General features: G+C 49.9%; 2 protein-coding genes and 1 non-coding gene across 4 annotated transcripts; 2 read left to right on the forward strand and 1 right to left on the reverse strand.

The window, feature by feature from the left end:
- Positions 1–1,294: 1,294 nt before the first annotated feature.
- LOC130884553 (U6 spliceosomal RNA) lies at positions 1,295–1,396 on the reverse strand. Its single transcript, XR_009058074.1, has one exon. It is a non-coding gene; the product is annotated as a U6 spliceosomal RNA (small nuclear RNA).
- A 3,614-nt stretch (positions 1,397–5,010) lies between these two features.
- On the forward strand, positions 5,011–24,878 carry Serinc2 (serine incorporator 2). Of its 2 annotated transcripts, XM_057784465.1 has the most exons (10): positions 5,011–5,127; positions 14,533–14,694; positions 15,268–15,458; positions 16,042–16,121; positions 16,520–16,657; positions 18,588–18,757; positions 20,019–20,109; positions 20,380–20,515; positions 22,980–23,189; positions 24,341–24,878. In XM_057784465.1, exons 1-10 carry the CDS (start codon positions 5,089–5,091, stop codon positions 24,474–24,476), a joined length of 1,353 nt encoding a protein of 450 aa, XP_057640448.1. In that variant the 5' UTR covers positions 5,011–5,088; the 3' UTR covers positions 24,477–24,878. The 2 variants fall into 2 exon arrangements, with proteins under 2 accessions (XP_057640448.1, XP_057640449.1); XM_057784466.1 differs by lacking the exons at positions 18,588–18,757; positions 20,019–20,109.
- A 25,390-nt stretch (positions 24,879–50,268) lies between these two features.
- Positions 50,269–60,664, forward strand: LOC130883606 (antizyme inhibitor 2-like). Its single transcript, XM_057784192.1, is given in 9 exon segments — positions 50,269–50,406; positions 51,251–51,424; positions 52,496–52,668; positions 53,317–53,451; positions 54,766–54,931; positions 55,984–56,131; positions 59,172–59,272; positions 59,977–60,194; positions 60,640–60,664. Coding segments are annotated over 9 exon segments (1,278 nt in total).
- The last annotated feature ends 10,189 nt before the right edge of the window (positions 60,665–70,853 follow it).

Raw genomic sequence — 70,853 nt, forward strand, 5'->3', positions numbered from 1 at the left:
TCCAGAAAGTTTAAAATAATTCTGCAGTCTGTCTGGGCATAGTGGTACATATTTAGCGCTTGGGAGGCGGAGGCAGGAAGACCAAGAGATCAAGGCTAGTAGCTTGGGCTCCATAGCAAGTTCCAGGCTGTGAGAGGCTACACACTGAGACTCTGTCTCAAAAAACCAACAGCTACAACAAACAAACAACAAAAAGAAGAAAGAAAAGTATCTACACGCTCATGACCTGGAGCCCATGATGAGTACCATTGAGTATTTTTGCTGTATCATATATCTGTCCTTCCATCCATCTCTCTATCCATGCACCTACCCATCCACCACCAACCCACGCCTTCCTCCATCCATCTCCCTATCCGGTCCATCTCCATGCAATGAATGTGAAGGCTGAGCCTAGTAATATCTACTTTCGCCCCCACACTAGTATATCCTGTTCCACACATGCACATACCAACACCCACACACCCACATGTAAAACCCACATGTATACATCCTGCATATGATTTATTAACACCCCAAATTCACATATGCACTCTCCATGCATATAACCACATACGTCCTCATAGCAAGCATCGCCCTGCCCTGTGCAACACACCTTTGCTCACCTGCATTCAGAGCAGACTCCCGATGTCTTTGAGGGAAACGTCTGCAGACCTTGGCTGGTTATCTTCACCTCTGATAGAACCCCTGTTTGCCTATCTTTCCACCCTACCAGTCTTTTCTTTCTCATCCCAGACACTTTCCACTTGGGAAGCTGGAGCTCTCTAGAGCGGGGAACACAGCCCACTAGGCACTCTCTCTACCAACAATGACTATTAGCATAGTTGTTGCTTCATCCTCAGCATCCAGGCCACACTCCGCCCTCTGTGACCGATGGTTGAGAAAAGGTCCCAAAGTGGTCCAGAGGTGTATTTGCCGGACATCTGCATTTGTATCTGCATGAATGACACCATATGTGTATTCTCACACATGTGTTGAACATGCACTGTGAATACACACCTGGCTGTCTCTACACTTCCAGATGTATTGCCATGTTGTCATTTCTAGGCTGGAGTCTGTCTTTCTTTCCTTCCTTCCTTCCTTCCTTCCTTCCTTCCTTCCTTCCTTCCTTCCTTCCTTCCTTCCTTCCTTCCTTCTTCCTTACTTCCTCCCTCTCCTTTCCTTTTGTCTTCTCTCCCTTCCTCTCTCCTCTTTCCCTTGTCTCTCATCCTATTCTTTCTTTTTTCTTTCTTTTCTCCTCCTTCCCACCCTCCCTTTCTCCTTTCTTTTCTTTTTCTTGCTTTTTGACTTTTTTTAACATAATATGGAACGCTTCATGAATTTGCGTGCCATCCTTGCGCCAGGCCATGCTGATCTTCTCTGTATCGTTCTAGTTTCAGTATATGTGCTGCTGAAGCAAGCATGCTTTTTGATTTTTTTGAGACATGATCTTACTCTGTAGTCCAGGCTAGCCTCAAAATCATGGCAATCCTTCTGCCAAGTACTGGGATTACAAGCATGAGACATTCTGTTCATGAATCTTCTTCAAAGACACGTGATGTCCAGATGTGGCTCTAAAGACCGTGTGCAGTGTTCTCAAGCCGAACACCTGGTAGCAGGGTTTAAACACGCCAGCTCATGATCCTCTGGAAGGACCTGGGTTCCATACTGGCTCTGCTCACAGCCACTGGGTACATCTTACTGAAGATTCTCTTTGCCAAGTGACAGCAACCATAGGCGTCTGTGAGCAGTTACTGCCCCTGTTGAGTTCACTGCTTCAGCTCCCATGCACCTTTGAGGGGAAGGACAGTCATGATTGGGAGTTCGTATGGCGAGACCAAGGTACATAGTAATTATGCCTCTTCCCAGGTGCTCCCCCAATCCCAAGCCCTCATTACCCTACATGCATATTCATAAGGGATGGCCTCATCCCTACTCTGTAAATGGGTCATAAGCAGGAAGTAGAGGCCAGTGCAGAGATCTGAGGCCCAGGGGACAGGAGGCTCAAAGCAGGAGTCTGAGTCCTCATGGACGGGAGGCTGGTGAGCAGACTGGGTTCCATGGACTGTGGGAAGTTAGGTGCCATTGAGGGCTTGGGAGGGCTTAGGTCTTTGTTAAGATTTGTTAAGTAAAGTAATGACAGTATGTCAGAGACCCCTGGGGCAGATGGCTTATGGAAGCCAGGGCTTTCTTCCTATGGGGATTAGGGAGTTGAGTGGGTGACAGGCACAGGGGGATGGACCAATTTTTCTCAATGAATTCAGTTTTCATGTCATTAAGTGGAGAAGCTAAATCTGCGCCCTCATACTCCCGTGAGGCTCAGTGAGACTGGGTGACTTGTCACAGCCACACCACACAGTTGTGATCTTGTCTTTGGAGGTGCGAGAGACGGTTATTCTAGTCCCAAACGGGAGGCTGAAGGCTGAGAGAAAAGCTGAAGGGCTGAGGTTGCCAAGCAATCAAACCTTGCAATCCCCTTCTTCATAGCATGTCCTCACCAGCCCCTGAGATAACCCGTGCAAAACGATTGTTTCCGTTTTACAGATGAGAAGCGTGAGGCTAAAGGAGGAGGAGGTGGCCGGACAGGACTACACAGTGAGTAGTCGGCACAGGGTTGGTCCTTCCTCCCAGGGTGATGCTGAGGATCCCGGAGCCTAGCTGGCCATGGTCTCAGGTGTGGGTAAGGCCAGTACCGTGACAGCACAGTATCCTGCCGTGCAAATTTCCAGCCTAAAACTTAGGAGCTCTTTCTGCACTGCAGCCATATTAATGCCCTCTCTTCTCAGAAAGCAGCTGCTCAGCCGGGTGGTCATGGTGGTGCACACCTTTAATCTCAGCACTCAGGAGGTAGATGCAGGCGGATCTCTGTGTGTTTGAGGCAGCCTGGTCTACAAAGCAAGTTCTAGGCTAGCCAAGGCTAGACAGTGAGATCCTGCCTCAACCACCTCACCACTCAAAAAACCAACTACTTTTAGACTGTGCTCTTGGATGCTCCTACCTTACTTCAGGGAAGGGTACCAAAGCAGAGGAGGTGAAGTGTCCCCAGGATGGCACAGGCTCTTGGAGGCTGGGGCAGCATAGGAACCCCAGGTGTCATCCCTCTGTGTCTTGGGCATCCTACCATCTTGGGTCATGGAAAGGGGGTGCTGTTGGTAGAGTTCATGGGGATGGGGTGACTGAGGGAGCAGACCCTGGGATGGGCACAATCGGAGGGTGGGTGGCATTTCAGGTTTAGAGAGCAGGCATGTGAAAGGTGACTGTGGAGTCAGGATGTTGTCACGGTAGAATGAGGAAGCAGTTTGCGCTGAGAGCTCACTTAGCCATGTAGCAAGCATCCTGCCTTGCTATGTCTCCTCCTCGTGCAGCGCTCACAGAAAGAGAGAGTACAGCCAGAGATGAATCGGGGCAGGGTGATGCTTTCAATCCCTTCCGGTCTCCAACAGAAGTACAGCTGGCCAAGGACAGCCCTTGAGGATCTGAGGCCAAGGCCACACTTGGTGGCTTCCTAGCGATACCCCTTCCGAGCTGTGCGAACCTCAGTAGCAAGAGCAGCAGTTTCTGTGACACTTACTAGTGTCTGGCCAGGGCTAAGTTTACCTTGAGTCTCAGTTTCTTCATCTGTGAATTAGGGCAGGAAACGAATCTACTCCTCAGGACAGACACGGACTCAGATGGCGCCACGAAAGAGTGTGGCTCTTGCTTGAGCTCTGGTAAGGTGAATGACGTGTGAGGGTCTATTGTGCTAGGAGCACCAGGGAAGTGGGCAGAGCTTCATTTATTCCCCGTCGGGCTAGGCCGTAGGCTTGTGGACATGGTTCTCTGCATCCCGAAGATGTGGGGTGTGAGGAAAGCTTTGAAGACACCACTGGTGGGATAAAGAGAAGGACTTTCAGGGGGAAGGCACCGTGCTGGCTGATGTGTGGAGGAGGGAAAGTGCAGGGTATTTGCGGAACAGCCCTGGCACAATTACCGGCTCAGCCAGGTGCTGTGTGCATCGCCCAGGGAAGCAGTTGGGCAAGATCTTTGGCCCCTGGGGCCAGCCAAAGCCTATACACTTCCTTCCCTAACATTATCTGGTCTAGAGTCGATGGGGAGAAGGTTTGGGGTGAGCTACCATAATTACCGACCTCTGCTCCACCTGATCGTGGGGATGACCTGCCAGTATGCCCTTCCCCCAGTGACCTTCTTTGCTGGGAGGTCTGGCTGCCCATGGACAGCGAGCAAGCAGTGCCGAGCAGTATTCCTGTATCTGTGTGTCTCTGTGGCCGGAGGCAGGGCCAGTGGTTTGAAGAAGAGGTGGATGGAGAGGAGGTGGTCTGGACAGATACGAGGTTGGGGGCCTTGGCGGGGACTGGATGATGAGGGGCTTCTATTCCTTGAGCACTCCCTGCGTGTTGTAACAGTGCCACGGGGCAAGCACCTTTACTTCAGTAGGGGAAACTGAGGCTCAGAGAAGTAGTCTCCCCCAACCTCCATCTCTCCGTCTCTCTCTCCTTCCCTTCCTCCTTCCACGCCTTCTTTCCTTCCACAGAATCTCACATAGCCCAGGCTGACCTAGAAACTGGCTATGCAGCCGAGGATGATCTTGAATTTCTGATTCCTGACTCCACAGACTCCCGAGTGCTCGAATTACGGGCATGAGCCACCATGTCGTTTTATGTGGCTCAAACCCAGGACTTCATGCATGTAGTCAACTCAGCTACATTACCACCCCTCCTTTTCATCCAGTAATTTATTATTCAGCACCTCTTAGATCCTTCCTGGGGTCAGTCACACAATGGCCCTGGTGAAGTTCAAATTCAGGTGTATTTCCATATTCTCGCACGGTTCAGGATACAAGCCTAGGTCAGAGTTGGGTGGGGCTGCGCCCACCCGAGTAATTACAGGAGTTTTCCCCACCTCAACCTCTTCCGGTAAAGTCTAGCCCCAAGCACCTGTCCCAGGTGAGTCTTAGGAGGCCGCCGAGCGTCGCCGGAAAGTGTCGAGCGACTTCGGCAGGTGGGGGCGGGACCTGGGCGGGGCTGGGCTCGGGGTGGGGCCAGCCAAGCGCCTGGAGTCTCACCGGATCCGGGATCCGAGGCCAGCGCCCCGCGCCCCGGGCCGCGCTCAGCCATGGGGGCCTGTCTGGGGGCCTGTTCCCTGCTCAGCTGCGTGAGTGTCCACCCCGTCCCTGCTGCGCCCCCGCTCACTTTTTCTCTACCTTCTCCAAGTACTTTCTTCTTTTTTGTTTTCTCCAAACTTGTCTTTCTGGGACCCCACAGGCGCCCTTCTAAACCTCTTTCCGCAGTCACTCGGTTTCGGTAGCCGGGTTCTGGACAGCTGGTGTCGCCGCTCGGGTGACCGCGGGGAGGGGTGGGGCGCGGCTGGGTGCCCTAGGCGCCACCGCTCCGGGAACCGGGACATTGAGGCCCGCAGCGAGAGCGGGGAGCCCCGCCGCCACCGCGCGTGCCCCATCACAGAGCGGCCCCCGGGAGCGTGGCGCGTCTCCCTCCGGGGCGCGGGACTCTTTGTGTGACTAGCAGAGTCCCGGCTCCCCTCTGCCTGTGCTTCTCTCTGGCAGAGCTGTCATTCTGTCTGTCCCTGTCGCCTAGCTCAATCTGTTCTTTTGTGTTTGTCCTGTCCGCGTCTCTAGGGTTCGGGCTCAGTCCGTCTGTCTGAGCGTCAGAACCGTCTGCATCCTCTCTCTGCGCGCAGTCTGGCCGGCTCTCTTGGGCACTCCCCCTGAAAGCTCCGGACCCTTCCCCTCCAGCCTGAGCCGGGAAGGGGATGGGGGTTGGGGGTTGGGTATGAAACCCTCCCTCCACTTGAACGAGGTTGGTGTCGATTTCACCGACCACCCGGCCAAACTTTGGATTCGGGAAGACCCAGAAATAGAAGGAGGTTGCGTGTGCCCACCTGGTCGCCTGTGTTGGGGACCAGACGGGTGGCCAGCTCTGTTTTGGGGCAACAACGAACAGAGAGGAGGGGATGCAGCCATACCCGGCTGGGAGGCCCATACTTTCCCTTTCCCAGCCCCCTTCCCTTCCTCCCTTCACATTAAATCTGAGGTTCATTCAGACTGCTCTCTCCCCTTCTGGCCCCACACAAAGAGGGGCGGAGAGGGGCTCCAGCGGCTGGCTGCAAAATGAACGCTCAGGACTTGCTTCCTTTGTCCCTGATTTGTGTGCGTGTTAGGAGCGGGTGCCCAGGCCAGAATTTGGCATCTAGAGGTTTTCTTTGTAGCCATTTTTTGAGAGTGCGCTCAGCCTAGGGAGGAAATGGAGTGGGTCCTCTGTTGGGTCTGTTTCTATTGAAAGGTGTGTGAGTGTGTGTGTGTGTGTTCTCTTGCTCCCTAGTCTGATCTGGTGATCAAGAGTAAGGATATTGCTTGCTGATGCCCCTGCCCTTTTCCAGGCACTGCTTCCTGGTTAGGGAGGGAGACCGTCCCACTCACAGCCCACAAGATTCCCATCTGGTCTTGCCTGGTTACCCATGCCCGGCTGGGGGAGGGTTCTGAGGGCAGACCTGCCAGTTCCCTAAGACTTGCTCTCCCCATCTGTGAGCTGAAGGCCTCTGCAGTGCTTTCCTTGGTACACTATTAGGGAGATAACAGATGAGAGGTGGAAACTGCCACCCAGCTCCTGTGTATAGTGAGCAGGCATCGTGGGAGCTGCTATTATCCTGGAGGAAATGTAGGTGGAGAATTCCATCTGGAGAACAGAGCCAACAACTACTCTGAGTCACCCAGTCTGCAGACAGAGTTGAGGCCAGCCAGGCTTGCTCAGACCCTCGTTCCAGGGGTTAGCTCTCTTGCCTCAGGTTGCACAGTGGAAATATGAGGGAATTACAGTCAGGTTTCAAACCTGAAGCCAGAGAGCTGGCGAGCTGGCTCAGCACTTAAGAGCATTGGCTGTTGCTCCCAAGGACCTGAGTTGGGATTCCCAGTGCCTACAGGGCAGCTCACAATGGTCCGTAACTCCAGTTCCAAGGTAGCTAGCATCCTCTTCTGTTTCCCTCAAGCACTGCACACACAGTGCACAGACATGCATGCAGGTAAAAACACTCATACACATAAGATAAAAAAAAAAAAAATAGCCGGGCGGTGGTGGCGCACGCCTTTAATCCCAGCACTTGGGAGGCAGAGGCAGGCGGATCTCTGTGAGTTCGAGACCAGCCTGGTCTACAAGAGCTAGTTCCAGGACAGGCTCCAAAACCACAGAGAAACCCTGTCTCAAAAAACCAAAAAAAAAAAAAAAAAAAAAAAAAAAAAAGAATCTAAAATAAATGTTAAAAGTCTGAAGCCAGACACAGTGATGCATGCCTATCGTCCCAGTATTCAGAATGCAGAGTCAGAAGAATGAGAAGTTCAGGTCAACTTCTACTACATAGTGAGTGTCAAGCAAGCCTGGGATACAATTTTTTTTTTTTTTAATCTGATTTTGGTCCAGGCTTCTTCTCTTACACTCCCCTCCCCACAAGTGCTTTCTGGTTGCCTAGAGACAGACCTGGTCTAGGGGAGAACTGGAAGATAGCTACTATCCAGGATCTGTAAGGGACCTGCCCCTATCTTTGGTACCCTCTGACGTTTCATATGCCAGGTCATGTCCTGTACCAAAGATCTTGGCCATGCTGTCTCACTGATTCTCCCAGAATCCCTATGGCACTGTTACTCCATTTTACAGGTGACCATGCCCACAGTGGTTACCATTCACTCTGTCCTTACTGTAGGTCAGCACCCAGGAACAGAGCTATCTTGTGGCACGGGCCCAGCACTGCAAGAAAAATATTTATGTATTTATGAATATCTACTTTCCTCGCTGCAACAAAATACCCAGCAAAAGCAGCTTTAGTTCTCAGTCCATTACTGCAGGGCAGGCTTGGTGGCAGGAACTTGTGACCACTGGTCACATTGCCCCGACAGTCAGGAAGTGGAAAGATGTGGATGTTTGTGCTCAACTTTCTTCCTCCTTCAGTCAGGGACCCAAGCCCACAGGATGTTGTTATCCGCATTTACACGGGTCTCCCCTCCTCAGTGAACTAATCTAGATGCCCCTTTACACACAGGCCTACGTGTTTGTCTCTGAGACGACTCTAGATCTTGTCAAGCTGACAATCGACAGGAACTGTCATCCTGTATAAGTGCCCTTGTGTTTAATCTTCGCAAAGACCCCAGCGATGTGCTTGGTATTATTCTCATCTCAGGCTGGGGCTGTAGCTTGGTTGTTCTTGCCTAGAACGATGAAGCCCTGGGTTCCATCCTCAGTAAGGCATAAACCGAGCTTGATGACCTCAGCACTTGGGAGGTGGAGGCAGAAGGATCCAGTCAGGCTGTGGTGGCACACACTTTTAATCCCAGCACTTGGGAGGCAGAGGCAGGAGGATTCCTGAGGTCAAAGCCAGCCTGGTCACAGAGTAAGTTCCAGGACAACCAGGACTGTTAAACAGAGAAACTGTGTCTCAAAAAACCAAAAGCAACCAACCAACAAACACTCCAAACCCACTAAATTAAAAAAAGTAAGAAGGATCTGAAGCTCAAAGGTTCTCCTCGGCTGGAGTCCTGGGCTTTGGAATTGTCTCAGAAAATTGCTTTCCGTTTTTCTGATGAAGAAGCTGGAGCGGAGGGATTCAGTGATTTCCTCACAGCAGAACAGTAGGTGGTGGAGAGGGGCACTCCTTGATGCCCAGTGCCCTGCTTCCGGGAAACGTTGCCCCATGGGAGTGAAGCTTTTTGGTTTTTGTTGTTGTTGTTTGTTCTTTGCTTGTTTTCCCAGACAGCCTACCTCTTGTAACAGCACTGGCTGTCCTGGAATTTGCTCTTATAGACCAGGCTGGCCTCGAACTCACTGAGATCCACCTGTCTCTGTCTCCCAAGTGCTAGGATTAAAGGCGTGCGCCACCTCCACCCAGCAGGAGTGAAGTTTTTAAAGATATACTTATCCATACATGTGAGTGTATGTGCAGGTCCATGGGCACATGCACATGTGTGCTCCTGCAGAAGCCAGAAGAGAGTGTTAGATGTTCTCTGTCATTCCTTTAGGGTGGGGTCTTTCCCTGAACACAGAACTCATGTTTTCTTGGCTAGATTGGAAGCCAGCAAGCCCCAGCTATCCTCCTGCCTCCACTCTGCCCAGGATCTTGGGTTCCAGGTGTTCATGGGACCCATGATTTATTACATGGGTTCTGAGATCCAAACTCTGGTCGTGATTGCGCAGCAAACTCTCTTCACCATGGAGCCATTTTTCCAGTCCACAGGAGAAGTTCTTTTTTTTTGTTGTTGTTGTTGTTGTTTTGTTTTTTTGAGACAGGGTTTCTCTGTGTAACAGCTCTGGCTGTCCTGGAACTTGCTTTGTAGACCAGGCAGGCCTCACACAGAAGTCCTGATGGGAAGGCCCCAAGTGTTTCTGGGTGCCTGGGTTGGTGGGAGACTTCTGCGTTCTCCTAGCTGTGACTCAGTTGTCCATGTCTGCTTGGCATTTGCACTGGACCGGTGAGTCCTGCCTTAGGTGGGAAGATAGGCTGGGTTCACGGGGGGGGGAGTAACTAGACAAGCCACACAGGCTGGGTGGCCAGCAGATTTTTAGGGAGGGTTGTGCATTTGAGGGACTGTCCAAGACATGGGTTCAAACCCTGACTTGGCATCTTCTCATCTGCCCACCGTGGGCAGCACATACCCTCTCCATGCCCATAGAGTTGGAGGAAGAGGAGGACCCACCCCTCACCTGTGTAGGCATTAACCAGTACCGAGAGGGGTGCAAGGATACATTTTGCATTGAGTTGGCGTGCAGCAGCCAAGCCACAAACACAACACAGCGGTGAATTACTGAGGACTGCCATTGAGGAAGTGGGGACACTCCACTTTCAGGGAACACCACGAAACGCAGGGCTGTCCATATGTAGAGCCTGAACTTGGCCAAGTTAGTGTCCTGCCCAAGAGCCCATTTCACAGATAAGGATACTGAGAGTCCAGGAAAGGAAACGCTGAAAGAGTTGGCGCCAAGCCGGCTCCAGGAGCCTGCAGGGAGAAGTGTGGGAGCCTTCAGCTGTCTCTCCCTCTGTGCTTACGTGACTGGATGGTTTGTGGAGACTTCAGGGTGCATCTCTGTGCCAAGTTTTGACTTTTAAATAGTTATGAGATGCATATCCTATCCTACCGTATTATATAGTATAATGCCTACCGTTTGGATCTTTTATCTTTGTTTTAGTCATTTATCTTTCCAGGCAGTCCTAGTTAAATGACCCAGTCGAGGCAAGTGGCGTTGTCAGAATGAATATCGTCAGTCCAGGTTCTCAGTGATAACTGCCGCCTTGTCTCCTGATGTCAGTTCTCTCTTCTGGGTGACTCAGAGCAGCCAGTGACTCTCTCCCCACACCCCTGCTCCACCATCTGCCTCCTCATTTTGGGATCATAGTTCTGTCACTAAGTATAAATCTGCTGTCACTCTTCTTTGACAGTGAGTCCCGTTGCCTTTGGGGGTAGGAAATCCAGACTCTCTGGCACAAACTTGGAAGACAGTGACTATCTCCCAGTACCGCTCCGGCCACTCTAGAAGTCCAGAAAATACAGTGGTGTTTTGGCTGATGCTTCTACTGTCTTGTCCTTCCCTTTCCCCTCCTCCTCCTTGGTATTGTGTTTTGATTTTTGAGACAGATCTCACATAGCTCAGGTTGGTCTTGGACTCATCACATAGCCGAAGATGACCTTGAACTTGTGATCCTCCTGCTTCTGTTTTCCAAGTGCTAGGAGTACTCATGTGGGCTACCACCTCCAGCTTTGTCTGTCTGTGTTGTTGGGTATTGAACTCAAGGCCATTGTGCACTAGGCCAGTGCTGTGGCCTCTGAGCTACAATCTTACTTCCTGGTTGGGACACGGGGTTCAGGGAGGTGAAATGGTTTGCTCCCCCTTTCCTTTCCTTTCTTTTTATTTCCACTTCTCTTTTCTCCTCTCCCGTCCCCGCTTTCTCCCCCACTCACTTTTCATCTCTTCTTCTCACCCCTTCAGGGTCTCATGTATCCCAGGATAGCCTCAGACTAACACCTGACCCTCCTGCCTCTGCCTCCTGAGTGCAGACACCTGTACCCCCTGTCCCAGGACCAACACCAAAGCCTTGTGCACACCAGGCACCAGCTGAGCTACATCACAGTCGCCCCTCCGCCCCACCCCCTGTACTGTGCTGAAATACACACATGTTCTCACGCATGATCTGCCTCTGCAGTCATTGTTTCTTTAGAGTGAGGACTCGATATGTGACCCTGACCGACCTCGGGCACCAGAGTGCTGTGGATTCTCCCCCATCAGCCGCCCTTGGCCTCAGTTTAGCCGATTTCATTACAGTTCAAGGTCATCAGCTTCACACTGATTTGCCGGCATCACACCCTTTTCCGTCTCCCCAGACCGAAACCCCAGTGCAGTCCTTGGTCACCACGCCAGCTCACCGAAACTTCCTCTCAATGAATTCAGCTATTCTGGGTTCCTTATACCGTTTGTGTCCTTTGTGCTTGGATTATGTCATCCCGAATCATGTTGTGCAGGTTGTGGCATGTGTTGGAATGGAATCTGTTTATTTATTATTTTGTGGCACATCTCCCTGTGTGGCCCAGACTGGCCTTGCACTGTCTCTGCCTTCCGATTGCTGGGGTTACAGGTTTGCTCCATCACACCCAGAGTTTCCTTTGTAAGAGTTACATTAACACTCCGGTGTGCATCTAGACAAAACTTTATCTGTTCAGGGGTTGTTAGCCTCCTCAGGTTATTTCCAGCCTTGTACAGCACACAGTGCACTTCCAGTGTTCCTGTGAGCTCATGGCTGCTCTCCCTCCTGCCCGGAGGCCAGGGTGTCTGTAGGAAGCAGCTCTGGTGGGACCTGGTCCAGGCCAGCCCAGGGTAGCAGGTTGATCAAGTGGTGTGTGGACTTGCACACTGGGGAGCAGGGTTTCAGGCCTGTATCTCTCTTAACCTGGGCCCCCTGTCTCCGCATCAGGACCTGAGACACCCTGACGTTTCAGGTCTCAGGAGCTCCTGGAAAAGCTTATGTATTTCGACCTCTTGGTGACGAAATGAACTGAAACAACTTCTCGCTGCAACCTGGTCGCGCGCCTGACTGTTCCTAGTGGCACAAACTGAAAGTGCCAGGACCCAGAGGCGGGGCCTGATGGAAGCAGGCACCTGACGTGGGAGGAAAGTCGCGGTTTGCTCTAGCCTTGCAGGGATTGTTTGCATGGCTGGGGCATTTAGAAATTAAAGGACACGCCCATCCGCAAGCCTGTGGGCTGGGACTTGGTGTGTCTGTGGAGGAAGCTTGGCGCTGACCACGGAGACCTGGGTTTCAATCCCAGCTTCTAGGCTGATGTATAGATCTCGGTCATATAAAATTTTTTGAGGTGGTGACGGGCATGGACAGGCTGGCTTCAAATGCATTGTTTAGCTCAGGTTGGTCTTAAGGTCACGATCCTCTTCCCTCAGCCTCTGGAGTGCTGGGATTCTAGGTGTGTGTGGCCATGCTCCGGCTCCTGCCACCTTTTTGGGTCACTTTCTTTAGATGGGAAGCATCCCATGGGGGGTGGCATGCTTTCCCCCCCCCCAGAGCTAGTTCTTCCTGTCACTTCCGTCTCCCGGCCTCCGTGCTGTGTGACCGTGTTGCCCTGTGACCGCTGCTAAGTCTGTAATGTTTAACCTCATCATCTGCGTGTGTAAACTGAGACATCTCTCTGGCTTCCCCAAAGCCCAGGAGGCTGGGCTTCAGGAACAACCGGAATATGGGACCAGAAGTTGCTGGTTTAGCATCCTTGTTGCTCTTGACTTTATGGGTGACAGTATTTCCGGGAATCTTTCATTTTGGGAGAAGAGGCAGATAGGAAGGCAGCCACGTGGAGAGAGTTGTGTCCTTCATGGGTTCAAGAAAGTTCTCAGAGAAGTCAGAGCCTCTGAAGCTTCGGTCAGCCAAGCTGACCCAGTGGGCTGAGGTCGTTTCTGCAGTTGGGTCTGTGTACCCACAGAGGGTGTTCACTGTCCTGTGGATGGAAGCCGTGGTCCGGGTGGTCCCTGTCTGCTCCCATCTGCCCATCAGACATCACACTGCCTCCTCACCATGCCTTCTTCACCCTCCTTCCTCAAATGCAACCATCTCTGCTGCTGCAGGCAGGAACGTTTTCCCTCTGGGTCTGGTATTGCTTCCTGATCCTTCAGCCCCCAGTTCACTTCCTCAAGGAGGGCCTTCTAGGACTTGCCATAACCCAGTCAAAACCAGTCTGGTTTGCTCTGTCACCAACGTGGAATCTCTCAGTATTTGAATAGCTTATTAAATGTCAGTAACTTTTGGCTTAAGGTCTTTTTGGTCCACCGAAGACTGTTCCTCTTGGGTTCTTAAATACCTGGGTGAGAACTCGGGCTGTTTCCTCAAGACTCGTGCTTGGGATTGGTTTCCCAGAGGACTGAGTCTTTTCTCTACTGACTCAGCTGTGGTGTCGCCTCCCTAAACCCTCCATGGTTTCAACCTAGGAAGGCTGCAGCCTACATAGTGGATGGTGAGAGGCTCTAGACCACCATCAGCTGTCCAGCACGGGTTCTGCCCTAGACAAAACACAGCCTCCAGGGAGTCTCAATTTCAGATGTTTTGAACATCCTGGTTTCTCAGGGCTTAACTGGTTCTACTCCAAACACTTTATGTTCATTGAACACATAGTTCATAAGCCCCTATTAGGTTCTGGGTACTGTTTCTGGGTCTGACCCAGTGAACAAAGCAGACAAAAATCCATTCTTGTTACACGGAAGATGCAGACAGACAAGTAAGATACAAAGAGTAGTAGAGAATCATGAGCTGGGGAAGAGACAGGGGTCCCCAAGGAGCTTGCATTCTGTCTCTGTCTGTCTGTCTGCGACAAGGTCTCACGTAGCCCAGGCAGGTCTTAAACTCAATAGAAAGCTGAGGTTGGCCTTGAACTCTTGATCCTTCTGTCCCAGGGATTACAGGCACATGCTACCACACCTGACTGGGGCTTACAATTTAAACACCCAGGACTGGAGAGGGCTCAGTGGTTAAGAGCACTGACTGCTCTTCCAGAGGTTCCGAGTTCAATTCTCAGCACCCACATGTCTCAGCACCCACATGGTGGCCCACAACCATCAATGGGAGCCAATGCCTTTTGGTCTGCAGGCTGCAAACGTCAGTGTACATAGACTAAATAAATCTAAGAAACAAAGCAATTTGAACACTCTAGTTCATTCTGACAACTGCCCTGTGAAGAGCGGCTACCTTCATGATCCCTGTTTTTTAGACTGGGAAATGGGCTCAGAGGTTGACAGGTCACACAGGTCCTTCATCAGTGGCAGCTGGCCTTCTGGTTTTCTTTTTAGTCACCCCCTCTGCCTAAGCGATGCTGTGACAGCAGCCCCCACTTCTCCTGCTTACAGGCTTTGTGGTCCTCTATGGATTCAGTTTCAGTACTGAACTAGAAAGTTAAATGGGGGTCCTCTCCCCAGCTCAGCACAGACTTGAAGACTGAGATGGGGCCGGTGGAGGGTGTTGAGTGCCCATGTATGAAACGGAACTGATGGGGCTGCCCGTTCCTGCCTCCCCTAGGCATCCTGCCTCTGCGGCTCTGCACCCTGTATACTATGCGGCTGCTGCCCCTCAACCCGGAACTCCACGGTGAGCCGCCTCCTCTTCACCAGCTTTCTCTTCTTGGGGGTGCTGGTGTCCATCATCATGCTGAGCCCCGGAGTGGAGAGTCAGCTTTACAAGGTAAGTGTCTGCGAGGGTGTTGGGAGGCACCGGATCGCCCCGCCCCGCCCCGCCCCGCCCTTCACAGTCAAAGGAAAATGATTGAAGTTCTAGGTGCTGGTACGCAGGGGTGGGAGGACACCTGAGCTTCCTACAGGGTGGATCTGTTTCTCAGGAGCGGGTTCCCCTTGGAAAAGCCCATTTATCACTGCTGCCTTCTAGAGGCAGGTTCTGGGAGTGCGTCTCCCTTTGGATGTTGAAACCCGGGTTGAGAATCCTGACTTGACCTTAGCGCACCCCCACGGGAGGTTTTGAGGCCCAAGACTTTAACATCTTGACCAGTGCAGAGGTGCGGATCCCTGTAGAGTCCGTAGAGAGGCCAACTCTCTCGGGGGTCCCGCAAACCTCTTAGTGGTTCTGCTAAAGGCAAGGAGGTGGAGACCGCCTGAGATGGGGGTGTGGGATGTGGGCGATGGTTGTGAGGGGTTGTTATGGGATAGGGGTCTGGGCAGCCTCTCTTAGGGAAACAGGCCTAAGTGGAGGCTTCAGGGTTCTGGTGGATGGGGCTCTCAAGCTGCCCTGTTGTCTCCACAGCTACCCTGGGTGTGTGAGGACAGGACCCAGCAACCCTTGGTCCTGCAGGGCCCCGTGGACTGTGGCTCCCTGCTGGGTTTTCGCGCCGTCTACCGCATGTGCTTTGCCACTGCGGCCTTTTTCTTCTTCTTCATGCTGTTGATGATCTGTGTCCGCAGCAGCCGGGACCCGCGAGCGGCCATCCAGAATGGGTGAGGGGCAACCACATGCACCTTGGCACTCCCCTGGAAGGCTCTTCTCTCCTCTGCCTATCCCCAGGGACTCTAGACCCTGCTCTCAGACTGGTAGAAGCCAGAGGTCAGCCTCAGCTGTTCCGGGGAACCATCCACACCTTTTCTTTTTTGTGAAAAAGGAAACAGGGTCTCTCACCTGGGGCTGATTACACTTGCCTGGCTGGCCAGGTCCCCAGCGACAAGCGACAAGCGTGTCTGGGTTTTTATGGGAGGGCTGAAGATCACATGTTGTCTTCATGCTTGCGTGACAAGTCACCTGTTGATCTACCCCTACTCAAATCCGTTTTGAATGGAGGATAAAGTTCAGAGATGGTAGCGGTTGCTACACACACAATAGTTCAGTTCTAGTCTCGCTGCTTGGTTCTTCCCCCTGCCCTGAGTTCCAGGTTTTTTCTGGGAGTGGGGAAGACCTTGTCTGTCAGGTCACCAGCATGCCCTTTTCTCTCTCCTAGGACCTGTCCCTTGGGTGGAGGTTCTGGGCTGCCTCCGCTCCGGTTCTGTGGATGCCCCCACTCAACTTCCCCCTTCATCTCTCTTGTAGGTTTTGGTTTTTTAAGTTCCTGATCCTCGTGGGTATCACCGTGGGTGCCTTCTACATCCCTGATGGCTCCTTTCCCAAGAGTAGGTGGCTCTGAGGGCACGGGAGGGGCAGCAAGGAAGGTGGTGGGGTGAGTGGGAGAGTGGGGGTGGCTCTGCCTTGGCATCACACTGACTCCAGGTGGCTGTCAGCCCTCCGCGCTCTCTTCACTAGATAGCATCGTAGTGCTGGGCTTTGAAGCCTTGGGGTAACTCGGGGTAGGGGACCACCTAGCCTGAACCCTACTCAGCCACGTCAAGAGAGGAGGACTCTGCTTCTGTTCATGTCCCCACGCAGAGTAGGGCACGAGTGACTATTGCATGAGTCTGTGTGTTTGAAAGAGGACAGCTGAGTGAAGGCATGCTAGGAACCCTGGGGACCTACTGTCCCTGTAGCCGCTCCTATGGCCCCACCTACCCACCCCATTGCTCTCTCCCCACAGTCTGGTTCTACTTTGGCGTCGTGGGCTCCTTCCTCTTCATCCTCATCCAGCTGATCCTCTTCATTGACTTTGCACACTCCTGGAATCAGCGGTGGCTGTGCAAGGCCGAGGAGTGTGACTCCCCAGCCTGGTATGCAGGTCAGTGCCGGGCTGGCCTCCACACTGAGGGGCTGGGTGCCTGATGGATGGGGTCTGGAGTTGAAGTTTGGAGGAGGGAACGGGCCCTGGGAAGCTGCCTGAGGGGCCCTGAGGGGTTGAGGTCCATAGCTTTCGAGGGACAGACTACACAGAGCAGGGAATGTGCTAGGCCCTTTTGGCGGTGGCTCAACCATACTTTAAGTGATGTCTGGTTATTGGAATCCCTGCCGAATCCCCTCCACTTCTCCTAAGTCTGCAAGAAAGCCCGGGCCAGCATTCATTGCCCTTCTCACCTTTCTGAGCCTGCTGGTCTCTGTCCAACCATCAGACCTCATGAGCTATTGACAAGACTCTTGTTTTGAGAGCAACTGATGAGAATCTTACCACGTACTAATGACAATTCGCTAGTATAACCTTTTCTTTCTTTTTTCAAGACAAGGTTTCTCTATGTAACAGCCCCAGCTATCCTGGAAATTGCTTTGTAGACCAGGCTGGCCTTGAACTCACACAGTTCTGCCTCTGCCTCCCAAGTGCTGGGATTAAAGATGTGCACCACCACCACCCAGCAACCCTTTCTAAAAACATTACTGGGGCCGGGCGGTGGTGGCACATGCCTTTAATCCCAGCACTTGGGAGGCAGAGGCAGGTGGATCTCTGTGAGTTCGAGGCCAGCCTGGTCTACAAGAGCTAGTTCCAGGACAGGCACCAAAAAGCTACAGAGAAACCTTGTCTCGAAAAAAAAAAAAATCAATAAAAACATTACTGGGGATTAAACCCAGGATCTTGAGTATGCTAGTCAAGCAAGCACTATACCACTGAGCTACATCCCCAGCCTTCTTCTTTCTTGTTATTTTGAGGCATAGGCTCACTAGGTTGCCCAGGCTAGCTCACGAGGCCACGGTTGACTGTGACTGAAGACTGGCACCCCATTCCTCATTGAATAACCCATGGCATCTGGGATCACTATTATGTGCCCATGCGGGGCACTCTGTTCAAACTTTTTAAAAACAATTTCTTTTATATTCACTAATGTGCGTGTGTGTCAGTGCCAAACCATAGTAAGGGTCCTGGTGTGGTGGTGCACACTTAATCCCAGTGCTCAGGAGGCAGAGACAGACAGATCCCTGTGAGTTGGAGGCCAGCCTGGTCTACAGAGCAAGTTCCAGGACAATCAGGCCTACATAGAAAACCCTGTCTCAAAACAACAACAAGAAGAGGAAAACTGATGAGACTATTTTAGAAAATTGGATGTTTTGAGTTCAGATTGGAGCCTGGGTAATTGCTGGATCACTCATCAGTCATTTTTCTAGATTACAAAATTTAATCATATTCAAGATCCAAGGCTGCTGAAGTTGGCTAACCCAAACTAGAACTTTAGGCGGGGGTTAACATATAATGGAGTGTAAAAGTTGAATTTCTCATATCTTATATCGTCTTGTGGGCTTTACCAGCACATTATTTTGGCTTTATTTATTTTATGTGTATGGGATTTTGTCCTCGTGTGTGTGTACAGTGTGTGTGTGCTTGGTGTCTCTGGAGGTTAGAAGAGGGTGACACATCACCTGGGACTGGAGTCGTGGATGGTTGTGAGTCACCATGTGGGTGCTGAGAGCTGGCCCCAGTCCTTTGTGAGAGCAGCAAGTGCTCCTGGCTGACGAGCCGTCTCCAGGCCTACTAGCAAATTCTTTCAGATGATAGCGGTGCAGTGACATCCGGTACAACCCTGTTTCGATTTACTGTCCTTAGAATGACAGTCACCTCCTTACAGCGTATGAGTCATTATGGATTGGGTTGGGCAGGAACTCACAAAGGTGCCGTGGGGAGCCACGCCTCACATCAAGAAACTGAGGCCTATGGCGGGAGGGCAGCTGCAGCCCGCTGGGGTAGCTGGCGTTCCTGGCTCAGCTGTTGCACATCTCCACTCGCCCAGGCCTTTTCTTCTTCACCTTCCTTTTCTACCTGCTGTCCATTGCTGCCGTGGCACTGATGTTCGTCTACTACACTGAGTCTGGCTCCTGCCACGAGGGCAAGGTCTTCATCAGCCTCAATCTCACCTTCTGCGTCTGTGTCTCCATCGTTGCTGTCCTGCCCAAGGTCCAGGTGAGCCACTGGTCCAGTCCCTTTGCAGGTGGGACTTCGTGGATGAAGCTGGGTCCCAGGACAGGCACTGACAGATCGAAGAGACCTGGCCTGTGTTGATAGCATCTAAGCTCCTGGTCTCCTCATTTGACTGTCATATCTACAAGCTAGGCATCTTTGGGAAAGTGCTTTTTTAAAAATTTTATTTATGCTTTATGGGTGCCCTGCATGTACACCTGCAGGCCAGAAGAGGGCATCAGATCCTATTATAGATGGTTGTGAGATACCTTGTGGATACTGGGAATTGAACTCGGGACCTCTGGAAGAGCAGACAGTGTCCTTAACCTCCGAGTCAGCTCTCCAGCCCCTTGTAGGGGTTTTTAAGAGTCAAAACTGTATGGCCACTGTATTTCCCATTTGATTGTTATTTTCCAAGAACTACAACTCCCAGAATTCCAGGAAGTCACCTGGTTCTTGGGCAGGTAGGGCTTGCAGGTTGGCTTTGGTTCTTACAGTGCCCATGTCAAAAAGGTCAGGTGTGCTCATTATCCAAGAGCTAGGGAGGTGGGGACAGCCAGCCTAGCCAAACTGGCAAGCGCCAGGTCCCATTGAGAATCTTGTCTCTCAAAAAACAAAAGGATGGTTCCTGAGGGGTGACAGGCGAAGTGTCTTTGGCCTCCATGGTCATGTGCATACACACACACACACACATACACATAACACACACATGCACAACATACACACACATGCATGCATACACACATACACACAACACACACACACACACTTCTACAAAGTGCAGATTCTTAGCCAAGGCTAGTAAACAGCAGAGTGGGGATTTGAACCAAGAGCTCGTGCAGGCAGTGAGGAGTGGGTTAATCCAGCAAGGAGTCAAGGCTGAACGAAGCATGTTTGTTTGCGAGCTTTGTGGAGCAAAGGCAGGGATCTAGTGGGGAAGGAGCTTCCATGGGGGAGCACTCAGGGCCTCATTTTCCCTCTCCAGTCCCCCCTCCTGCCCCAACCACCCCTGGCAGAGGGACCAGGTGAGGTGGGAGAGGAGGGGGCTGCAGAGTCTGGAGTGTGACAGTGGGGTGTAGGGCGCAGGTGAAGCTGAGCAAACTAGAGAGGGGCTGACCCGAGCATTTGCGGAAGAAAGGGTGATGGTAATCTGGGGTGTCAAGAGAAAGAATTGGGGCTCCGGTTTTGGGTAGGGAGGAGTGGTGGGTGCTCTAGCGGGGTGAGCAGGCTGAGCTCTTACCTACCTATGAACTGTTATTGCCAGGATGCCCAGCCTAACTCAGGCCTGCTTCAGGCGTCCGTCATCACGTTGTATACCATGTTTGTCACCTGGTCGGCCCTTTCCAACGTCCCTGGTGAGTGTGAGGCAGGCACTGGTCCAGCAGTGGCCTACTGAAGTGTTAGGGACATCACAGGGGTATGGGACACCTAGAGGCTCAGTACTGGGGGTGGACAGGAGGGCCCCATCTGCTCCTGGAGTTGTTTATCTGTCTTTATTGTGTCTGCCACCCTGTGAGTGTGTCTGTCTGTCTGTCCTCTTGGGTCAGCTCTCTGCCTTTCCTTAGAGTTCCCTGGCTCCTAGATCCAGTCAGCAAAGGTTAAAGGTGTCTGTGTTCCTTACCCAGACCAAAAATGCAACCCTCACCTGCCCACCAGAAATGGAACAGGCCAGATGAACATGGAGGACTACAGCACCGTGTGGTGGGATGCTCCGAGCATCGTGGGCCTCGTCATCTTCATCCTGTGCACCTTCTTCATTAGGTACCAGGGACTTGGGCTCTGGGACAGGTGCTGAGTGGGGGAGTGAGAGAGGACTGGGGAACTTCCTATTGCTGTGATAAGCGCCATAACCAAAACCAACACGGTGAGGAAAAGGCTTATTTGGATTATGATTGTGTGTCTCAGCCATGGTCCGTCACGGAGGGAACACTGCCTATTGGTTTGCTTTCGGTGGTTTCTTCAGTTCTCTTTCTTCTACACTCCAGGCTCATCTGCCCAACAATGGTGTCACCCACAATAGGGTGGGCTTTCTCCTTTCCCCCTCTCTCCCCTTCTCCCCTATAATGATAGATTAATCAATCATTAATCAAGGAAATGCCCCTTTTAGTTGGTTCTCTTCTTCGGGATTGAACTTATGCCATTAGGCTTGGCAGCAGGTGACTTGACCTTCTGAGCCATGTCCCTGGTCCTGTTTATTATTGTCATGAAAACTTTCTCATGGAATTTATTAGAACAATGCTGTTGGCCAATAGAAACAGCAAAGAATCAAAGTATTAAGGTGCAAGCTGTTAAAAAAAAAATCCCAAGTAAAATTCCAAAATGTCGAAGGTACTGAGTTATTCATTAGCTAACCAAGAGCTCAAGAAAGGCAAGCACCCAGATAATAAAATACAGATGTTTAAAAATTGCTCTTGCAGATATGAGCATGCAGTGTATGTATGAGTATGTACCATATGTGTGCATATTTGTGCATGTTGTGTATGTACCATGGCACATATGTAGAGGTCAGGGGATAAGGCTGCGAAGTCAGTTCTCTGCCTCCACCTTTACACGGTTGTGAGGGTGAAATTCGGGGTCACCAGGTTTGAGCAGCAAGGACATTTACCTCATTGAGTCACCTTGGGGACCCATGGCATTTTTTGGTCTTTCTTTTCAGTGCTGGGATCCGGCCAGGGCCTTGCACGTGCTAGGCCAATGCTCTGCACTGACCTCCCCTCTGCTTTCTTTTCCTAAACATGAAGGCAGTGGCTAACACCAAATGCCCAGAACTAACAAAGCTCAGAGTGTCCAGACATGGCTCATGCCTTTAATTCCCACCCCTGGGAAGCAGAAGCAGGAGGATTGCTGTGAGTTTCAGCACAACCAGAGCAACAGTGACATAATTCAGGCCAGCCTGGACTTGTGAGACTGTCCCACAAAACAACCAGAGTGCTGCGCTGACGGGTCGGGGGAAAGTACAGGCTGTGTAGACATGAGGACCTGAGCTTATATCCCCAGCTTATAGTACAGGACACTGCTGTACCCCAGCTTATACTACAGCACACTGGGTACCCCAGCATATACTACAGGACACTGCTGTACCCTGCATATGCTACAACACACTGGGTACCCCAGCATATACTACAGCACATTGCTGTACCCCAGCATATACTACAGCACATTGCTGTAACCCCAGCTTATATCTACAGCACACTGCTGTACCCCAAGCATATACCTACAGGATACTGCTGTACCCCAGCATATACTACAGAACACTGCTGTACCCCAGCACTGCAGGGTGGAGACAGGAGGGGCTCGGGAGCTTGCTGACCAGCCAGTGTGTCTGAAATGTCAAGTTCCAGGTTTAGTGACAGACCCTGTTTCAGAAAAGAAAGTGGATGAGCAGTTGAGAGAGGAACCTAACATGATCTTTTTCTTACACATTTACACACACATACACATAACATACACACGTGCATCATGTCCCTTACAGGCAAGCACACTACATACACACATGCACACATATACATACACCCTCCACCCAATAAAAACAGCCTGTATTAATCTTCTTTATGTCGCTGTGATAAACACCATGGATCAAAAGCAACTTGGGAGACAAGGATTTATTTCGGCTTATGCTTCCAGACAGGAAACAGTTCATCATGGAAACATGTCTGAGCAAGAACTCAAGGCAGAAACCTGGAATTAGGAACCGAGGCAGAAGCCAAGGAACATCACTGCTTCCTGGCTTACTGCATGGCTTGCTCAGCTGGCTTTCTTATGTAGCCCAGGGCCACCTGTCCAGGGTGGCACTGCCCACAGTGAGCTGGGTCCTCCTATATCAATAATTAACCAAGATAATGTCCCAAAGACTTGCCTACAAGCTGATCTGGTGGAAGGAATTCCTCAGTTGAGGTTCCCTAGTTTGTGACCAAAACTGAGCCAGCAGAACCTTGATGAATGAAGCTCCTGGTTTGGTGCTTTCAGTACTTGGTACTCAGTACTCAGTATTCAGTACCTGTTCTGGAAGTGGTGAAGTGACTATTTAGTTTATACCCTGGACCGGACATTTGGGAGATGCTTGAGGGAATCAAGGGCTCACAGAGCTGTATTTTACTCAGGGTCGTAAGGATCAGAGTAGAGTTGAGAGACTGAACTGTGTTGGCTCCTGGGCGTCCAAGTCACGCCCTGCTGTGTCCACCCATCTCCGTTAGTGGCCCTAACAGCCTGCCTTCCTCTCCCACAGTCTGCGATCCTCTGACCACCGGCAGGTGAACAGCCTAATGCAGACGGAGGAGTGTCCCGTGGAGACGATACAGCAGCAGCAGGTGACCATCAGTGAGGGCCGCGCCTACGACAACGAGCAGGACGGCGTCACCTACAGCTATTCCTTCTTCCACTTCTGCCTGCTCTTGGCGTCCCTGCATGTCATGATGACACTCACCAACTGGTACAGGTGCGCTGTGGTGGCCTGGTGGGCGGGAGGACCCAGCCAGCCCCGGGTGGACTCCCTGAGTATTTTCTCCAGCCCCTCCTGGGTCTTCCGGTCTCTGCTCAGGCTTGGGAACCTAGGTGGCAGAGCCTGTCTTAGGCCCCCACAAAACCGACCCTTCTGCCTTAGTTTCCCTGCTGTGCCTTCATCAGCCCAGCTTCTCACACTTTAGCTAAGAGACCAGAATGGACAAACAGGAGGTGGGGCTGGGCTTCAGCAGGGTGACCATGTTTGCAAATCAGAGCTGGGTTGTGGGGGGATCCCAGTGTGGGGTGCAGGGAGAGGCAAGATTAGGGTATGGCGATCAGAATGGAAGCCACAGAATTAAGCGTTGGAATCAAGAGGTCTAGAGTTGGGGTTGGGACAATGGAGAGCTACATTGTCAGGATTATCGGGGAGCAATCGTGTATCAGTGTACACCGGGGATAGGTCATTTGGCTAAAATGGAGGTTCAGAGGCAATCAAACCAGTAGAGGGGCAAGAAGCTAAGTCAGGGGCCAAGGCTGAGTCATCAGATTAAGGACCAAAGTCAAGGCCAGGAAGGCTTAAGGTCAGAGTTCATCAGTCCTTAGGAGTGAGACCAGAGAACTGGGTGACAAAGTACTGAAGATGGGGTTTCTCTGTGTAGCCCAGGTGTGCTTGAACTTGAGATCCTCCTGCCTCACTTTCCTGAGAGGCTGGGATTACAGGCCTGGGCCGCTGGCCCTTGGACTTTTTTGTTTTGCTTTTGATACAAGGTCTCATGTAGCCCAGGCTAGTCTCAGATTTATTATATAGCCAAGGATGGTCCTTAACTCCTGTTCTTATTGCCTCGCCTTCCAAGTGCTTGGATTATTAGCATCACTATGCTTGGCTCAGGATGACAGAGTGAGGGACCAAGAGGCAGGTCAAGTCAAAACCTAGACATATAGTCAAGATGGGAATTGAGGTCAAGGTTGGCTCTGTGGTCCAGGGTCCCAAGGCCAGGGTGTCTCCAGTGTGAGACACAGGAATTGGAGGTACAGGGCAAGAGCCAGGGTTGGATTTAGTTGTGTCAGCTGGCTCATCAAGTCAGGGAACAGGACTGAGGTCACAGGATTGGGGGCCAAGCTCATGAGCCGGATGGTGTGTTCCAGCCCTGGTGAGACCCGGAAGATGATCAGCACGTGGACCTCTGTGTGGGTGAAGATCTGCGCCAGCTGGGCAGGCCTGTTCCTCTACCTGTGGACCCTGGTGGCCCCCCTGCTCCTGCCCAACAGAGACTTCAGCTGAGAAGGCCCTGCAGCCTGCTCACCTGGTGCCTTGGGGCTCAACAAGGGCCGGCCCACCCTCGGTCGCACCCACCCACCCTCTTCCAGGACCTGCCCGAGTCAGGGGACCCTCCATTCTCAGTGCCTCTGGGGTCTGTGGAACATTAGCTCTGATCAAGCCCCCCTTTCTGCTGCTTGTGGCCATGCACACTCACTCTTGGGGCAGAAGTAGCTCCTGTTCTCGGGGTCCCCAGAAGAGGGCATGGAAGGAGAGTGGCCCAGAGCTGCTCAGCTGACAGGGGATACCCACCCCATTGGGGTGCCCACACCAGGGCCTGTGCTCCAGGCCTCCAGAGCCAACCCTCTTTCCTAGACCACGTGCCTTACTGAGTCTCTGAGACTCCACCCAATAAACACACCTGTCCACGTGTGTGACTTCCATGTCCTGTGCTCCTCACCGTCGGGGAGTAGAATGCCATGCCTGGGAATAAAGGTCTTGGAAAGTATGGTGGGCAGGCTGGAGAGCAGGTGTTCTGTCAGGGAGCCAAAAGGGCTGGGCTCTGGACCCTGCTTTCTAGCGTCTGCTCTCTGCTCTGCTCCCCTCTGACCCCTGTTCATAGTCTGGGCCTCCTCGCTATGCTCGCTTCTCTTCTCGCTGCAACGGTCCTTGGGCTTGATGCTGTGGGAATCCAGAGAAGACCCAGAGCGTTCCCAGGCCTTGGAACACCTAAGGAAGGGCTCATGCTCTGAAGCCACCAAGCCTGGTTCTGCTACTCTGAGGAGGCTGGGTCGCTCTCCCCAGTGATTTGAGGAGAGCAGTGCTGCCTGGTTGGTCAGTGGCTTCTGCGATGGTCCAAGGAATGGCCTGTGCAGCAGACTCAGCCAGAGGTGCTGGTGTGAGGGTCAGAGACAGGTTCCTGTTATTCCAGTGTAGGCCGTTCATCCCTCGTGGTGTGGTGGTGCTCGTCGGTGTGGACTATAGGTAGTTTTTTGGTAGTCTGGTTAGGTACCAGGATGAAGAGATGGCTCAGAGGTCAAGAGCACTGGCTGTTCTTCCAGAGTCCTGAGTTCAATTCCAGCAACCACATGGTGACTCACAGCCATCTGCAATTTATCTCTTCTGGACTGCAGACAAAACACTGTATACGTAATAAATACAAAGTTCCACAGGCTTGCCTGAGACCCGACCACCTCCCAGGTACCCCAGGGTTTTAGGAAATGCGGGAATGGAGCAAGCATCCTGGAAACGGCTGAGTCTAAGAGACACCCTGGAAACTCACTTGGGCCTAGCGCTCAAAGCACAGGAAATAACTGCCAGAGGTTTGCTGGGGCTCAAGAGCGAATACAAACTCGCTGGGGTGCAGAGGGCATGTGGGGTCAGAGGAGCGTGAGAAGATGAATGGCCTGGCACAGACTCTCAGGGGTTGTGGGGAGACTAGGTACCCTAAAGACAGAGGGGAGCTGCTGGGGTGCTGAGCTAGGGGCATCCCTAGAGGGGTGAGTTGATACTGGGATCTCCCAGATGATGTTTTAGACAGATTTTCCTGGGTGAGGTAGGGTGGGTGGAAAGCCCAACTAGGTGAAGCTAAGGAAGGCTCTCTCACTAGGACGGGTCTGGAGGATTTCTTGGTCTACTGTGCACACAGTGGGTACACAGTAGACATCCTCAGCCCCTTCTCCATGTCCTAGCACACAGTAGGCACACAACGTACATCATCAGCCGCTCCTTCCTGTCCTAGCATATAGTAGGCACACAATGGAGATTCATAGCCCCTTCTGCTTGTCCAACCACACAGTAGGTACACAGTGGACATCTATAGCTCCTTCTCCCTGTCCTAGCACACAGTAGGTACACAGTGGACATCTATAGCTCCTTCTCCCTGTCCTAACACACAGTAGGTACACAGTAGACATCCTCAGCCCCTTCTGCTTGTCCTAGCACACAGTAGGCACACAGCATATATCATCAGCTGCTCCTTCCTGTCCTAGCATACAGTAGGCACACAGCATATATCATCAGCTGCTCCTTCCTCTCCTAGCACACAGTAGGCACACAGCATGTATCATCAGCTGCTCCTTCCTGTCCTGGCACACAGTAGGTACACAGTGGACATCTATAGCTCCTTCTTCCTGTCCTAGCACACAGTAGGCACACAACATATATCATCAGCCACTCCTTCCTGTCCTAGCACACAGTAGGTACACAGTGGAATCTATAGTTCCTTCTCCCTTTCCTACCTGGTCATGCTGCAGCTGCTCTGAGTTCATCAGACATAAGAGGAAATGCTGAACTGTTTGCCTTCCTGTTACAAGGTATTGCTGTGTCTGTCTTTTAACTCAAAGCAATACCTGGAGCTACAACAACCTTCTTGGGACAATGAGATGACAAACCTGCTGCGCCTGGCTCCAACTTCATTTACATGAGAAAAACCAACCTCTGTTTGTCTAAGTTCTATTAGGTATCAGCTCCCTGCGACTGGATGCATTGCTAACTGTCTTAATTACTGTTCTCAGCTGTGAAGAGACACCATGACCAAGATGACTCTAATTAACTGAGGGTTTGTTTACAGGATTACAGGCTTAGTTCAGGATCATCCTGTGAGGAAGCAGGCAGGCGTAGCACTAGAGCAATAGCTGAGAGCTTTATGTCCTGACCCCCAGGCAGCAGTGAGGGAGAGAAACCTCAAAGCCCACTCCCAGCATCACATCTACTCCTGTGAGGCCACACCTCCTAATCCTTCCCAAGCAGTTCACTAACTGGAAACCAAGTATTCAAGCATATGAACGTGTGAGGGCCACTCTTATTCAAAACCCACACTGATAGAATTTACTGGTCTTTAATTTTAGGGATAACAAGAATAGCAAACAGGATCCTGACCCCGAGTCTAATTAGCACACATTTCTCCTAGTACTCTGTTTATTTCTTGTATGACCCTTGGAGCCCCTTGTGTGACTCACTGTATGGCCCAACTCTCCCCAAGGCCAGGACAAATGAGAACCTATGCTCACTGATTGTTTGTGGCTCCCCTGGGACCTATACCAGAACCCCTGATGATGAGAAGCACTCAGAACAAGTCAGGTTAGATGAATGAGCACCATTTGATTCTGGAACAGCCACGGGAAGGCTGTGGTGGAAGGAGCGGGTGTGGAGGGCTCCATTGGGCCAGGAAGCCCAAATTCTGCTATTGAGAGGTCAGAGGACTTTCCTAAGAGGTGAAAGGCTGGCAGAGTGTGTGGAAGATCACTGTGATAGTGAACATAGAGAAGCCTGCTATAGGTGGTGCATGCCTGGTGGTGTAAGCTTTACACTTGAGGCTAGGTGGGAGGAATGGCTAGTTTACAATATACTGCAAATCTTGACTCAGAGTGTACCAACAAGGCACAAGATTGTTCCGTGCTGGCCGGGTGATGGTGGTGCACGCCTTTAATCCCAGCACTCGGGAGGCAGAGGCAGGAGGATCTCTGTGAGTTTAAGGCTAGCCTGGTCTGCAGAGAGAGTTCCAGGACAGGCTCCAAAGCTACACAGAGAAACCCTGTCTTGAAAAAACAAACAAGCCGGGCGGTGGTGGTGCACGCCTTTAATCCCAGCACTTGGGAGGCAGAGGCAGGCGGATCTCTGTGAGTTCGAGACCAGCCTGGTCTACAAGAGCTAGTTCCAGGACAGGCTCCAAAACAACAGAGAAACCCTGTCTCGAAAAACCAAAAAAAACAAACAAACAAACAAACAAAAATATGTGCTGTTCTTGCAGAGGACCAGAGTATAGTGATATTTTATTTATATTTTAATAAATAAAAGTTACCTGAAGATCAGAGGGTAAAACTAAGCCACTAAAGGCCAGGCAGTGGTGTCACACACCTTTAATCCCAGGATTTTGGAGACAGGCAGATGAATCTCTGTGAGTTTAAGGCCACTCTGGGCTCCACAAGATCAATGCAGAAACAGACCCAGGTGGTGGTGGCTCACACTTTTAATCCCAGTACTAAGGAGTCACATGCCTTTACCCCCAGCACTAAAGATATTATAAAACAGGAGGAGACAGAGGCTCAGGGCTCAGTCTGTAGTCACCCAGCCTTGGTAGAGGTAAGACTTCTCTAGTGACTTGGCTGTTTTGCTTTTCTGATCTTCAGCTTGAACCAATATCCGTTTTTTTATCATTTGTGCTACACCAGAGTTTGTATTTGATTCCTAGCACCCCATGTTGGGTGCCATAACTCCAGCTCCAGGGGACCAACAACCTCTTTTGGCCTCAGGCACCCACATGTACCCGTGTATGAACCCACGAGTGAGTGTGAGCACACACACACACAGAAAATACTTTTTAAAAGTAGAAGTGGGTGGATGACCATGTAGATAAAACTGTTTCACATGCAACTGTGATGTTCTGAGTTCAGGTCCTTAGGAGTTGAGCTGGGCATGGTTTTGAGCATGGGAAGTGGAGGCAGACGATCCCTGAAAGTTCTGTGGGCAGGGAGCCTGGACTAGACGTTGGTGAATGAATGACAGGGATCATGTCTAAAGCAGGGTGGAAGGTGAAGACTGGCATCTGGCATACAGAGGTGACCTTTGACCTCCACATGCGCTCTATGGAGCTCTGCACACAGACATATCATATCAATGTTTCTCTTTGTAGCCCTGGATATACTGGCCTCAGACTCACAAAGACCCACCTATCTCTGCCTTCGAATTCATGGGGTTAAATGTGTGTGCCACCACTGCCTGGCTGCTTTTTTTTTTTTAAGTGATTTATTTTTGTTCTGTGCTCAATGTTTTGCCTGCATGTGTGTGCACCACATGCATGCAGTATCCACAATGGCCAGAAGAGGGCACACGGTTTTCCTACAACTGGAGGATGCTGGGAACTGGATCTGGGTCCTCTGCAAGAGCAGCCAGTGCGGCACCAAAGCTACAGAGAAACCCTGTCTTGAAAAACAAAAACAAAAACAAACAAACAAACAAAAGAGCACCCAGTGCTCTGAACCACAGAACCATCTCTCCTGCCTCCCCACAAAGACATTTTTAAAGTAGAAACAGCTTCGAATGGATGAATAAATGGTCTCTTGCTGTCTGGTTCCATTGCTCTGAGGCACCTGGAATGACAGATCCTGAGGGAGGGGAAGCCAGTTAGTGGTTGCCAGGGCCTGGAAAGAGGGTGTGGAGCGATTGCTTAGCCGGCAGGAGGTTTCCATTTGGGGTGATGAAAATTATGTGGAGCCAGATGGAGGTGATAATGGGATAAAACTGCAAAAAAATACACTACGGAGCTGTACATTTTAAAATAGTTTATTTGGGGCCACAAGATGGCTCAGTGAGTAAAGGTACCTGTTGCTGAGCCTGAGGTCTGAGTTCAATCCCTGGAACCCACTTGGTAAAAAGGGGTCAGGTTCGTGTAGTTGCCCTTTGACCTTCATGAGCATACCAAGGCACATGTGTTCCCCTTCCCCAAATAAATAATACACAAATGTAATAAAAATAAAATGGTTGATTTTATGTTATGTGAATTTTACCTCAATTTAAAGCAAAATGTCTTAACTATCTAGAATCTATGATCATGGAATTTTCATAACTACTCAAGGATTTAACACATTTAGAAATGTATTTGCTATTAATTTATTTTTGTTAGAGACTTAATCTTCAACTCATTTGAGAAAGAGCAACTGAAGAAAAACAGCAGTCTCTCTGTGTGTGTGTGTGTGTGTGTGTGTGTGTGTGTGTGTGTGATATTGTAATTCACTTTTCTGTTGTGATAAAAACCAGGCTAGTCAGATCTGGGCAATCCCTAGTTGGGAACCCTTCTCTCCAGGTGACTCTTGACTGTGTTGACGGTAAAAACTAGCCAGGACAGAGGGCATAGTTAAAAGCCAACAAGCCCAGATGAAGGCTGCCTTTTCCTGGGTCTGGAACTTCCTGCTCTTTCTGCAATTGCACCCGACTCTCTGCTCTACTAGAAGAGTTTCAGGCAGGAGGGAATCCAGTGTGTGCAGAGGGAACAGAGCCCAGCCAGGAAACACCATTAGTTTTTGCAGCCATCACACAGGCAAAAGAGCCAGGATGTTGTCATGAAGGGCAAGCAAACCCAGAATGTTGCCAATGCCCAGAATGTTGCCGAGGCCCAGTGGTGACCCATGTTGCAGTCAATGTTACCCCGCAGTCCCAGAGCAGGTGACTTGGGAAGGAATGGACTTTTGATGCCTCTTATTCTCCTGGAGGCCCAGACTCCAACAGACCTCAGTGTTTCACTGGGGGCTTCACCCGAGCTCCTGACATAAGCCCCCCTCCCCTAGGAGTTGCCTCAGTCCAAACTCCACCTCCGAGAAAGCCCACCAAATGGTGATCCCTTCCCGGGAGGGTCAAAAAGCCCGCCAAATGGTGACCCCTTCACAGGGAGGGTCAAACCACTTCCACAGGCTATTTAAACTGCCCTCCAGAGAATGAACATGTGGTCTCCTGGTTTTCCATGGTCATTTAGGTTCTCCTTTCCCCCTCTCTGTGTTTCCCGGGGGGGGGGGGGGCGCACCGGGGAGCGCTGCCATTCATTAAATCTGAGCATCTTTTAATTCGGTCTGATCTGGTTTGATTCAGATTATTGTGTTGGCGGAAAGGTTTGTCGGTCGAAAAATACTTAACACTCAGCACTGGGCACTGTGGCCCCCATGGGGCAGCAGCACACAGAAAGATGCCCAGCCAAGCCTCAAGGTTTCCATGGTTCCTCTTGTTCCCATGCTTGAGGCCACAAAGCAAATGAAGTGCAGACCCATAAAACCCCTTCTGCTCTCCAGCCTCTCGAGAGACCTGGAGATGGTGCAGTGTTGTGTGGACTGCTTTATGTTTAAATCTTAAAGATGGGCCTGTGAGCTAGATGGGTGGTTAACAGCACTTGCTGCTCTTGCAGAGGATCTGAGTTTGGTTTCCAGCACCCACAACGGCTTGCAACTCCAGTTCTGGGGAATACAATGCCCTCTTCTGGCCTCTGTGGGCACTGCATGTATGTGGTGCACAGGCACGCATGCCGGCAAAATAACTGTACACATAAAAATAAAAACAAATCTTTAAAAATAGAATATTAAGCTGGGCAGCGGTAGCACATGCCTTTAATCCCAGCACTTGAGAGGCAGAGGTAGGGGGATCTCTGAGTTTGAGGTCAGCTTGGTCTACAGAGCAAGTTCCAGGAAAGCCAAGGCTACACAGAGAAACCCTGCCTCAGAAAAAAATTTTCCTGAGACAGGATTTTTCTTAGTTCTGGCTGTCCTGGAACTCACTATGTAGACCAGACTGGCCTCAGACTCACAAAGATCTTCCTGCCTCTGCCTCTCAAGTGCTGGGATTAAAGGCATGTGCCATCACATCCAGCTAAAATTAAAAAAAAAAATTAAGTTTTAAAAAATCATGATTAGGGCTGGAGAGATGGCTCAGTGGTTAAGAGCATTGCCTTGCTCTTCCAAAGGTCCTGAGTTCAATTCCCTGCAACCACATGGTGGCTCACAACCATCTGCAATGAGGTCTGGTGCCCTCTTCTAGCCTGCAGGCATACATGTGGACAAAATATTATATACATAATAAACAAACAAATAAATAAATATTTTTAAAAAAATCATGATTAGTGTTAGTGGCAAGTTTTGTTGGGGCCACCCCTTCTGATATTCACTCCCCTTTAAATCAGCCAAGACGTTGGCAATGGGCAACTTGATTTCCTAGTTAGCGTCTATTGAACTCGCCTGTTGTCCCAGCCGCCTTGAGCAAACAGCCAGCCTGGCTGCCCTTCTGCCAGCACCAGCCTTCTGGAACTCTCCACAGATCCTCGAACAACTGTACAAAAGACGGCAGCTGATTGCCTTGGTTCCTGAGGGCACAGTCCTAGCCAGGGCTGCTCGCACAATTCCTACCAGACTTTTTGCTCTAACAAGGCTTGATGTATGAGTCTAGATTAAGACTTCCTATGGTTTTCCACTCACCACCCTTTTTATCCAAGAAATTTCCCTTGACTCCACTTATATAGTTATCATATAAATACATACACACATATTTACAGTCAAACATTTATATAACAATTATTTCCAAACAGTTCTTTGCACATATATACTTTCTCCAATTATTAAAACGAAAACATATTCAGGTGTTTATTTTTATATTTTGAGACTATAGGACACAGAGCATTTTTAACATTTTTCAGGGTCAATTCACATTTTGCTTTTATAATTGTTAATGTTGAAAACACATCTTCACATAAATACACAGTATATAATAGTGTAACCATAAGAAGGTCTAAGTATAGCCTGGGCTGTTTCTCTATGAGCAGGAGATTTTGTTAGCTGTTCGTTTTTCTATGTAGAGTTTCTTGGCTGTCCTGGCTGTTCTCAGACTCATAAAGATCCTCCAGAGTGCTGCTGGGATTAAAGGTGTGCACCGCTACCTCCCAGCGAACAGATTTTTGTGTGTGTAATGAAAGTGTTGCAGCTCATAACATACAATAGTTTGGAATCTGAGCTGAGGTTGTCAGGCAGCATTGGAGCTGTGGGGCCTAATGGCACGCCCTGGGCAGGATACCGAAGGGGCTCACAATGCAACACAGGTGAGCTATGCGCATACAGCAGAAACACCTCAAATTCATTATGCATCTGATTTTGAATTAAGTTTTGGTTGGTTTCCCGTCAGAAACCTTTTACTGTTGCCAAATATTCTGTGGTCTCCCTACTCAGTTATGCGATTCCATACGAGGTCACTATCCACAGTACAAGAAACTTTGCTTTGGGGCTGGAGAGATGGCTCAGTGGTTAAGAGCACTTGTTCTTTTTGTTTTGTTTTGTTTGTTTTTGTTTTTCAAGACAGGGGTTTCTCAGTGTAGCTTTTGGTGCCTGTCCTGGAACTAGCTCTTGTAGACCAGAGATCCACCTGTCTTGTAGCCAGAGATCCACTCACAGAGATCCACCTGTCTCTGCCTCCCGAGTGCTGGGATTGAAGGTGTGCGCCACCACCACCAGGCTCAAGAGCACTTGTTCTTGCAGAGGACCCAGTTCAATTCCCAGCACCCACAGGGCAGCTCACAACCATCTGTAACTCCAGTCTCAGGGGATCCAACACCCTCTGCTAATTTCTGAGGGCACCAGACTCATCTGTGGTGCACAGACATACATGTAGACTAACACTCATACATGTAAAATAAAAATGTAAAAAAAATTAAATGCACACACAAGAAGCTGTATTTTAGGGCTGTGGGTGTAACTCAGTTGGCAGAGCACTTGGCTATGAGCATGGAGCCCTGGGTTTCATCCCCAGCACTGAATAAAATTGGGTATGGTGACACATATCTTTAATCCCAGCACTTGGCAGGTAGAGACAGGAGGATGGGAAACACACGGTCCCCCTTAGCTGGTTAACAAGCTTGAGTCCATATTTGGTTTCTAGCCATAAAGGACATTGAACCTATAATTCGTGATCCTAGAGAAGCTAAATAAGAAGGTGAACCCAAAGAAAAAAATATAGTCATCCTCCTGATTATTAACCATCATCAGGCGATGAAAGGAGACAGAGACAGGGACCCACACTGGAGCACCGAACTGAAATCTCAAGGTCCAAATCAGGAGCAGAAGGAGAGAGACCACGAGCAAGGAACTCAGAACCGCGAGGGGTGCACCCACACACTGGGACAATGGGGATGATCTATCGGGAACTCACCAAGGCCAGCTGGCCTGGGTCTGAAAAAGCATGGGATAAAACCGGACTCGCTGAACATAGCGGACAATGAGGACTACTGAGAACTCAAGAACAATGGCAATGGGTTTTTGATCCTACTGCACGTACTGGCTTTGTGGAAGCCTAGGCAGTTTGGATGCTCACCTTACTAGACCAGGATGGAGGTGGGTGGTCCTTGGACTTCCCACAGGGCAGGGAACCCTGATTGCTCTTAGGGCTGATGAGGGAGAGGGACTTGGTTGGGGGAGGGGGAGGGAAATGGGAGGCGGTGGCGGGGAGGAGGCAGAAATCTTTAATAAATAAATAAATAAAAGAAGAAGCCTGAGCTAGTAGGTTGAACAATGTTTTAATTTAAAAACAAAAACAAAAACAAAAACAAAAACCAAGCTTGACTTCAATTCTGCATTAAGTAGGAGGACCAGGAGTGATGGGGAGGAGAAAGCAATGGGCAAGTGGTGTTCTAGCCGGCCCTGCAATCGTTTCTGTGGCCAGAGGGGAAGCCCTTCTGGTGGAGGAACTGTGTCAGATGCAAGGTCACCAAACACCAAAACACAAGCTTTAAGACTGATTGGTGCCACAGAGGCACAACTGTGACTAGCCCAAACAAGTGCTGTGATTGACCTAGAATGGCTCGCTGGCTTATCTGGCAGGGAGCCGCTTTCCTGGGGTTGCAACGCTGGGGCAGTAGAGGCATCTCTGGAGTTGCCTGCTCTCAGTACCGCAGGTCCCACTTGTAACACGTGAAGGCGGCGGTAGCAGTGGAGGCAGCTGACACCGTCGTTACAGCAGCGGCGCCCCAGCGGCTTGATAGCTGAAGCGGTGGCTGTCTGACAGTTTGAAGAGCCAGGGCAGCTGCTTGACACACTCAGCAGTCCTGGTGGCCTTGGAAGTAGTCCTGGCACTTCTTCCCTAGATTCCAATCTTTGCGGTTGACTGGCACCTGGTTGCTGAGCCCAAGGCCCTGGCTTCTCGGCACAGTGTCCGTAATGGCTGTACAACTGCCAAAGTAGCGGAAGGACAGCTGAAGAAGCAGCTGTGAAGGACTCAGAATCACCCACCAGCTGCACCCCCAGATCTGAATCTGCCCCCGCTGTGCTGGTAGAGGCTATGGGTCACCACCCACTGATCCAACGTCCCAGGCCTGATTCCGAAGCCTGCACAGCAAGTGTAACACTAGAGGGCGCTCCTTACCGCTGCTCATGCCTGTCTGCCGCTATGGCTCTCTGTAGCCAAACCCTAAAGGGATGGGAAGCCTCCCTGGAGCGGCATTTGTAGACTTTGTATCTATCCACAATTTCTATCCAGATGAAGCAAAAGAAACCTCCGCCAATATATGGTGATAGGGAGAGCCTTGGGCTTAGACAGGATGAGCAGAAGAAGAACCGATGCCCATTGCTGGTGGCACTTGGTCCTTACAATTATGAAAGTGATTTTTTTTTTCAGTATGGTCAAGGCAATTTTTTTCAGTATCAGAAAATGAAGCTAGAGACTTTGGCAGGCCAAGCAAGTGATCTACTATATACATATGATATATATCATGTATATATAGCTATCCATTTTGCTTTTATTTTTTATTTTGAGACAGGATCTTACCAAGTTGCACAGACTGGCCTTGAACTTATTGTATACTGCCATAGCAATCTTACAATACTGATTAAATGAAAGTCGCCCTGTACTTTCATAATTAATTAATTTGTAATATTCATAATAGAACAAAGCAAAAATATGGAAGGGTGGATGTACAAAGTACAATGTGGAAGGATACAGGTGCTACACACAAGCACGGAAGGATGCAGGTACACACACAAGCATGGCAGGATGCAGGTACACACAAGCATGGAAGGATGGAGGTACACACACAAGCACGGCAGGATGCAGGTACACACAAGCATGGCAGGATGCAGGTACACACACAAGCACGGCAGGATGCAGGTACCACACACAAGTATGACAGGATGCAGGTACACACAAGCATGGAAGGATGTAGGTACACACAAACATGGCAGGATGCAGGTACACACACAAGCATGGCAGGATGCAGGTACCACACACAAGTATGACAGGATGCAGGTACACACAAGCATGGCAGGATGCAGGTACACACACAAGCATGGCAGGACGCAGGTACACACACAAGCATGGCAGGATGCAGGTACACACACAAGCACAGCAGGATGTAGGTACACACAAGCATGGCAGGATGTAGGTACACACACAAGCATGGCAGGATGCAGGTATACATACAAGCATGGAAGGATGCAGGTACCACACACTTTTTGCAGATTATTTGATCATGCTGTGAAAACCCAGATTGTGTAATAAAATTAGCCTTGGATCAGGGGGCGGAGCCAGTGACTAATTGACTAGAATTAGCCATAGAGAGTATGGAGGACCCAGCCATATGGATAGAGAGACACAGGAAGGAGTATGGAGGGATTTAGAGATTTCTTGGTCTCTTTGGTTTAGGACGGTGTGGAGAGACTCTCTCTCTTGCTGGGTCTCCAGCCAAAAAGAAAGGTCAGTTGGTTGTTTTGGGACTTCTCTGATCTAGTAGGTTTTCATTCCAACATCTGACTCCCGAATCTTTATTGGAAAACAAAACAACTTAGATAAAAACAACATTTCGGGCTGCATGGCTCCAGCCACAGCTAAACTGGTGCTGGCAGGACTGGAAGGCACAGATGGTAGTTAAAATGTCAGTAAACAACACACGCAAGCATGGCAGGATGGAAATATCAAAGAGGCTGTTGGTCAGCACTGTTCATCACAAAACTGGAAACAAATTGAAAGCCTCTCCAGGGAGAAATGGGTACAGTTAAATAAATGTTCCTTCTCTTTAGTGGAATCAGTTCCTCGTGGCTTTCTCAGCCTGCTTTTTTATGGCACCCCGGACCACTAGCCCAATCTTATGAAGCATTTTCTCCATCGAGGTTCCCTTCTCTTAGATGATGCTAGCTTGGGTCAAGTTGACATAAAACCAGCCAACACAGGTCCTTTTTAAAGGTTTTTTTGTTTGTTCGTTTTTCAAAGATTTATTTTATTTTTTATATGTCTGTAGGTGCCATTGTAGGCCAGGGGGAGGTGCCGGGATTTCCTGGAGCTGGAGTTATGTGCTCTTGACGGCTGAGCCACCTCTTCAGTCCCAAAGCTCTTCCATTTATCCCCATTCACACGACTGAAGGGCCAGGGGACCGGCCCAGTGTCCAGCACTGAATTCTAGGCCAAACCCATTTCTTATGACTCTTGCCTCTGACCAGGGTAAGTTAGACAAACTCAGCTTTAAATTCTGGCTCTCTGGCCTGTTCTGACCTTGTCTTTGTAAGGCAGTGGACTACCTGTGGGCTGCTACCCTGCTGGGGTCACATGGAAGATATTCCCATTACAATTCATAACAGCAGCAAAGTTACAGTTATGAAGTAGTAACGAAAATAATTTTATGATTGGGGTCACCACAGCATGAGGAACTGTATTAAAGGGAAGGTTGAGGGCCACCGGTAAGGAAGCCACGCCACCTGCCGTCTGCCCCAATTCAGACTCTGGACCTGGGGATCTCCAGTTAACAGTTTCCATCAATCAGGGCCACTTAAGTATGTGTTTAAAAGAAAAACCGCAGGGTAAACAAGCTGTAAACCTTGGCAGCATCCCAGAGGAAGGAGATGGAGATCAGGAAGCGAGAAAACCATGAAGTTTGAGTTAAGCCTGTGTGTTCCAGCGATGGAGGTCAGCCCCACTGTGAGCAAGCAGCCCCATGGCAAAAGGGGCAGAGCTCCAGAGAAAGAAGAAGGAAGCCTGCTAAAGCCAGCCAGGCTCAGGACAGAAAAGATGGAAAAAAGAAGAAAAAGGAAGTTTCACCTTTCTGAGTGAGCGAGGGCTCAGAGTGGTGGGCGGACCTATCAGAGCCTGAGAATAGCTCTGGCTGACTGGACAGAGGGTGGGGTTTCTGGAAAGGAAAGCACATTAACTGATTATGGGGTTAATTATTCATCCTGTATGGCTTTGGGAAAATCTGCCTTCTCAAGGGGTAATAATCCCTGGCCCACCTGCCATACCTCTTACTGATCAGGAGGAAATGACTTTCTAGTAAGGGGCCTCCAATGATACTGTAACATTGCTTCCAGCAGCAGCTTGTCAGTATCTGTGAGCGCTCATACGGTCTGTGTCCAACATTATCCCTGGAGGGAGTTACAGGGACTCAGCAGAGAGCCTGGCTTTGTCTTTTGTACTCTGTGTGGGTGTGTGCACCCACGCGAGCATAGGGAATGCTATTGAGACAGGGTCTCATGTTGCCCAGGCTGGACTCAAACTCACTATGTAGTGGGCAATGGCCTTCTGATCTCCCTGCCTTCACTACCCTGGTCTACTCCTGTCTGGACCAGTCTGGTTTGGTCTAATCCAATCTGAACCAATCTAAACCTGTCTGAACCTGTCTAAACCAGTCTGGTCCCATCTGAACCAGTCTACACCGGTCTGGTCCGGTCTGGACTGGCCTGGACCGATCTAAACTGGTTGACACCAGTATGGTCCGGTCTGGTCTGGTCTGAACCAGTCAAGACCAGTCTAAACCTCTCTGGTCCGGTCTGAACCAGTTCCAACTTGTCCAGACTGAAACAGACCGGTCATGACCAGACCAGACCGGTCCAGACAGGAACAGACAGGACCAGACTGGACCAGATAAGAATATACTGGTCCAGACCGGAGCAGACTGCTCTCGACGGGATTCTACTAGACTTGTCCAGACTGGGCCAGACCAGTCTCAACCGGAACCAACCGCACCAGACTGGACCTGAGAGGGCCCCTGTTCTGCTGTCAAAGGAGCCCTGAGTTATGACAGCCCCTGAACTACAGCAGCCACTCTGTGTGACCTTGGGTGAGTTCCCTCCATGCGAGAGGGAAGAGGACAGGCCTGTGGGAACTGGGGACATTAGGCCAAAGCATGGTTGACTTGGAGGGAGAAAGGCCAATCTGCAAACGGCTATAGGCTGTGTGTGGAGGGGATGTGTAAGGAGAACACAGCTCTACAAGGCTATTACTATGTGTACTTTTATGTACTTGTTACTGTTGTAGTGTGCATGAGTGCTTATGGATGCACATACCTGTGCACACACGTGTGTGTGTGTGTGTGTGTGTGTATAAGGCAGAGGTCCACATCAGGTGTCACCCTTGATTACTCACCACCTCTATTTGCTTTGAATTTATTTTTATTATTTATTTTATGTGTATGGGTATTTTGCCTGCATATGTGTCTACATGCTACCTGAAACTGGTGTCCTCAGAGGCCAGAGAATGCGCCAGCGTCTGATTTCCTGGGGTTAGAGTTACAGACAGTTGTGAGACACTGTGGGTGCTGCAATTGAACCCTGGTCCTCTGGAAGAGCAGCCAGTGCTCTTAACTACTGAGCCATCTCTCCAGCCCCCATCCACCTTTATTTTTGAGAAATGGTCTTTTGCTGAGCCTGGAAATACTGATTTGACTGTTTTGGCAGGCCAGTGAGCTGCAGGAATCCACCAGGGGCTCCCTGCTCCCTCCCAAGGGAGTGGCTGTGTGCCCGCCACACTCAGATTTTATGTGGGCTCTAAGGAGCCAAACTCTGGACCTCTCAGCCAAGCAGTCTCCCTAATCCACGGCCTTTTTTTTTTTTTTTTTTTAATAGTATATAGCATTCCCCCTCCCCTGCCTCTTTTCTCATTCTTTCTTTAATAGGGTTTCACGTCTAAAGCTATGTAATCCAGGATGACCTTGAACTCCTGACCCTTCTTTCTCCAGCGTTGAGCTACTAGGGCCAGTCTATGCGGTGCTGGGGATTGAACCCAAGGTTTTGCTAATTCAGCTCCAGCTTCGTGTTTTGCATTTCTGTGTTTGTGTCCACACCCGTGACGTCACTTCACAACTCTGCTTTAAACACTGCCTTCTGGGCTTCAATTCTCTGCTCCGCGTGTTTGGTCATAGTTTCACTTAAAGTAACAATTAGTTCAAAAAAGATTTAAAAAGAATGAGGGAAATAACCAGAATACATGTTTCTCAGAAGAAAACAAACAGGTCATCAAGTCCATGCAAAACTTCATGGAGAGATGGCTCAGCGGTTAAGAGCACTGGCTGCTCTCTCACAGGACTGGGGTTCAGTTCCCATCACCCATCTGTAACTCCAGTCCTAGGGGATTTGACGCCCTCTTCTGGCTTCCAAAGCCACTGCACGAATGTAGTGCAAAGGCATACATGTATGCAAAACACTCACACACATAAAAGAAGATAAAGAAAATATCAAAGAAATATTTTACTTAAAAAAAAATCTTCATGGCTACAGATCACCAGGAATGTGAGTTAAAGCCATAGTGAGAGCTCGCCTCACACCTGTTAGCATGGTTAAAGCCCACAGTGAGATGTCACCTCACACCCGTTAGCGTGGCCATTATCAAAAGTCCAAAGAGAGCAAGTGCAGCTGAGGGTGTGAGGGACGGGGCCTCTTTCATGAGGGGTCCCTGTGGATGTAAATAGTGCAGCCAGTATGACAAGCAACGTGGAAGCTCTCCAAACATTAACAACAGAACCGCAGTGTGACCCCACAATCCCATGTCAGCGTGTGGTTCAAAGAAAATGACGTTGGCACGCTGAGCTGCGTCTACTCTCCCGTGCTCATCGCAACGTTCTTCACAACAGCCAAGACATGGGCATGAGCCTGGGCGTCTACAAATGAATGAGCGGTGTGTGCATGCGTTGGAATGTCACTCGTCCCCAGAAAAGAGGGCAGCCCCCTCATGTGCTGCATGATGACCCTGGAGGATGTCATGCCAAGTGAAATATGACATCAGAACACTTCAGGGCATCATTTATATGTAGAATTCAGAAACTCAAGTCAGAGACACAAGGTCACTTGACTGGGCTGGGAGGCAGGAACCGGGTTGGGGGGGAGTGCAGGGGTGGGGAGGGGGTACAGACTTCCAGCTCTGTAGGGTGAGCAAGCCCTGGAGACCTGGCATGCCGCATGGGATGATGGTGACAGTGCTGATTGTGTGTTTGAAGTTTGCTGAGAATAATCTTAAATATTATCAATCTTCCTGCCCCTGTTTCCTCAGGTTTCAACATTCCTCTGTGGGACGAGCTGGGAAATTCACAAACCTCACAAGAAACTTAACAAGGCTCAAGGCCTCTTCCTGGGTTTGTATAATCAGAAAATAACTGTTGGAGACAGTAGGGTCCTCTGCAGAGTTGCCTGCAAGTTGGGCAGAGAGCTCCAGGGATGCGCTCTGGTGACTGCACCCTTGTGGGTTTCTCAGCAATGCTGCTGTCCCCGGTCACTGATGCTCCCGTAAGTAACCCTCATCCACTTGTGGAGGACGCCAATAGACTCATTGATTCATGAAGCTGGACCAGGGAAGACCAATTTGGTCTTATCAGTCCCCTATCTGGAGTGGATAGACAATGTTCACATCCGCCCAAGAAAAGTCATGGCACACACACACACGGTAAGTACACACACACACACAGTAAGTACACACACACGGTAAGTACACACACACACACACACACACACACACGGTAAGTATGGGAGTATGGGAGTATGACCTACTGTAGGAAATGAGTAGCTTGAGAGAGAAAAATCATTTTTCATTGTATATGTGTATCAGAACATCACACACAACTTAAATAGGTAGAACTTTATTTATTATTCCTAGGCATGCCGGTACACAATGTGGTATTGATCAAAGCGAAAGAAGTCGAAGCAGGACCCCGAGAGTAGAGAGGTGTACCTGGCTCGCATCAGTGTGGGGAAGCCTCACATCTTTGACAACCTTTGTGTAGGAGGCAGAGGGGAGAGAGTCCGTACCCGAAACAGATGGACTTTTAACATCAAAGGAAAGGCAAGGTCCCGTTAAACAGGAGAGGCACATGGCCCCAGAGGCAAGGTGGCTGCTGCCATGCTGGCCAGCCAGATGCAGCTGAAGTCAGGATGGTCAGGTCTTCAAGGGACCCATGGTGTGTTCCCCATGGGGTGATCGGCTTCCTTCCTTCCTTCCTTCCTTCCTTCCTTCCTTCCTTCCTTCCTTCCTTTCTTTCTTTCTTTCTTTCTTTCTTTCTAAAGATTTATTTATTATGTATACAACATTCTGCCTCGATGTATGCCCGCACGCCAGAGGAGGGCGCCAGATCTCAGCACAGATGGTTGTGAGCCACCATGTGGTCGCTGGGAATTGAACTCAGGATCTCTGGAAGAGCAGGCAGTGCTCTTAACCTCTGAGCCATCTCTCCAGCCCCTCGGCTTCCTTTCTTATGCCTCTCAGGACCACCTCCCCAAGGGTGGCACCAGCCACAGTAGACTGGGCCCTTCCATAGCAACTATCAACTAAGAAAATGTCCCAGAGATGTGCTCACAGGTCAGTAAGTCCCATCTTCACAGACGTCTAGGTTTGTGTCAAGTTAACACCCAGAGAAGCCTCACTTCAGAGTCTGTGTAGCGAGTGACACAGTGGCGGCCGGGCTGTCAGAATCGGAATCGTTTCCCTATATTTCTGCATTCCTTCATGCTGGACAGTTGAAGCCATTCAACTTCATTTACTGCAGGTCACTGCTCAGTAAAGGTGCAGCTGGTCAGCTGAGCGAGTGGCTCAAGCAGGCACGCCCAACCCCTTTGACATCGCCACAGGTCGCTGTCACCCATACACGTCCTTCTAGAGAAACATGAAGTTGAGTACACACACACCACGCCAAAACTAACCCATAATGTCTCCTTGAATTTACAGTTTTGTGTTGGCCTACATTCATGGTCTCCTCATCTTCATGTGACCCCCAGACCCTTGCTTGGACACCCCAGACAGATCCTGTCTCAGCTGAGTCTGCATTTAAAAGACAGAATTGTGGGTGACGGAGCTCCTGTGAAGGAAGGGGTCTGATCTAACTGTGCCCCTGGGCCTGGCTCTCTTTAGTGTTTGCCGTCTCGGATCCTGCAGGAACTTACTAATGTAAATTATACGAAAGTTGCAATTATAGGGTTTATAGCTTTCCCTGCTGGCATTGATGTGGCCCTTGCCCCTGGGGGACAGCCTTCATAGATTCCCAGAAGAGGAGGGGTGGTGGGGTGGAGCAGGGAGGGAACGGCTGTCACTTACAGCTCTTTACAAGGTCACAGCAGGGCTCTAGAGAGTCAGAAGAAGCTCATCCACCCAGGAAGAAGATTAATTGTGCTGACAAGGGAGGCGTGTTGAGATCTGAGGGTTAGAGGTTCATGAGGCCTGTAAATCTTCCTGAACAGCCACATTATACACCTTGAGATGCCGCCAACCAGGTCAATTCTAATTTCATATAAGAGTCCAAGGGTCTAATATGATACTCTGTGGGGGAAAGTTTTGTTGACTTTTTTGCATGTCTATGTGTGGTTACAGGCACATATGTGTGCTTACGTGTGGGTGCATGTCCCACATCAGATACCCTCCCCTACAGCTCTCCATTGTCCTTGGCAAACCAGGGTCTCTCACTGAGCCTGGAACTCAGCAACTCAGCAAAGCTAGCTTTCCATTGAGTCTCAGGGACCTCCTGTCCCTGCCTTCCGTGAGCTGGAATTAGACGCATGTGTGGATATTGAAGATCAAAGCCTGGGTCTCCATACTCCTGGGGCAGCACTTCATTGACAGCTGTCTTCCTAGTCTCTAAACAGCTGTTTTTTGTTTTTTAAATTTTGACCATTTGACTCAAAGAAGATATAATCTGTATATCACCACCCAGAACAAGATATAAGCCATAGAATACTGTAGTACCCCCAAAGGCTCCCTGGTGTCCCCTCTTTGTCAATAGGGTCTTGCCCAATAGTAATGACTCCTCTTACCATAGAGTAGAGTTGGCTTGACTTTGAAATTCATATTAAAAAATACCATACATTCTGGCCATGGTGGAATAGAAACTGTAACTCTTCTAGAAGCTAAGGCATGAGGATTGAGCATTCAAGGACAACTGGCCAATGTAGTAAGACCTTGTCTCTATGTAGCCCTGAATTCCTGGTATAGACCAGGCTGGCCTCACTTTATAGAGATCTGCCTTCCTCTGCCTCCTGAGTGCTGGGATTAAAGGTGTGTGACTCAAAACAAAAATTTTTCAATGAAGGACTGGTAATGTCAGTCAATGGTAGCGTGCTTACCTAGCACGTCAAAAGGAGAAAGAATCATAAGGCATTATAGCAAGTGTATATGTATAGCAGATATTATTATTACTATTAGTAGTAGTATTGAGCCTGGCTTCTTTGGCTCAAAATTATTCTCAAGATTCATTCATGATTTTACAGTCAGCACTAGCCTGTTCCTTCGTTCCTGTGTATTAGTCTATAGAGTACACTATAATTTGCTTTTAAATTCTACTACTCATGGATTTTTGGCTGGCATTTCTTTGAGGATATTATAAATGTCCCTCCTATGAATGAACATTTGGTACATGTTTTTGAAAGGCACATACACTTATTTCTAATAGACATCTGCTCCGAAGTAGAGTTCTTTTTTTTTTTTTAATTTTTGTTTTGTTTTTTTGAGACAGGTTTTTTCTGTGTAGCCTTGGCTGTCCTGTTCTATAGACCAGGCTGGCCTTGAACTCACAGAGATCTGGTGCCTCTGCCCCCAAGGGCTGGGATTAAAGGCAGAAGTGGAGGTCTTTTTTTGTTTTTTGTTTTTTTTTGAGACAGGGTTTCTCTGTGGCTTTGGAGCCTGTCCTGGAACTAGCTCTGTAGACCAGGCTGGTCTCGAACTCACAGAGATCTGCCTGCCTCTGCCTCCCGAGTGCTGGGATTAAAGGCGTGCGCCACCATCGCCCAGCTAGAAGTGGAGGTCTTAAACTGCAGGGAGCTTGCAGGTATTATCAGCATGTTTCTCAAAGTGCTCCTACGATTTACAGTCTTACTCTAAAGAATGACTCTCCCTTGGGGGCCGGGGAGAGCGGTCCGTGTTTGTAATCTCAGTTCTGGGAATATGGAGAAAGGAGTCCCATAGCACTCAGTGGTCAGTCAGCCTAGTTTAATCGACAAATTCCAGGCCAAAGAGAGACAATCCAAGGATCTGGATTAGCTCAGCTCCATCCATTTCTGTCTCTCTGAGGACAAAGTGCTGGGGCTCCACAGATTCGCCAGGCAGAGCCAGGCAATGGCTGTCCTCCTGCTGGCAGTATCACGGAGTGTTGTGCAGGGAACCCACGAGGAGCCTCTTGATTGCTCTCAGTCCTGGCACTAAGCTAGTGTGGGGCTAAGGATCTTAGACATTGCTCTTTGCTGATGCTTTTAGTCCTGTCTGCTATGTAGCTGGCCCCAGGTAGGCCCCGCCTCGCTGTGTTCCTATGGAGACTCCGTGAGTTGCCCAGACAGAGCAGTTGGTAAGCTGTGCCTTTATCTTTCATTTCTCTCATCCATTGATTATCACTGTGACTATTTCTTCTGTCTTCTTAGATTGATGAGCTGCTTTAAATGCGCTTTAAGTGGCTGGGGAGACAGCTCATTAGGTAAAGCACTCGCCACACAAGCGTGGGGATAAGAGTTCAGATCTTCGGAACCCATCTAAAGTCAGGCAGGTCAGGTGCTGGTGGCGCACGCCTTTAATCCCAGCAGTTGGGAGGCAGAGGCAGATGGATCTCTGTGAGTTCATGGCCAGCCTGGTCTACAGAGTGAGTTCCAGGACAGGCTCCAAAGCTACAGAGAAACCCTGTCTCGAAAAATCAAAAACAAACAAACAAACAAACAAAAACAAAACAACATTGTACTCCATAAATAATTGTTTATATGTTAATCGAAAATCAAAGTTTGGGGCTGAAAGTGTAGCTCAAGTGTTTGCCTAGCAGGTGGGAGACCCTGGGATTCCAGGGGCCACCCCAATAAAGTAAAATAAAACCTAAAAAATTAAAAGCTCCAACAAAGAAAGTGTGCGCTGGTCATTCTTAAAAGCCATTGTCACGGTTGCCATCAACATCATTGTCCTGGTTGTTAGTAGGACCAGGTCTCGCTCTCAGGGGAGACCACCTGCCACCTGTCACATCATGTCAGCTCATGTCATTCGATGTCACCCTGTCCCATCCCGTCTGTATTAGCTACTTTCCCATCGCTATGACAGAATACCCGGCAAAGACAGCGTAAGGAAAGGAGGTCTGCTTTGGCACACAGTTTGGGGGTGCAGTCCATCTTGGCTGCAGGAGTGTGAGGCAGCTGGTCACATCACACCCACCATCAGGAAGCAGGGAGAGGGGGACCCTGGTGCTCAGCTCACTTTCTCCTTTTTATTCAGTCTAGGGTGCCAGCCCATGGGATGGTGCCGCCCACATTCAGGTGGCATCTACGCACCTCGAGTAACCTAATCTAGAAAGTAACTCACAGAACTGCCCCAATACTTGTCTCTTCAGTGATTCTAGACCCTAGAATTTAACATTAGCTATCACACCACCCCACCCCATCCCACCCACCCCATCCCACCCCATCCCACCCCATCCCACCCCATCCCACCTCATCCCATCCCACCCATCCCACTCATCCCATACCATTCTACTATCCCATCCCTTCCCACCCCACCCCACCCCTCCCATCCCACCTTATCCCACCCTTCCCATCTCACCCCATGCCATCCCATCTCATCCCACCCCATCCCATCCCACCTAATCCCACCCTTCCCATCTCATCTCATCTCATCCCAATCCCACCCTGTGCCCTCCCAGCCCATTCTCAGCACCTTCTTGTGGTTTAGAGGATGAAACTGAGGCTTTGGGGACAAAAGCAGCTCCCCAGGGTCTAGCTGGGGAGGTGCAGAGCTAGAGATATGCTTTTCCAGAGTCGTCTGCTAGGAGAGGATATTATCGCTATGAAAACGTGTGCCTTTTCACCTTCCTGCGTGGAACCACAAGCAGGAGGTCTTATTCAGCTCCTTCATGGTTTGACGGTGGAATCAGGAGGCCCTGGTAGCTAAGCGATCTTCTCTTGATCCACTGAACATCCTCCTTCAACTTCAGGCTCCTCTTGCTGCCCCTGCCTGTACTGCTGAGTCCCTAGGAGCCTGGGAGCTTTGGCCCCTGATGGGAGAGGAAAGGGTTGGAGGCTCTCAACTGGAGGATCACCAGGTCCCTCTCCTCAGCCCACAGGAGCACCCTGACCCTGTCTAGTGGTCAAAGGATCCTGCTGGCCAGCTGCTATTAGGAACCTGTCACTATCCAATGCTTCTTAGAGTCTAAGATTCATTATTAGGGGGCTAGAAAGATGGATCAGAAGTTAAGAGTGTTTGCTGTGCAACCACGAGGATTGTACCCATGGAAGGAGCCAGGTGTCCTGCAAACAGCTGGAACTCCAGCTCCAAAGCACCCAACATCATCTGGCTTCTTCACTTGCACAGAACCTCACACTTGTGCAGGCATGTGCACCCAGGCACACACACATGTGCTTATACTAATACAGACATACACACATTTAAATAAATAAAACACATCTTTTACAGAAAGATTCAATTCTACATTTACTCTCAGCCCCCAAACCAAGAAGTATCTGATATTTGAGGCATCAAAATAATACAACCCTAGAATCAAAGGCACACCTACTTAATCCTTTCCACCATTAATTCCAAGCTTGGCAAGAACCAACTCCCACATCCCGTAATGCCAAGAAGCACTGGGCTTTATGATTGTGAAATCGTGTTATTCATAAATGGCTATAATCAGACCTTTACAGTGTCCTCTATTTGGTTATATATGAGCTTAAAAGGTCACGCTCTGAAGACATGTTATCTCCTTCTGCTTCCTTAAGTATGCCTATGACTTGTCTAAAAACACATATTTAGAGGTTGGAGAGATGGCTCAGCGGTTAAGAGCCACAGGGACACCCTGACCCTGTCCAGTGGCCAAGGGATCCTGCTGGCCAGCTGCTACTAGGAACCTGTCACATTGGTCTTTCAGAGGACTCAGATTTGATTCCCGCCACCTCCATGGTGGCTCACACCTTCTGTAACTCTGGCTTCAGGGGACCCTGGGCCCTCTTCTGACCTCTGTGGGCACCAAGAATACACTTGATGTATAGACATACACAAAAGCAAAACACCAAACACGTAAAATAAAATAACACACATTTGGCTCTCTGAACAATTTCACATTGATTTTAGTGGCACAAGCTCTCCTCCTCCTCCTCCTCCTCCTCCTCCTCCTCCTCCTCCTCCTCCTCCTCCTTCTTCTTCTTCTTCTTCTTCCTCCTCCTCCTCTTCCTCCTCCTCCTCCTCCTCCTCCTCCTCCTCCTCCTCCTCCTCCTCCTCCTCCTTCTTCTTCTCCTTCTCCTTCTTCTTCTTTTTCCGTCCAGTTTGTTCTGTGAGCCTGGCCAGTGGTTGCAGCCTTCTGCTCAGAGTCTGTCTCTGAACTATCCATTTTTCCCCCATAATCCTAACAGGATGTGGTTTGGGAGAAACATGCTATTTCTACTCTGTTCCCATTTTAATCAACACAGCAGACTCTATGATCTCAAAAGACACAGGTGTGAATGTGTGTGTGTGTGTTGTGTGTGTGTGTGTGTGTTCCTCTCAAGCAAGGCATCCTACAGCAGTGGCATCTGGATAGTAGCAGTGAGAGCAAGGCCTTGAATACTTTTTATTTCACCAGTTCCTTCCCTTGTCCCCTGAGGTCCCATTTTCTAGATGAAGCAACTGAAGCTCAGAACAATTAACTGATGTACCCACGGCCACATTTTTAGAGTGAGAAGGCAGCTTTGCCATCTGCTTCCTTGGGGAGGGAGGACCACAAAGGGGCTGCAGGCAAGAAGTGAACTGTAGGAAGGGACTACTGAGTAGGTTTATTTCCGGGTTAAAACCAATCACGTCTCTACTGTAACTAGCCCCTGGTGTACCCACTCTACCCAGAAAGGGAGGGTAGAATAAATAGGAGCCTAGTCATTATTTACTGAAACAATATTTGACTTACTTGGGTTGTACTTGAAGGTGGGGGTGAAAGCCTTCAGAAAGTGACAACTGACACCCCAGAGTTGGCCCTACCCCAAGATGGTAGTCCCATCTTGGGAGGGTCATCAGGTCACAGGGAGGCCTTAGAGGCTCCCTCAGAAAGGGAGGGTAAGGTGGGGTGGGGCAAGATGGAGTAACCCAGACAGGCTCACCGTCCCAGTTAAATTGGCGGCGGAGAAAAGACGTGCCTTGGGAGCCAAGCGCAGCTCCACGGTCCCCTGATAAGTTTTGGAGACTTGATTCTACTCCCAGACGCACGCCCTCTTTGGAGTGATCTGGATACTTCTGGGGAAAAGGGAGGGTCTCCAGCTTCTTCTTTTTGTTTTGTTTTCCAAGACAGGGTTTCTCTGTAGCTTTGAAGCCTGTCCTGGAACTAGCTCTTCTAGGCCAGGCTGGTCTTTATCCACTTGCCTCTGCCTCCCGAGTGCTGGGATTAAAGGTGTGTGCCACCACTGCCTGGCTGGCTCTCCAGCTTCTAGAGGCGGCCAGTGCTTGCTTTCGACAGATGTCCCCGTCCCTGAACACCTGTCAGTGGGTACACCTTGGAAGGTGTGATCTCTCTTTGGTCTGGGATCTTGTTGGGACCAGATATCCCCACAGGTACTTTGGCGTCACCCCAGGGCTCTGCGCTGTACTCAAGGAAGCAGGTCATAATGGCTGCAAGGTGAGTCCTGCGTGAAAGGGTCATGGACACAGTCCCTTTTATGGACTGGATGCTCTCGGGATGCCGGTGACTCCACTTTAGTCTGAGGGCTCTCTGGTTGTTCCAGGGGACCCAGGGAACCACTCAACCTGAGGCGAGTTCCCTTCTCTCCCCGTGGGAGTGGACACGGGCCTCACTTCTGATGTTCTATGACACACAGTTGGACTGCTTGACTGAGTCTAGGTTTCTCATCTTGAATGGGGTGCATGTGGGAAGGAGCCTGGAGGAGGGTCTTATGTTTCCCTTCCGAGGGAATGGTCTCTATGCTTGTCACCTGCCTCTGTGCCTCAGGTCACATGCCATCAGTAAACCATCACAGGGTTTGGTGGAGTTCATGAGACCGAATGGGACCCAGGTTTCAAGGATTTGCCTGTTGAGGCTGGGGAACGGACAGCAGGAGTTGAGGAAGGAAAAGACTGGGCCCACAGAGCTGTCCTTTCTAGGATGCCAGAACTGTGCCCAGAGAACACCTCAGCTGTTGTCTCAGGAATGAGCACCGGCCCTGGGAGCCCCAGGGAGCAGCTGGGAGCCACAGGAATCCTGTGGTCATCAGAGCCCAGTATCCTGGGGCCAGAGGAATCTGCCTGGCAGCTGGTCCTGAGGAAGATCCAGGAATTCACCATTGCGGTAAGGAGGGAGGGTGAGTCCCACCCTTTCCATGCTGGTACTCAAGAATGTTTTTACAGCTTGGAGGTTTTCCCAGGGCCTGTGCTGGGGTCCTGAGCAAGCTCTGCTGTTCTGTTCCCTCGGCACTTGGGTTTACCCTCAACCACACCATTGTCTGGGCCTGAAGCCGTCCTATCTGGCTTTGGTCTACAGATAGCTGCCTCCCTGCACCTTTTTAAAGAGATATAAAGACCAGAGTTCAAATCCTTTCTTTGACAGACATGATGGTGTACTTCTTAAATCCCAGAACTCAGAAGGTGGATCTCTAAGTTCGAGGCCAGCCTGGTCTACACAAGTTCCAGGACAGCCAGGGCTACATAGAGGGACCCTGTTTCAAAATAAATAAATTAATTAATAAAAAAATCAAATTGTTCAGGACCAGCCTAGTTTACAAGAGCTAGTTCCAGGACAGGTTCCAAAGCTACAGAGAAACCCTGTCTCGAAAAGCCAAAATCAAACCAAACCAAAACAAAACAAAAAATCAAATTCTCTCTTTGTCATATTCTTGCTGTGTACCCTCAAGACATTGATTTTCTAACTAAGCCTTTGTTTTCCCTGGCCCTTAAGAAGGAAGAAACAACACCAGGCAATGGTGAGTTCAAAGCCAGCCTGGTCTACAGAGCAAGTTCCAGGAGACCCAAGGCTACACAGAGAAACCCTGTCTCAAAAAAATAAACAAACAAAACCCCCACAAAGTGAAATGGAAGGAGAGGGAAAGAAAATTAGATGATCAGTAATGGCTTTGTCATAGAGTGGAGAGGACTAACCTTCTCCCCACCTCGCTCTCTTGTTCTTGCCCTAACAGGGCCGCCAAGACCCCTTCATGGTTGCTGACTTGGATGTGCTGGTCGGCCGCCACCAGACCTTCCTCCAGGCCCTGCCCCAAGTCCAGCCCTTCTATGCAGTGAAATGCAACAGCAACCCCTGGGTGCTGTTCATCCTGGCTGCCCTGGGCACTGGCTTTGATTGTGCCAGTCAGGTGAGCCTGTGCCAGCTTGTCAATCTTCCCCATGGGCCTGTCACTTTCTGGAGAAATACTGCCTGATGGTCAGGAGATCAGGAATGGGGACTCTGGCCCCCAAGATGGTGACTGGCATGCGGAGGGCTCAAGACTTTGCTGTTGCATTGGTGGTTTTTATTTGCTCTGAGTCTAATGGAGTCCAGGCTAGTTCAGAATTCACTAATAGGTCCGAGGATGACCTTGAACCTCTGGTCTTCCACCTCTACCTACCTTCTCAATGCTGAGATCACAGGCACAGACCACCCGGTTTACCCGGTGCTGGTTGGATGGAGGACTTTGTGCCTGGTAGGCAAGCTCTCTACCAACCAAGCGGTAGCCCCGGTCCCTCGGATGCTGTGGTCAGCCTTGCACGGGGCTATGTGACAAGACTATGTAACCTGAACTAGGGAATCGGGTCCCTTCCTAGCATAGCCAGTCACCCTTCTGAGCCTCAGTTTCTCCCCCCTTTCAAATGGGGCCAACACTGAGTGCTAATGAGGACATGATGAGGGCTCCTAGGTATGGTTGAAGAGAAGGTTTTATTGTAGATATGAGGGAGAGAACAGTCAGCGGCGTCTGGAGGAGTTCAGGCTGAACATGACCAGCAGAATAAACCTGTCCGTGAGGGGAGGGGGAGTGAGAGAGGAAGAGAAGAGAAGGGAAAATGAGAGGAGAGGAGAGGAGAGGAGAGGAGAGGAGAGGAGAGGAGAGGAGAGGAGAGGAGAGGAGAGGACCAAGAGGCACATGGGAACCAAGAGAGAAAATAGGCAAAATGCCTGAGTCACATAGGAATCGGAAGTTGGGGAAAGGGAAGCAAAGCCCAGACCCTGGGTGGGAGAGGTCCAGGGTAGGGGGCAGGGTGAGCCACAGGTAGGAGTGAAACTTGTCCCAGGTTTCTTTGGGACCTGACACTCTCCCAGTGAAGGACCTGGTCCCAGAAGGGGTTCGCTGGAAGGTATCCCCACTAGTCAGGCTAAGGCTCTGTCCCCAAAGAGTCAGGGAAGGCAGGGACTGCAGGGCAGCCCCAACTCTGACCTTCATCCATGCCAGGGGGAGCTGGAGCAAGTGCTGGGCTTGGGCGTAGCCCCCTCACGAATCATCTTCGCCAACCCCTGCAAGGCTATCTCCCACATCCAGTATGCAGCCCGTAGTGGGGTGCAGCTTCTGACCTTCGACAGTGAGGAGGAACTGGCTAAGGTGGCCTAGCACCACCCTGGGGCCAGGTAAGATGGCAGACATACAACTGGAAATAGTGGGCCAAGGGACTCCAACAGATGGATCTGGGTCTAGAAACCTCTGGGACTACAGGTACAAAGGTTGAGCCAGGAGGCTCAATGCTTTCTTAGGATCACATTAGTACCAAACAGACCTTGACTCTGCTCTGGCACTGGACCGAGCTCGGCATGAGAAGGTCTGGCATCCATGACATCATAGAAAAACTAATTATACTAGGTCATACCAAGGCTCATATTTCAGATTCATTACCCCTACGCTGTGTGATCTTAAAGCATGTGACATCTCTGTTTAGTTTTTCAAGAGAGGATTTCTCCGTGTAGCCCTGACTGTCCTGAAACTTTTCTGTAGACCAGACTGGTATCGAACTCAAAGACCTGCCTACCTCTTCTTCCCAAAAGCTAGGATTAAAGGCATGAACCATCACCACCCAGCCTATACCTCAGATTCTTTAGAAAGCTTAACTATGTGATTCTATCCCACTTGTTCTTGCCTGGAAAAATTCTGTAAAACGCGTGTGTTCACTCCTTGGTCTCCATGCTGGGTCGTCGGGAACAGCTAGGCAGGGGTGGGTGGGAAGATTGGAGTACTTCGGGGTTCCTGTGCACCCATGCCCCACTCCGTCCTTCCTCTTCCAGGTTGGTCCTCCGGATACAGGCCCGGGACAGTCAAAGCACCTTCCCACTGAATGCCAAGTTTGGAGCTCAGCTGGAGGCATGCGCACACTTGCTTCAGGCTGCCAAAGAGCTGGGGTTGGCCGTGGTGGGGGCCTCGTACGTGAGCACTGGCCTTTTCTGTTTTGATTTCTATTGCTGTCCCTAGGCAGCCAAGGACTCTCAGGGACACCTCTGCTTTGTGTGTTTTCTAGGCCTAGAGGATGGGAGGCACGAATAGCCTAGGGAACAAATTGAAGTAAACATCAGAAACTTAACACTCCAGATATGTAACATTTCCAAACAGTATTTAAAAAAACCAAAACAAATGCAAAAATCTCCATGATGAGAAAAATTGGAATTTTAAATGGAGTCAGAGTTGCTGTGGCTGATTCCCTTTCTTCCCTTGGGGGCTAATCATTTTACAGATCGAGTCTCAGGTGGAAATTTTGTACATTTCATCCCTCCAGGAGACGTGCATTCATTTTCCTCTTTAAGAGATTCTGAGCCCTGGGTGTGGGGACCCACAGCTGTAATCCTAGCACTCCAGGAGGCAGAGGCAGGACAGGGACAAGATTAAGAGCAGGCTGGACAACAGGAAACCCAGACTCAAAAAAAGGGGGGAGAGCGGGGCTAGGGACATAGCTCAAATGGTAGCGTTCTTGCCTAGTATGCACCTAATAAAACCAGGGTAGTAAGCACCCTGCAATCCCAGTCCTCTAGAGATGGAGGCTGGAGGGTCAGAAGTCCAAGGTCATCCTTGGTTATATAATGAGTTGGAGGCTAGCTTGTGCTACATGAGATACTATTTTTTTTTCTTTTTTCAGGGGGGGGGGGTTGGCAGGGTTTCTAATGTAGCTTCGGAGCCTGCCCTGGAACAATTATTTTTTTTATATTTATGTGTGTGTGCTCATGCCATTGTGCACATGTGGAGGTCAGAGGACAATTTTTGGAGCCAGTTTTCTTCTCTCACCATGTGGAGATCAGGAATTGAACTCAGTAGGTTTTGGCAGCAAGTGCCTTTACTCTCTGGGTATCTGACCAGCCAGGCTTTGCATCTGGTGAGAAAATTATCACTCACCTCATCCCCTCTAACCTGAACTGGTTTCTCTGTTTACCTGCAGGGGGCAGTGGGTTGTGGGGTTCTAGGTAAGAGGAGAGCCCCTTCAACAAAGGCATGGGGAGTGGGCGGCTGGGGAAGAAAACGTTACTTTGTTGTTATCCCTGACTGGGTGAGTATGGGATATGTGTGTCCAGGAGGACACCGGGTATGACCAAGGCCACATACATCTATGGGTGCCAAGTGGGCCAGCGTCATCTTGGCACAGGCTGGCACTGGTCTTGCAGCCCCTGGGTGAGTGTTCTTTAGTGCATCTGTCTTCACGCTATTTGAATCTCCACCTGTGTGTCTTCCACGCCATCGGCCATGTTCAGCTTCCACGTGGGTTCCGACTGCCAGACACCCCAGAGCTATAGGCAGGCCATCGCTGACTGCCATTGTGTATTTGAGATGGGCCGCAGGGTGGGTCACTGCATGAGCCTCCTGGATCTCGGAGGAGGCTTCCCTGGAACTGAGGGCTCTGAAGCTAAATTTGAGGAGGTGAGCTGGATGGCCCCAAAGTAAGAGTGGCAGTCTGAGTATAGCAGCTTGGGGTGGGGGTGAGGGGACAAGTGTGTGCGCATGCCTGTGTGTTTGTACATAAAACCTCGCATAACTGGGTCTGTTTGCGGACACTGTGGTTTGAGTCTGACAGACATCTTCACCTTACTACGTGCATGACTGTGAGTGTGTCTGAGTGTGAGCACCTGAGTGTGTCTGAGTGTTTGTACCTGAGTGTGTCTGAGTGTGAGCACCAGAGTGTGTCTGAGCGTGTACATCTGAGTGTGTATGAGTGTGTGCACCTGAGTGTATATGAGTGCGTGCACTTGAGTGTGTCTGAGTGTGTGCACCTGAGTGTGTTTGAATGTGAGCACCTGAGTGTGTCTGAGAGTGTGTCTGAATGTGTGTCTGAGTGTGTGCACTTGAGTGTGTATGAACGTGTGCACCTGAGTGTGTCTGAGTGTGTGCACCTGCTTGTTGTGTTTTTTTTGTTGCCTCACAGCTCTGGTCCAAGATCAGGAGTCACATCCAACAATGCTCTTTTCTGCCTCTTCCTTCTTCCTCCTCCTTTTCCTTCTCCTCCCTTCCTTCTTCCTTCTCTTCCTCCTCCTCCCCGCCTGTCCCCCTCCCACCTCCATCCCTCTTCTTCCTGCTCCTTCTTCCCTGTCTTCCTGTCCTTTTCTTTTTCATCCCCAGCCTCTCATGAGGTAGGCGTTATATCCCCCCAAGCTATCCCTACAGCCCCTCCATGTCCTTTAGCCGTTGACCCTGACCCTGGTAGACACTCATGGTCCCTTAGCTTCAGGGGACCATGAAGACATTCTGTCTCTGCTGACCATGTGTCAATTGTTTGCAAGGCCATATCCTCAGGGTGCCAGGGCTCACACACTGGCTGTGTGCTCTGGCCTCTCTCGGCTTCCTTTCTACCTGTTTCTTCTTGAGTAAGAGGAGATGCGTTTGCTATCTGAAAGGCTATTGTAGGGGCAGAGGAAAGGGGGTCATGGCACTTGCATAGACTCGGGATACAGCAGAGGCTGGATGTGTCTCCACAGATAGCTACAGTGATCAATGCTGCCCGGGCCCAGTACTTCCCGGAGGGGACTGGTGTCCAGGTCATCGCAGAGCCTGGCCGCTTTTATGCGGAGTCTGTATGCACAGCTGCCGTGAACATCATAGCCAAGAAGGCCTCCCTGGAGCCGGGTGGGTGCCAGGTGTAGCCACTGTCCAGATGTCCTGGGACTCGGGGAGATGTTGGACCGCGGGTCTGGGGTATACCCTGGGTGCCTAATTATAGCAATTGAGATCAGAGTTGCGTACTGGGTTGGCCCTGTCTGGGCACTGTTTACTGTGCCCCAGAAGAGGGGAAGGTGAAGGACAGAGGCCAAGGTGCCCTTCTAGATAGTGGGTAAGTCTGCTGCCCTGAGGGAGCAATTGCAAGGTTCGGCCTCCAGGGCCCTACACACCCATTACTAAGTCTAGTCAAGACCCTTGGGTGCAGGAGGTGACAGTTTCTATCAGTGACGGAGAACTTGAGCACAAGCTCCCTCAGCAGATAAAGCAGGGCTGACTGCTGTGATGGGACACGTCCCTAAGGCTGACATCCTCCGGTGACAGGATCTTTTGACATGCGTCACCGTATCTCCCAGGGGAGTTCTTCAGCTATTTTGCCTCTGAGTGTGGGAGGGACCTGGGGTGGCCATGTTCCCAGAGAACGAACCAGAGATGTTTTCATGGCAAAATTGAGAATATTTCCAAGTTGGCATCCACTGAACTAGCCCTCTTTGATCTTCGGGACTGAGTGACACCCACAGGTAAATATTTACCGTCACTCTGATGCTCTCCCTTATCTGCCTTTGATGAAGCGCCTCATGGGAGGATGCTGGGGTGGAGCGCACCTGTCCTCACCCATTTCACCACAGCCAATTACAAGGATTTGGGAGCTTTGTTATTCATTACATAAACAAAAGCAAAAGCTGCCAATTTGGGCAAGTCAGCGACAGCTGAAATACTTATTTTACCTCAGGTCTGCTCACCGATCCCGTGAGGTAGCTTCGGGTCACCCCCAGTAGACATGGAAACTCAGAGAGGGGCAGTGACCTGTCCAAGGTAGCACATCTAGTCAGTAGAGCAGCCAGCCTATGCCTTCCTGACTCCAGGGCTGGTACCCTGCATCCCTAGCATCACGAGGAACTCAATCCAGAATTGATCTGGGTATCACTGGAATTGGGATTAAGGAGATAGGGAAGAGAAAAAAGGGAAACCAGAGGTGAGAAAATCTGTACTCAGAGTCAGCTTCCAAATGGCCGCCAATTGCCCAGATGTTGACAGAGTCTGACTGGGATTCTGTGTGCAGGTTCAGGAGCAAGGATGTGAAGACAGGCTAAGATGGCTGTGAAGGACAAGCTTGGTAGACCCTCGTGTCTGCAGGATCTGGGAGTCATAGAAAAGAGTGTGAAGGAGCTGGGGGAAAGCTGGCACTTGCTTATTTGAGTAATCAATACAGTATCAATAGGGGCGTTGTGTTCTAAGGGAGGGGAGCCATCTGCAGCCGTTGGTGCTGTTGGAGTTGGCCAAGGTTTTATAGCACACCCAGGATTTGTCCTAATTAGCTATGGCAAGGCATGCTTACATGGAGACAGCTGTCTCAGATCAATTTTTACACACACTTTCCCAGAGACAAGAGACCCTGCATGAATTATCCACACAGAGTGGATTAGGTGAGAGGGAGAGTAGGCCAGCATCTTCACTGTGGTGTTCGTGGACATAGGGTCTTGTTAGTCTAGGCTGACCTGGCTCCTGCCACGTGAGGGGGTCTCTGCAGGTGTCAAGGTAGGCAGCGAAGCAATCTTGAAGAGGTGAGAATGAAAACGTGGTTTGGATTGATGTCGTCAGCCTGGATCAAGCTTCAGGGAGGCTAATGGTGGGCGGTTTATTGTTGGCATATTTAAGCACAAAAGAATTTATTTGGAAGAAAGGTTTCCAGGCAGCCATCATCATAATTCCAGGTGCACGATAAAGCTGAGGGTGTGACTACATAGGAACTCCTGTACAAAACACACGTGACCGTGGAGGGGGTTCTATAGCCAAAAGGCCTAGAATCTAGTGTGGTCTCTGACCAATACCTTAGAGGTCAGCAGGCTACAAAGTACGTGTGACATCTCCTCTCAGGATGGGTTCTATTGACTGAGAGCCAACAGTCAAGGTAGTAGTTGTACATGAGGGAGGCCATTTTGGGGGATAATTACTGCCTCTAGGAATTAGCTAGCCAGGGAAGGTCAGACTCTTCTGTGTCTGCAGAGCCCAGATGCCAGAGTGTCAAGCTGGTACCCACCTGTAATGCCGGCACTCAGGATGAGGAGGCAGATCATGAGTTCAAGAGAAGTCTACACTACACAGGCCAGTATGGGCTAGGAGAATTTATCTCAAACAGACACAAGCCTAAGATAAAGCAGGGTGCGGTGGCGTATGCCTGCAATCCCAGCACTCGGGAGGCTGAGGCAAAAAGATCACAACTTCAGTGCCTTGTTGAGCAACGTGGTAAGATCCCATCTCAAAAGCCAAGATCTGCAGATATAGTTCAGTGATAGAACACTTGCCTAGCAAAAGCAAGGCCCTGGGTTCAATCCACCAACACCATGTAAATAAGAGAGAGGAAGAAGAGAAGGAAGGAAAGAGGGAGGGAGGGAGGGAGGGAAGAGAGGGAGAGAAGAAGGGAAGGAGGGAAGGAAAGAAGGGCAGCCAACAAAGGCATCTCTGAAAGGAAGGCAATGCACCCACTGGCACACCCTGAAGCGAAACATCAAACAGCCACTGTTCCTGTCCTGCCTCACACAGTAGGCACTCGGGGACCTACTCCAAGCACTTGAACCTGTGTCTGGGGATGATCCGAGGGCATTGCCTACTCCTGTGGACTTCTGGCAAGACTCAGTTTCTCCAACTGTAACGCAAGGTTTATGGTGCACAATAAGTACAGGCAAGAGCATCCATGTACTACATACATGAGGAGCTTAAAACAGATCATGCCACGCCGGTTACCGCTGTTCAGTGTTCCTATGCGGGGAGTGGAGGGCAGCGGGGCCTGGTGCCATGCACCTAGTCATGACAGAAGGTGGGTTGGGGAAGACCCTTAGGACAAGGCAGGAATTCTGCCTCACTGAGCAGCCGCTTCACCCAAGGGAGCTGGGACTCATCAGGGAGACCTAACCAAACAAACTTCATCCTGTCCACTCCCTGTTCCCAGGAGGCCACAGGAAGATGGCATACTATCTCAATGAGGGCTATTATGGTGCCTTCCGAATCTTCCTCAGGGAACCTGTCCCCAGGATACCCATTGTGGTGAACGTAAGGGGACCTTCTGTGTCCTGAGACCACCAACTCCAGTCACTGACCCAAGAGGCAGGGTCTCAGGTCACCCACGCTCTGCAGGTTGTCATGTTGGGCATGGGTGCGAGGCACGGCATGTATACATCTGTATGTTTCCGGGTGCACACCTGGTGATTCATGCCTGCGCATGTCTGTGGAGGCTGTGTGGGTCTGATCAGCTCTGGGTGCTTTTGTGTGTGTGTGTGTGTGTGTGTGCACACGCGCGTGCGCTCTGGAATGTTGGAAGAGCAAGAGACTTGGAGAGTACTGGTTCCCAAGCTCCCTTCACAATAGAGCCATCTGCCAAGCTGTCAAAGTCCCCACCGCCTGGCCATGCTCTCATACATAAAAATAGATTTAAAGCCCCAGGTTAGATTCAGCATCCATTCATCATTAAAACTCTCCAGGTGGCTCCAGTGTGCAGTGGACTCTGGGACCCCATCTTCGGGTCCTCAGCATGTACACGTGATGTGTTTGTGAGCTGGTGGACCGAGACATGGCCCTGAAGCAATGCGAGCTCCAGGAAGGGCCTTTGGGTGTGTCCTCAAGGCTGGCACAGAACAGCCACTCTGTCACTGTTCACTGTGGTCGAATGGTGCTGTCCTTACTGGATGACCACATCTCCCAGAACCGTGTCCTAGTGAGACCCTTCCTTCTCTGACCTCATCTCCTTCTCCCTGCAGGAGTTCCCCTCAGAGCCCCTCTTCTTCCCCTGCACCCTCTATGGCCCCACATGCGATGCCTTTGACAGGCTCTCCTTGAAGGAGGTCCTGCTGCCGGAGCTGGATGTGGGCGACTGGCTGATTTTCCCTGACATGGGTGCATACAAGACCTCCATGAGTTCTACCTTCAATGGCTTCCCGATCATAACGGTCTACGATGCTGTGGGTCCCCAGCTCAGGTGACCAAGGGGAAAGGTATGGGAGGGTAGATGTGGGGTGCTTTCTCCAGACCCCTGGCCTGGCAATGTGAGCTGGTAGCTGAACTTAGGAGCCCTGGGCCTAGGAAACACTGCTCTTCACACGACCCTAGTAGCGGTTCTCACCTCACTTTCCCATGAGCCTGTGGGGTTGACTGGGTCTCAGCCTCTCCTGAGGTTAAGTCACAGGTTGCCTGGGCAGCTGTACCTTATGGATGCCGCAGTGGCAGTAGAATCAAGCAGCCTATGGACCCAGCTAGTCCTTGGTGCCATGGCCCCAAACCTGCTGGCTCTAGCCAGCTTGTAATAGCTTCCCAATTGTCAGAGCCTCTGGCCCACGGACCCTGCTCTATCCAGCTCAGGACTCACCATCAGAGAGGGAGGGGGAATCCTATGAACCTCTTGAACTGTAGCAACTTTTCTACAGGAGCCTACTGGAGACAGCACCTTAGACCAGCGCACGGCCAGAATAGAGACACACCTGGTATGCTATGCTCAATGAGGAAAACTTACAGTCGGAGGGTGGTGGAGTAGGCCCTTGGGGGAAAACAGAGGCCTGGCCTCTTATGCATTAGTGAGACCCTATTACACATTGAAAGTTGTCCTTCTTGAGTAGGCTTGAAGTACCTGTTGGATGTCCTGGGTGGCTGACTTGGCATCCCTTCTGGCTCTCTATCTTCCTAGACAACAATATCCCCATGGTGTGATTGGGAATTAGGGTAGACAGGAACGGTGGGACTTGTGTGGGCACAGGAGTATCCCCTTCAGGGCTAGGCACCTTAACCTCAAAAAAGACTGTGTCTCCTGAGGGAGAACACCAGCAAAAGGGTACCTAGGAATGCTTTTGGGACCACCTTTTGTGGTGAGCATGCATGGGGAGAGGGGAATGTCCCCAGGGGCAAAGCCACCACTTCCTGTGTGCTTTCCAAACTTCTGCCTGATGAGGATTTCTGGGATCCACAGTCTCTGCCAAGGCTTTCCCAACCTGCCAGGATTGTGTCACAACCTAGCTTCATCATCTGAATGAATCTTCCAGCATCCTTAAACTGAAGAGAATTCTCCCCGAGACAGCCCATGGAAGGTGTGGGCTGCAGACACCTCTCATGGATGTGGGAAAGGCTCGGCCTTCAGAATAGTGTGCTCCTCTCTGGAGCTTGCAAAATGGGAGTGGAAACATTAATATTTACCTATCAAAGGAGTTTTCAAAGTACAAATGTGACCTGGCTTTGGTGAAAATATAAAACTGTGTTTAGATGCAAGATCTGGTGTGTTCTGCTTGTTGTGTGGGTCTAATTCTTTAGAATTACAACTATTCATATTTATTTATTCATTCATCTACCATCCATCCATTTATCTATCCATCCCACCAGCCAGTCAGCCATCATCCACCCATTGTTCATCTATCATATATCCCTCTCTCATCCATTCATCCATTAACCTACCATGCATCCATATCCACTATCCAAATACTCATTATCAACCACTTATCATTCACCTATCTGTTCATCCATTCATCTATCCATCAACCTACTATCCTTCCATCCATCATCCATCCATTCATCATCCATCCATCCATCCATCCATCCATCAACCTACTATCCTTCCATCTATCCATTCATCATCCATCATCCATCCATCCATCCATCCATCATCCATCTATCCACCCATCTACCAGCCATCAGTCATCTATCTATCCATTCATTATCAGCCATCCACCTACCTGTTCATCCATTCATCCATCCAGCAATCCACTATCCATCCATTCATTATCTATTCTCTATTCATTATCCATCATTCCACCCACCCACCAGCTATCAGTTATCCATCTACCCACCTATCATGTGTCCATCCACCATTCATTAATCTACCATCCGTCTGTCCATTACCCATGCATCCATCCTTCCATCCATCCTTCATCCATCCATCCATCTGTCCACCTGCCTGGTGCTGTTCTAGCCCCAAGGGACCCATGTTCAACACGAGAGGAAAAGCTTCGCCTTGCAGGTAAGAAACGGCATAAACAAACACATAAGTAGATGACAAAGTGGCATGGGAGCACAGGGGAAATGAAAGGGGGAGGAGTGAGCGAGCAGCAGTGTCCAGCACAGGGGCCAGGTGAAGGAAGTGTGGTAGCGTATTCGTGGAAAACAGCAAGTCCAAAGGTCCGGATGACGAGCATCAGGTAAAGGTGGGAAGACCCGTGTGAGGGAGCAGAGGGGGAAGGGGGTCCAGGCTGGCCCGTCAAGCATCTTACTATGTCAGGGTTTTATGTTAATTCCAGCAGGTGAAAATATGGGCCCACACGCAGGGGTGAATGCAGAGGCAGCTGGGAGGCTCCTGTCAGCCCTGGAAAAGGTGGGGATGAGGGGAAGTAAAAGCGGACCTCGGGGGTTTAGGACCAGGCCTGCCCTTTCATGAACAGGGTACTCGAGAGGGCTAGGAGGGTGAAAATCAAGACTCTGCTTCAAGTTTGATGAGACGCACAGACCTCGAAGTGGATCCATCTCTGAGGAGAGGTAAAGGGGAGAAACACTCGGAGTGAGAGGGGTCAGTGTTAGGTGGCCTTCATAGTCTTGGGGCCAAGGAAGAGAAGGATGCTCATCTGTGTCCAAGGCTGCTGAGGGAAGAGGTGAGGTGAGAAGAGAGTGAAGAACTCTGATGCCATTGAGGGCTGCAGGGTCCAAGGAGTGTAGGCGAGGAGCTGCCAGCTCAAGCCATCTCTCCTGCAGGTGTGCTACAGAGGCAACATAAAGGAGGAAGCGAGGGCTGCAAGAAGCCGGGGACCAAGGGGAGACTGAGGGTTCATTTTCGAGCGAGAAACCACGGTTTCAATTTCAAGAACAAAACCCATTATGGGTGAGAACGCTTGGAAGTCCTGCAGGGAGTGGTGGGTCCTCAAGCCAGGCAGGACAGCCTGGAGGGCGCACGATGCATCTGCGCCTGTGCAGAGCTCTTTAGAGAGCAGGCTGAGGAAATCTGGGGTCGAGGGAAACTGGTATTTTCTTCAGCTTCACTTCCCAGGGATTCAAGTACCAAGGTCACGGAGAAGAGAAGGGGGCAGGAGGAGTTTTGTGTTCCTAGAAGGGAACAGGTGCTACAGCCAGAACAAGGCTGGGAGAGGATGCGCCAGCGAAGCGCTGCGGATTGTGTAGGGGCAGCTTGGGACCTGCGGGAGTCAGCGAGCTGGCGAATCGCCCTCACCCGTGGCCTGCCGTGGGCACAGGTGCAGAGTGGGTGGAGGCTGCGGGAGGTGCAAGGACAGGGAGATAGTTGGAGAATGAGGTGGCCGCAGGTTCTCTGCAGATCCAGGCTCTACCCACGTGGGTCACCTAGCCAGTGCCAAAGCCAGGCACTGAAGTCTACTGTTCTCGGTGCCCTCCATCCCGCAGCAAGGCCTGCGCACAGGAAGCGTGACTCGGGTAAACGCGGGTACTCGGCGCGCACGGTTTTAGTCTAGGTTTCAGCCATGATGCCTCTCTGCCACCTACTGACCGTGAGCGGAGTAGAGCCTGCTTTGAGCGCCACTAGGGTTTCCAGGCTCCAGCTAACAATGGCCGACTGAGAAAGGCTGGATGGTTGTTCTTTTTATTTTTTTCTTCTTCCCTTTTTATTATTTTGTATGTGCGTGAGTGTGTATATAGGGGACACGCGCATGCCAAGGCGATTATGTGACGATCAGAGAGTAACTTGAAGGAGTTGGTCCCCTCCCCTTCCATCATGTGGGTTCTGGGGACTGAGCTGTCATCAGGATTCGTGGCAAGACACCCTGATCCATTTTGTAGGTTCCCTCCACACACACCCTGCGGCTCTTTTTTTCTTTTTCTTTCGCAACCCCTGCCTTCCCCGCCCCCCACGTTCTGGGGTTCTAACTAGGGTTTTGTGTATGCTCGGCAAGCGCTCTACTTAGGAGCCTGGAGAGATGTCTTTTAGTTGTCTGTCTTCCCCACGTAATCCAACTCATTCATGATGCTTGCTGAACACTCAGCTCGGGCCACATTGCTGTGGGCACCAGGATTCGTCAGAAAACTCTTTAGCAAGAGTTACATTTCTTGGGTCAAATGCCTGAGGTGACTATTTAACTTATCAAAGTGGACCTGACCACCCGGTTCCCCCTGCATCCCTCAGTCCCTACCTGTTACAGGGTCCTCCTGGCTGGCACACCCACCCCCTACTCTGTACTCTCCAGCCCAGCGTCTGACCTGCTCTTCCCTATGTAAGCTAACCGTTTTGGTTACTCACTCTCTTTGTACCTTTGGGCTGCTGCACCTGGTTCCCCTCTCTCCCGTTCTCCTCCCCCTCTCTCCACGTGGCCTAGCTCAGTCTGGTCACATCCACTCTGGACTCTCCCAGATGTCCCTGACTCTGGAGATCCTCTCCCATATAGCTACAATAAACCTTCTCCTCTGCTGTACCTAGGAGCAGTCCTGTTTCCTTTCCTTTTCTATTGGTTTGTTTGTTTGTTATTTTTTGTTTCACTTGGTGCGGAAACCAAGGACCACTTATGTTCCTTTCCCTTTTGTTTCCTTTTCTCATTCAGCAAGAACATTCCATGTGGGGGTGGAGGAAGACAGGCAGTGGACAAGGAAACACGATAGAGAATGACAGGGTGTGAATTTGGAGAATGACTGGAGAAGGCAAGGCGACAGGGAGATGACGCCAAGGGAGACACCAGACAGGTGACGGACTGGGAGAAGGCTGGCACAGAAGGGAGCAGTAACAATGACTAGAGAGTCTGACAGGTCTGAGTTGATCCAGGATCAGAGAGAAGGCTTCATGAGCTGCCTGCCTCAGCCTCCTGCATGCTGGGATTACAGGCATGTGCTACCACTCCGAGCCCACAATATGAGCTTTGTAAAAAAAAATAAAAAAAAAAAAAAGGGAAATGTCTAACCCTCTCAAAAAAAGCTTGCTATTTATTATCGTTACGGTCAATTGTTTCCTCAATATTACATATAGCCTGTCTTAAGAATTCCTGGAACTTACCTACAATTCTGATTTCTTGTTCCCAAATCCCTCAATTAATTAATATCTGCTCGGAATTTAAAGACTGTGTGTGTGCTTGCATGTGTGTGTGTGTGTGTTTTCTGAGTGTGTTCCTGTGTGTGCATGTGTGTGTGCTCCTGTGCTCATGTGTGAGTGTGTGTGCAAACATGTGAAGACCAGAGGTGACACTGGTTGTCTTCCACAGTGTGACTCTCCACTATGGTTTTTGAGACAGTGTCTCTCCCTGAACCCGGGACTCCTTCACTGCACTGGGCTAGACTGGCAGCCAGTGAGCTCCACGGACCCACCAGTCTCGGCCCCGCCCAGTGGTGGGGTTACAAGTACAAGCAACTACCCCTGACTCTTCTAACACAGGTCCTGGGATCCAAATTCAGGTCTTTACCCACTGAGCCGTCTCTCCAGTTTCTTGGGGATCTTTTTGAACAGACCTCTGTTAACATCTGTTGAATCTGTGTTCCTCTCCCATCCTTAAGGCCACCTCTCTACTTAGCAGAATTTTGTCATCTTTTCTGACCCTGTAGGTCCGTCTCCAGCACCTACAATCTACTAAACATCTTAGTCTCTTAAAAGTTGACACTTGGGGGGCTGGAGAGATGGCTCAGAGATTAAGAGCAGTGGTTGCTTTTCCAGAGGTCCTGAGTTCAATTCCTAGCAACCACATGGTGGCTCACAACCATCCATAATGAGATCTGGTGCCCTCTTCTGGCCTGCAGATGGAGGCTGAACACTGTGTGCATAACAAGTACATATTTTTTTTAAAAAAAAAAAATAAAAAGCAAAAAACCCTACAAACGGAATTTTTATTTTTAAACATTAAATTATATTTATTTGTTTATTTTGTCAGGAATGGGCATATACCATGACATGTATGTGGGAGGTCAAAGGACAACTTGTGGGGGTTGGTTCTCTCCTACCATTGTGTGGGCGGCACGTATGCACTTTAAAAATCAAAATCTTTAAAAAAAATCACTGTAAAAGAAAAGTCCCCTGCAGCTGCTCAGGTCTGAAGGCAAAGCCTGGCCACTGCTGTTTGCCCCAGATGCTCACCCTGTGTTCCTCCCAGATTCTCACCCCTGTACCCAAAGAGAAACCATCCCTCCAGATTCTCTTTTGCCTCTGTTTTGTGTATGGTTTTGGTTTTGTACAATTTCTGTGTTAGTCACTTTCTCTGCTGGGACAAAACAAAAGCAGTTTGAGGAAGGAAGGATGTACCTTGGCTCACAGTTTGAGGCCACCACCCATCACTCGGGAAAGGCATGGTGGCAGGAGCTGGAAGCAGCTGCTCACTGCGCCTGAAGTCAGTGTAGCTGCGGCTGTGTAGCTGGCTTTCTCGTTTTCATTCAGTCTCGAACCCCAGCTACGGCAGTGGTGTTCCTCAAATTTAGGGTGAGTCTTCCCACCTCAACCCAATCTAGAAACTCCTTTGTGGACATGCCCAGAGCTCATCTCCTAGGAGACCCTAGATGCTTCTATATTGAAACCCTTCATGAATCCTCATGATTCCACTTCACCTGTTTCTTGTGGGTTCCTTTTGGACATAAATTTGTATTTTAATTTTTATGATGGGAAAGAACATGATCAGTTTTAGGACACCCTCAACCTTCCAACCTACGGTCATCCAGCCAGCCACCAAAAAGAAACCACTTTTAGCCACACTTTCCTATCCCAGCTGTCTTAGCTAGTCCCTGCTGTCAGCTTGATACAACTAAGAGTGACCTGTGACCTGTCTAAATCGAGGGATTGCCTAGATCAGGTTAGTCTGTGTCTGTGGGGAATAGTCTTGAGTGTTGATAGGAGGTCCAGCCCACTGTGGGCGGTGCCACCCCGGCTAGAGTTCTTTAACAAAGCAGGTGGAGCAGAGCATGAACCAGAGGGGGCAGAGCCAGCACGCAGTGTTCCTCTGTGGTATCTGCTCCCACCCCTGCCTCCACGTCCCGCCTGCCTCCTCTCAGCGGTTACCTGGAAGTGTAAGCTGAAACAAACCCTTCCCTCCCCAAGTTGCTTTTGCTCAGTGTTTGCTCACAGTAACTGAGAGCAAACTAGAGCTCATTTTAAACAGTCCCTGGAGAAGGGAGAGAACCAGGTCCCCCGTGATCAGGAACAGTCAGCGTTGTGTTTGCTTTGATGTATCTTCGCACCTTGTTTAGCCTTCGGTTCCCTTTCTAGCTCCCTTCCTCTTGTAAATCATTTGTTAATGAGAGCAGGCCATTAGTCAGGATTTCCCACCATCGCTGCCAAGTGCAACCTCATAGCGCGGGGCTTGTGTTTCCCCACCGACTTCCCTGCTTACTGGTGCATAGTTCCTACAGGCTTAATCCCATTTGTGGATTATATGTTTTTCCATTTTGACAAGCCTAAGCAATGAATGCGTGATCAGCATCAGGAAACCCTTGGATTTGTTCTCCCTCGCTCCCCTCCCTCCTCTCTCATTGTGAATTTCTTACTGCAGATCTGAAACTGGACCTTGCTAAGTACCTATAGATGACTATTGCTAGTTAGTACGGCAGATAAACGCTGAACTTCCTAAGACTCTGCTTACCAGTCCGCACTTACTTACATTCCCGTTGGCGATGTGCAAAAGTTCTAATTGCTCCTAAGTTAAAATTGCTATTTTTCTTTTTAGCCATTTTAGTTCTATGAAATACTAAATCATCGTGCTTTTTAAAGTAATGCTTGTTGCATCATTTAGATAAACTTTTTGGGGGGGGGGCAAGGTCCTACTATGTAGCCTAGGCTTCCTCAAATTTGCAATCCTCCAGCCTCAGACCCCTGAGTCCTGGAATTCTGGGATTTGAAATATCCTAACAAAGTTGGCGGTGGTGGCATACTCCTTAAATCCCAGCTCTCGGGAGGCAGAGGTAGGCGGATCTCTGTGAGTTTGAGGCTAGCCTGGTCTACAAGAGCTAGTTCCAGGACAACTAGGGCTGTTACACAGAGAAACCCTGTCTCAAAAACCAAAACCAACCAAACAAAAAAGACAGGATTTCACTCCATAGCTCAGACTGATCTGGAATTTATGGCAATAATCCTCCTGCCTCAGCCCTCCAAGTGTTGAGTTTACAGGTGTGAGCCAACACATCCAGCTTTTTCCTATTAAAGCATATTTCCTCTTTCCACTTACTCCATGCTTTATTTCTCCTTTTGAAGCCTTTTTATTTAACCTTTGAGAGAGTCTCATGTAGCCCAGGCTTGCCTTGACCTCCCTCCGTTGCTGGGGATGCCGCTCCGTTTTCAATGTTCTCTTTCGTAATATCACCAAAGCCTGCACTCCCCTGTGAGCCTGCCTTAGTTACAACCCTTGTTTTCACATATTCCGTCTTAATTAGAAGTTCTCTCCTGACTTTGTCATGCATTATTTAACAGCTCATTGCTTAATTTACAAGTATTTAGTACTCCATTATTGTTTTCTAGTTGAGCCGAATTGTGCACATAAGCTCGGTGTGTGCAGACAGTTTCTAGCCTGAGTTTGCTGACCTTCTCCACAGCTACTGAGTGCAGTCCCATGCTCGTAAATCATCCGGTTGAGAATCTGCATCTGGACTCCGTCCACCGAATCAAAGTGGCTAACTCATCCCTCTATTCAAAATCTCTGTGTCTCTGGAGATAATCTGTTTTTTGTTTCCCGGACACTTTTAAGATTTTTGCTTTGTGTTTAGTATTTCGTGGTTTCGCCTTGATGTGTCTAGGTGCATTTTTATTCATTAACAGACTCTCTGCAGCACTGTTTAAAGGGAGAGAGGGCAGAGTCTTCCCATGGCCCACTGCGAGCAGCCTTCCTCCCCGTCAGCAATCCCGATGGGCGTGGTGCCTCTATCACAACAACATAAAATACTTGGTGGGATTAATCAGACTCTGAATCAGGAAATTAATGTCTGGTGGGCGTGGGGGGCACTTTCTACCACTGACTTCTCCCTTTTTCCCACACTTCCAGTTAAGCCAACAAAACGTGTTTCTTGCGTATTCTCCCTGTTTTGTAGTCTTTCTTTGTGTTATTTTAGAAGGTTCTTATTGCTGTGTGAGACAAGGGCTCACTGTTTAGCCCTGGCTGGACTAGAACCTGCTATGTAGACCAGGTTAGTCTCAAACTCATAGCAGTCCTCCAAGGTGTGTGACACCATATGTGGCTGGAAGTTTTTATGTGTGTGTGTGCGTGTGTGTGTGTGTATGGGGATGCTCACATGTAGAGATTAAAATACAATTCCATGCTCATTCCAGACTTTCCTTTCTCTTTTAAACTATACTTCATCGACTATAAGGATTTTTTTGACTTTTCATTATTACAATTATTCTATCATTTATTTCTAGAAGTTTGTTTTGGTCTCTTCAAACAGTCACAGATTGGTAATAGCGGTGCACACCTTTAATCTTAGCACTCACTGTGACATGGTATAGCTCACTGTGACATGCTGTGGCTCACTGTGACATGTTGTGGTTCACAGTGACATGGTGTGGCTCACTGTGACATGTGTGACTCACTGTGACATGTGTGACTCACTGTGACATGGTGGTTCACTGTGACATGGTGTGGTTCACTGTGACATGGTGGCTCACTGTGACATGGTGTGGTTCACTGTGACATGGTATGGATCACTGTGACATGCTGTGGTCACTGTGACATGGTGTGACTCACTGTAATATGATGTGACTCACTGTGACATGGTGGTTCACTGTGACATGCTGTGGCTCACTGTGACATGTGTGACTCACTGTGACATGCTGTGGTCACTGTGACATGGTGACTCACTGTGACATGATGTGACTCACTGTGACATGGTGGTTTACTGTGACATGCTGTGGCTCACTGTGACATGTGTGACTCACTGTGACATGCTGTGGTCACTGTGACATGGTGACTCACTGTAATACGATGTGACTCTCTGTGACATGGTGGTTTACTGTGACATGCTGTGGCTCACTGTGACATGTGTGACTCACTGTGACATGTGGTTCACTGTGACATGGTGTGGTTCACTGTGACATGTGTGACTCTCTGTGACATGGTGGTTTACTGTGACATGGTGTGGTTCACTGTAACATGCTGTGGCTCACTGTGACATGTGTGACTCACTGTGACATGGTAGTTCACTGTGACATGTGTGGTTCACAGTGAGATGGTGTGACTCACTGTGACATATGTGACTCACTGTGACATGGTGTGGCTCACTGTGACATGTGTGACTCACTGTGACATGGTGGCTCTTCTATGTGTGATGAGGTTGCCATTTTATCTTCCATATTTTGCTCTTTCTCTCTCATTGGTTTCAGTTTTTATTAATTTATTTATTTGGCGTGTAAAGGGGCATGGATGTGTCACAGTGCACACTTGAAGGTCAGAGGCAAACATGTTGGAGCAATCCTCTCCCTCCACCGTTGAGACCCGGGGATTGAACTCAAGTTGTCACGATAATGCTGACATTTCAATTCACCAAGCTATCTTGCTAACCTTGCTTTATACCTTTAAAAATCTTTATTATAAAAAATGTTGTGTGGGGTAGTGGTGGTGCATGCTTTTAATCCCAGCATTTAGGAGGTAGTTGCAGGCAGATCTCTGTGAGTTTGAGGCCAGCCTGGACTACAGAGTGAGTTCTGGGACAGCCAGGGCTACACAGAGAAACCTTGTCTCAAAAAATAAATAAT

Source organism: Chionomys nivalis, chromosome 11, assembly GCF_950005125.1.
Source record: "Chionomys nivalis chromosome 11, mChiNiv1.1, whole genome shotgun sequence".
NCBI classification, from domain to species: Eukaryota; Metazoa; Chordata; class Mammalia; order Rodentia; family Cricetidae; genus Chionomys; species Chionomys nivalis.

Excerpts from the sequence above, each read along its gene's own strand:
- Serinc2 (XM_057784465.1), top strand. The coding sequence starts at position 5,089 with ATGGGGGCCTGTCTGGGGGCCTGTTCCCTGCTCAGCTGC. Across the intron at positions 14,695-15,267 it reads TGGAGAGTCAGCTTTACAAG|CTACCCTGGGTGTGTGAGGA; the intron begins GTAAGTGTCTGC and ends TTGTCTCCACAG. Across the intron at positions 23,190-24,340 it reads ACACTCACCAACTGGTACAG|CCCTGGTGAGACCCGGAAGA; the intron begins GTGCGCTGTGGT and ends GGTGTGTTCCAG.